At 40.8% G+C, this 72,089-nt stretch overlaps 1 protein-coding gene across 1 annotated transcript; it reads right to left on the bottom strand.

Annotated features, from left to right (window-relative positions):
• Nucleotides 1-15,476: 15,476 nt before the first annotated feature.
• On the bottom strand, nucleotides 15,477-64,133 carry LOC134567985 (calcium-activated chloride channel regulator 1-like). Its single transcript, XM_063426186.1, has 14 exons — nucleotides 63,854-64,133; nucleotides 61,867-62,004; nucleotides 61,057-61,207; nucleotides 59,799-59,907; nucleotides 58,653-58,836; nucleotides 52,439-52,663; nucleotides 48,379-48,603; nucleotides 48,096-48,276; nucleotides 46,289-46,395; nucleotides 42,931-43,152; nucleotides 42,499-42,769; nucleotides 27,985-28,149; nucleotides 24,209-24,445; nucleotides 15,477-16,188 (listed from the first exon to the last, which is right to left on the bottom strand). Exons 1-14 carry the CDS (start codon nucleotides 64,010-64,012, stop codon nucleotides 15,716-15,718), a joined length of 2,847 nt encoding a protein of 948 aa, XP_063282256.1. The 5' UTR covers nucleotides 64,013-64,133; the 3' UTR covers nucleotides 15,477-15,715.
• Between the last annotated feature and the right edge of the window lie 7,956 nt (nucleotides 64,134-72,089).

Below are 72,089 nucleotides of genomic sequence, written 5' to 3'. Positions count from 1 at the left end.
TGCATCAGACTATAATACTGAATATCAGTGTACCATTGGAATAGGATTAGTAGTCCTACAAAATTAATAAAAGGAATGGAACATATCAGCTATGAAGAAAGGTTAACAAATTTAAACCTATTTACTTTAGAAAAATGTCACCTGAGATATGATAACATTATACAAATATATTCGGGACCAATACAAACCATTGTGTGGAACTCTATTCACAAACCGGACTTTACATAGGACACGAGGCCATGCGTTTATACTGGAAGAAAGAAGATTTCGTCTAAGGCAAAGGAAAAGTTTTTTTTTACTGTAAGAATAATAAGGATGTGGAATTCTCTGCCTGAAGAAGTGGTTTTATCAGAGTCCATACAGATGTTCAAACAGCTACTAGATGCATACTTGCAAAAACAGAATATTCAAGGATATAATCTAACAATGTAGGGTAACAACTGCTTGATCCAAGGATAAATCTGACTGCCATTCTGGGGTCAAGAAGGAATTTTTTTTCCTAGCGTTTTGCAAAATTGTGCTTCAAACTGGGTTTTTTTGCCTTCTTTTGGATCAACAGCAAAAAACAAATGTGAGGAAGGCTGAACTTGATGGACGCAAGTCAGCTATGTAACTATGTAAATGATACATTTATCTTTTGATTCCTTCCACCCTGCTTACGAGTGTATATTATAGTTACCTTGTTTTTTAGTGTGTTATTCAATTGATTTAGTTAATTCTATCTGGATAGTATTGTGTTGATTCCCTTTATTTAACCCCTTAACACCGCAGCCAAATGTACAAGTTGTGAACGAAACAAAATGTAAACAAAACCTGGCATTTGCGCTATATGTCTGTCAAACCGTAATTCACCTCTTTCATATTAAATGCACCCCCCCTTATTATATATCATTTTATTCAGGGGAAACAGGGCTTTCATTTAATATCAAATATTTAGCTATGAAACATAATTTAATATGAAAAACATGGGAGAAAATAAGATTTTTTTTATTTTTTTAGTTCTACACGACATTTTAACTGTCAATGTCATAATACGGTTTGCTTTTACTGCAATAAAATACACATATTTGTATTCAGCAAAGTCTCACGTGTAAAACAGTACCCCCTATGTACAGGTTTTATGGTGTTTTGGGAAGTTACAGGGTCAAATATAGCGTGTTACATTTGAAATTGAAATTTGTCAGATTGGTTACGTTGCCTTTGAGACTGTATAGTAGCCCAGGAAATAAATTTACACCCATAATGGCATACCATTTGCAATAGTAGACGACCCAAGGTATTGCAAATGGGGTATGTCCAGTCTTTTTTAGTAGCCATTTGGTCACAAACACTGGTCAAAGTTAGCGTTAGTATTTGTTTGTGTGTGAAAAATGCAAAAAACGCCAATTTTGGCCAGTGTTTGTGACTAAGTGGCTACTAAAAAAGACTGGACATACCCCATTTGCAATACCTTGGGTTGTCTACTATTGCAAATAGTATGTCATCATAGGGGTAATCTTCATTATTGGGCTACCATAGGGTCATAAAGGCAACGTAAGCAATCTGGCGAATTTTAATGTGAAAAAAATGAAACACAAGCCTTATATTTGACGCTGTAATTTTTGAAAACACCATAAAACCTGTACATGAGGGGTACTGTTGTACTCGGGAGACTTCGCTGAACACAAATATTTGTGTTTCAAAACAGTAAAAAGTATTGCAGCAGTAATATCGTCCGTGTAAGTGCTGTTTGTGCGTGAAAAATGCAAAAAACTTCACTTTTACTGGCGATATCATCGTTGTAATACATTTTACTGTTTTGAAACACTAATATTTGTGTTCAGCGAAGTCTCCCGAGTAAAACAGTACCCCCCATGTACAGGTTTTATGGTGTCTTGGAAAGTTATAGGGTTAAATATAGTGCTAGCAAATTAAATTCCTTATACTTTCGGCATGGGTTGTCAGGCAGGTCCCGCTAATTGTAATTAATTAGGATACCTAATTATGTAAAATTATTACATAAATATATGTGTAGAATTAATATATGTATATATATACATATGTGTAAATATACGTATATATATATATATTTTTTTTAAATATTTTTATTTATATATAGGTATATATATAGTGATATATACGTATATATTTATGTATATAGATATATATATTATTTCGTTCTACGTGTATTTTGATATAAATATATATATATTAATATCACAATACAGTTAGAACGAAATAAAACACATCTATATATTTTTTAATATTTTATTTTTAATTATTTTTTTTATTTAATTTTTTTATGTATTTACATATTTATTTTTTTATATTATTTATAAATATATATAACAATAATTATATATATATATTTAATCAGTATCAGTCTACGTGTAATTTGATATTAATATATATATATATATAATTATATATATATTAATATTAAAATACACCTAGACGGTGTATGTGTATGTGTGTATATGTGTATATATATACTTAGATCATATATATATAATATATATATATATGATCTAAGTATATATATATATTTTTTTTTTACACTTTTAACTTAATTTTATTTTATTTTCAGCCAGCAGGGGGACCAACTGTCATTACAGTTGGTCCCCCTGCTGGCAATGCCTGAGCCAGCTATACCGGCCATGTGATTGTGAGGTCCTCGCAAGGACCTCACTCTCACATGACCGGGAGGGACCGGAGGAGGCAGATCTGCCTCGGGGGGCTCCCTGGGAGTCCCCCCAACCGCGATCGCCGGCGTGGGACCACCGGCGACCGGGTAAGTTAAAAAAAAACGGCGGGCGTATATTTACGTCCTGCGGCGTTTAGAGCCGCTTTTAAAAGGACGTAAATATACGTCCGCCGGACTTAAGGGGTTAAATACATAAAGGGAGTCAACGCAGCAAAGGAGGAGACTATATTTGAAAGAAGAAAAACTACCACAACAAGAGGATATAGTCCAAAGCAAAGCTTTAAAAATAATTTCAGGAAGTATTACTTTACAGAGAGTGTAGTGGATGCATGGAAAAGCCTTCCAGCTTAAGTGGTAGAGGTTAACAAAGTAAAGGAGTTTAACCCCTTAGGGACACATTACGTGTGACATGTCATGATTCCATTTTATTCCAGAAGTTTGGTCCTTAAGGGGTTAAGGGGTTAAGCATGTGTGGAATAGGCATAATTCTATCCTAGCTATAAGATAAGGCCAAGGACTAATGAAAGTATTTAGAAAATTGTGCAGACTAGATGGGCCGAATGGTTCTTATCTGCGGTCACATTCTATGTTTCTACCAGAAGAGCTGTTTCCAAAACCTAGTTTAATTGATTTTATTTTATCTCTGAGACAATTTTAGCTATTTTTTGGCCTCAAGGGTTACTAATAATAAGGCCCTGGTAAATTGCTCCTCTTTTGAAATAGCTTTTTTCTTCATTGTCCCTGCATTAAATTTGCTTGTAGGAGTATCACTATGCAATACACTTGTCTTTTTTTTTCTTCCCACAACAAGCATTTAGCCTTTTGACCTTTTAATGTGTATTTTTGTATATTTCGCTCTTTTATATTTTTGTGTATATAGCGATACAGTTCCTTTCCTGTTATTATTTTTGTTGAGGGACTTTTTTTTTTGTCTAATATGCCTTATGGTATATTGGGCTCATATAGCCTTTGCAATTTAATCCTAATATTAGTATTGTGAATGATGTTGAAACACAGGAATAAAATTGGCAGATATTTCCTGTCAATTGCAACAAGTGCAGGAACAAATATATGGTATGTTTGTTAAATAAACATTCTCAAGTCGAACAACAGAAAGCCAGACAACATAATGCTAAATAGAATTAAATAAATTATTGGCGATTTTACATTTGTGCATCACTTAATTAAGTATAAATCTAAAAAGGAATCTAGATCATTAACAGTTATCAAAAAGGTATTCCCACCCAAATTGCAACAGAAATGTGTAATCACTATAGTCCAATTATCTAATTATCCAGTAACAGTGTGTGTATAGTGGATGAAGAGTGTGTGTGTGTGAAAAGGATATGCACAATGTGTGTAGAGTGGATGCAGAGTCTGTGAGTAAAGTGTATGTAGTGTGTGTAAAGTGTATGTAGTGTGTAAAGTGGATGCGGTGTGTGTGTGTGTAAAGTGGATGCAGTGTGTGTGTGTATGTGTGTGTAAAGTGGATGCAGTGCGTGTGTAGTGGAATTGGAGTGTGTGTGTCTGTGTGTGTGTGTCTGTAAATGTTGGATTAAGGCAATGGGTGTAAGACATTTTTCTTTTTATTTATAATTAAAGGATCACTATAGTGTCTGGAAAACAAACTCATTTTCCTGACACTATATAACCCTAAGGGTCCCCCCACCCTCAGGGCCCCCCTCCCACTTCGGCCACTTACCTTAATCCAGCGCCAGTTTCCATCAATGCTTTACTATGGATGGATTTTCGCATTGAGTGTCAAAGAAGTGCCTTTAGCGCCTGTCAGATAGACAGCCACTAGAGCAGGGGTAGGCAACCTACGGCACTAGTGCCATGCACGGCACTCGAGGTGTCTTTCCACGGCACTCAAGGCTGCTAGAGCCAAACAGGGTCTGGCCTATCAGGAGTCTCAGTGAAACTTCAGATATCTGCTAATACAAAGAGGTAGTGAAGGACAATCCTCAATTTATGCATTGCAGCACATAGAGGAAGTGATCTCAGATCACTTCCTCCCAGCACTTGTGAATGGGAATCCACACTGTAGTAGAGCAGCCCACAGCTGATGTTGCAGCTCCTGTCCTTGACCTGTACCTGCCCAGGCTGGTCCCCACTGGAACCCAGGGAAGCCACCCACACTGCTAGATATACACAGACCTGCAGAATAAGCCTCCCCTCATACAAATAATACGAACAGCCCACACACAAACATACACACAATCCCCACAAACGCAACACCACTAACAATCTACATACATGCACACAATCCCACATGCAGCCTCTCACGTGCAAAACCCCAAACAGCCCCCATTCACTACCTAACACACAATGTGACATATCCATCTACACACAATTCCACAAGCAGCCCTCATACACAGCCCACATTCATATGTATCATACACGATACCATAAACTACTAATGAACATATACAATATAATAGCTCATATACGCACAAATACAACGATACAAAGCAATTACAGTATAAATAACTCAAGCAGAATACGGCAGCACACACACCTCAATTTAAAAAAATAGGATCGGCAGGGCCGTTTGAAGGAATTTGGGGGCCCCAAGCAAAATGGACATGGTGCCCACCCCCCCACCCCACCCCCGCACGCAAAGCCTACAAGAACCACAGCATAGTCATACAGTTTAAGTTCACCCACACTTTATATATATAAAAAAGGTTTACAGTGCAAATACTGCTGTTGCATATAATGTGCATAAAACTTGAACATTTTCAACAATTGAAAATTCCCTGTGTTCTCCTCATCTTCCCTTCTCCTCACCCCCCTCCCTGTGTTCTCCTCACCCCCCCTCCGTGTTCTCCTCATCTCCCCTTCTCCTCACCCCCCTCCCTGTGTTCTCCTCATCTCCCCTTCTCCTCACCCCCTCCCTGTGTTCTCCTCATTTCCCCTTCTCCTCACCTCCCTCCCTGTGTTCAACTCATCTCCCCTTCTCCTCACCCCCTCCCTGTGTTCTCCTCATCTCCCCTTCTCCTCACCCCCTCCCTGTATTCTCCTCATCTCCCCTTTTCCTCACCCCCCTCCCTGTGTTCTCCTCATCTCCCCTTCTCCTTACCCCCTCCCTGTGTTCTCTTAATCTCCCCTTCTCCTCACCATCCCCCTCCCTGTGTTCTCCTAATCTCCCCTTCTCCTCACCTCCCCCCTCCCTGTGTTCTCCTAATCTCCCCTTCTCCTCACCTCCCCCCACCCTGTGTTCTCCTCATCTCCTCAACCCCCTGTGTTCTTCTTACTCTTCCCCCTCCGTGTTCTTCTTACTCTTTCCCCCCTCCCTATGTTCTTCTTTCTGCCCCATGTTCTTCTTACTCCTCCCCCTCCCTATGTTCTTCTTACTACTCCCCCCTATGTTCTTCTTACTACTCTCCCCCCTCCCCATGTTCTTCTTACTCCCCTCCCTATGTCCTTCTTACTCCCCTCCCACCCTCCCCGTGTCTTTCTTATTCCCCTCCCCCTGTGTCCTTCTTATTCCCCTCCCCCTGTGTCCTTCTTACTCCCCTCCCCCGTGTCCTTTTTACTCCCCCCCAGGTGTCCTTCTTACTCCCCCGCCTATGTTCTTTTTACTCCCCCCCCTCCCTCCCTCCCTATGTTCTTCTCACCTCCCCTTCCCTGTAGCGTGGCCGAGCTCAGGGTGCACTTCCTGTCAGTCCGGCCGGGAACAGGAAACTAAATCTCCTGTACCGCGTGGTACCCAGCCGGACTGACAGGAGGAAGAGGAGCTCGGCCACGCTACAGGGAAGGGGAGACGACGAGAGAGGCAGTGCTGCAGCCGCCTGAGGCTCTCTATGCAGCCTTATAGAAATGGCCAGCCCTGCTTGGGGGCCCAGGCCAGCTCGGGGCCCCAAGCAATTGCTTGGTTAGCTTGCCTGGTAGCAACGGCCTGAGGATCGGCACGCTACGGGACATCACAATCCTATATCGGCACAGTGCTGCTAAAAGGTTGCCTACCCCTGCACTAGAGGCTGGATTAACCCTGCCTCCCCCAGTTTCTCTGAAACTGCTATGTTTACAGCTGCAGGGTTAAAACCTGGGGGACCTGGCACCCAGACCACTTCATTGAGCTGAAGTGGTCTGCGTGTCTATAGTGGTCCTTTAAGAGTATTCTCCCCTTCCTGCCTCTTATTTGTGGCCAGGACACTACATTCTCTGGTGGTCTGGTGGCATTGTGCAAGCTCCAGAAGTCTGCTTGCTGGCATAGTCCCTCTCTCATGAGCCCCTTCATTGTACCACCATACCGGAGTTGGGAGCTGGAGTTTTCTGAACCCCCTCTTTACTATACCATACTTTATAGACTTTTCCCTGCAGTACCATCCCTTTGTCTGTATATATTTCCTTGTTTTTTTATGCTATTTTTAAGGAATGAAGCAATGATTTTTATTGCCACAATTGAGTGAATTTCTGTCCTGGAATTTTGGACCCAGCGTTTGTTGCAGTATATGTGCAAGTTTCCCTGTAGCCTTATCTTCCTCTGGTGACTTTCCCGCCACTCACTGCAGGGAGAGGAAAACTCAGCAGGCTGGCATGAGGGGTAGACTCAGAACTCTCCTTCCATGCTGGTTAATCATAATAATCATAATGAGATTGTGTTAAATCAATCACTTAATGATTTTATTTTATTTTTTTATTTTACACCCATGTATGGGTTATTATACTATCTTTATTAATCACATTCACAATTTACAACAAGTATCATTTAAGCAGGATCCGTCAAATTCAGAGGATCCATCAAATTCAGAATAAAAAAAATCTACATGCTTTAAATTAACTTACTTACTCATACTTTGTAATGACAAAGGATTATTATTGTTCATATGAAAGGTATAGTATTTTGATTGAGAATCTGGGGTAAGCTATGTAACATGTAGCACATCCCTATGTTGATTTTATACCATTCTGGCTATTCAATTATTTTCATAAAGCAGGGCCGAGCAAATCACCAGTAGTACCAGTTATTCATTTATTATCATGTATCCTTTTATAAACTGTGACCGACTCGGTACCTCCGTCAATAGCTGCTTCCTAGTAATCTGTGAGTACCATAAGCACTGCACCGGACACCATAACCACCGTAACCCCCAAAACCGCAGCTTGGTTGGGGTCTCGCTGCCCTCCACCCACCCTGGACCCAAGACCAGGATCCAGCTTCCAGTGGGTAGACCTCTCCTAGTCCAGAGAACAAAGCAGGCTGGTCTTACAAGAGTAAGTGTTGTAATCCAAGGGAGTATAGTGATTGTAGCAAACCCAAGAGTGAATGTAGCTCTCCAATCCCCCAAACATAAGCCTAGACTTCATGAAGTCTAGTGGTGTTCGGGAGTTTCCTTGTCCGAACCACATAATTCCAATTGCACAAACAGAGCCTTTTAAAGGTATATTAGCTAGGGTCTATTGCAGGGGCCATAATCCTGAGGCAAGAGGCTGGCCAACAGGCCCCTCCAAGAACCTGTGAAAAGGTTCAGATAATCACATAAACCATCAAAAATATTTTGTTTATATAGTCCTTACTAATAAGGTTCACTTGCCTTAAGTCCTTGTTTCCTTAATTATGTTTTTCTTTTCCACAAAAATGTATTCTAACATGCAAAATACTTTAGTTTCATAAATTTTTGTTTAGATCTTCTGGGAAACTCCATACAGTAGGTATATACAGATTTTTAGGATTATATTGTATTTCCTGTTTGTATTAAGCTTTTGTTACATTGGAATTCCTAATCATTATTTAACCACGCAAAAAACAGCCTATTTGGTGGTTATTTTGGCACATGTAATAAGAGGTCATACTCGTTCAACCTTACTGAAGTATCCTTTTTCGTTTGCTCTAAACAATGTTCTACTCTCATACAATGAAATGCTTTTAGTTTTAATTCACAGATGACAAACAAACTGTTATTATTCTTGGAACAGAATATACATTTTAGTTACTTGCAAAAATTCTTGTTTCATTTATGGATTTTATTTTAGGTCTCTCATAGATTGATCCTCTGAAAAAGGTATCTTTTGCAATCCGTATCATGGATTTCGGTGACTATTTGCAATTTAAATATAAGCACTGATCTTAAAGTATCAGAATTCTGAATATTCAAACAATAATAAGGGAGAATCAAGTTGCAATTTAATTCCCCAACTCCACTTTGCCGTATATTTGGAATTACCCGGTGAACCTGTTTCTGGTTTAGTAAATACACTTACCTCCAGATCTAATTAAATTAGTTAAATTTCAGCGTTATCAATTTTACCTATGTATTTCACATACAGAAAAAAAGACATACAAACACAGACACAATATATGTATTCTATACAAATCTGGAAGACACTTTATTAGGTACGTCTATCTGGTACTGTGTAAGAAATGTGTTTTACTCTTGAAAAGTCTAAATGTTTTATTATTTTTTTCACCAAATGTAGTAAGTCTCCCATTAAACTTAACCCAATTGGTATTCTTTTGACTTAAAATCTGGGAGCTGTGCACATCTTTTGATTAAACAGTTACTGACATTTCCTTGAAAAAATGTGTGTAGTGATGAATGTTTTATGACATACCAGATGCTGATAAATATGATCATTTCAATATGCACATAAAACTATGCAATTGATCAGCATCATTCCTTAGTGTGGTATATCTATAATGCTTATACAGTACGCTGGGTTCTACAGACTGCCTATATGACACTTCCTCAACCTGTAAACTATCACCAGCCTGAAACATTGACACAACACATAATTAATTTAGATATTCATGTGTTTTATATCAAATTCTTATGCTTCCAACTACCCATCACATCAGTGTTTGAGTTTCCAGACCAGGCAAAGTTTTTTCCCTGTTCATTTCAAGTTTTGATCATTGTGTACTTACTGTATTTTATTGTTTTGAGACCCTTGAATCACAGCTTCTGATACCAGAACTAATACCACACTGAAGAACAATGTAACAATTTATAGTACTGTTTAACTGAACAAGAAAAGTATTTCTTAACCATGCTTGCGATATTTATACATATAGTTTAATGGCAGTCATGAGTTATGGTAACTAAATGGCCAATATGTGAAACTGCTCATTTTAGATATACTCACATTAACTTTCAGATTTTTATTTGCCTATATCCTGTTTGCTATAGTTGATATATTTATTATGACCACAGGAGGGAGACATAGAATAAGTTTGCTGTAGAAATCTAAATACAAGCAACATATCACCTATTACTAAGATAAAATGAATAAAGGCTAGATAAGATAGGTTTGGTGCATTTACATTAAAGGGACTCTATAGTCACCATATAAAAGCAAGAAAGACAGGTCCCCCAGCCTTCCTTCTTGCTTTTATATGAACTTTAATTAATTAAAAAAAAAAATTCGGTGTTTTTATATTAAAAACTTACCTCCGTTCCAGCGCCGAGCTCCCCGCTAGGCCGCGCCCCCTTTTTCGTCAAAATGACGAAATCGCGGGGCCCAATGGGACGGCTTCGCGCTGGACCAATCGCGTTCTTCATAGAGCGGCATTGAATGCCGCCCTATGAAGAACCTGAGCGCTTTACCGCGCATGTGCGCGGAATGCGCGTTCGCGAGCTGAGCTGTCTGACTGACAGCTCAGCTCGCTTTCTAAAATTATCAATAAGGGGGGGACCTACTGTCCCCCCCCGGCCCCCACCCCTGTGCGGCGGGTGGGGGCCCTAAAATTATCAATGAGGGGGGGGACCTACTGCCCCCCCGGCCCCCACCCCTGAGCGGCGGGTGGGGGCCCTAAAATTATCAATAAGGGGGGGGGACCTACTGTCCCCCCCCCCGGCCCGCACCCCTGTGCGGCGGGTGGGGCCCCTAAAATTATCAATGAGGGGGGGACCTACTGTCCCCCCCCGGCCCCCACCCCTGAGCGGCGGGTGGGGGCCCTACAATTATCAATAAGGGGGGGGACCTACCTACTGTCCCCCCCCCGGCCCCCACCCCTGTGCGGCGGGTGGGGCCCCTAAAATTATCAATGAGGGGGGGACCTACTGTCCCCCCCCGGCCCCCACCCCTGTGTGGCGGGTGGGGCCCCTAAAATTATCAACGAGGGGGGGACCTACTGTCCCCCCCGGCCCCCACCCCTGAGCGGCGGGTGGGGGCCCTACAATTATCAATGAGGGGGGGACCTACTGTCCCCCCCGGCCCCCACCCCTGTGCGGCGGGTGGGGGCCCTAAAATTATCAATGAGGGGGGGACCTACTGTCCCCCCCCCGGCCCCCACCCCTGAGCGGCGGGTGGGGGCCCTACAATTATCAATAAGGGGGGGACCTACTGTCCCCCCCCGGCCCCCACCCCTGTGCGGCGGGTGGGGGCCCTAAAATTATCAATGAGGGGGGGGACCTACTGTCCCCCCCCGGCCCCCACCCCTGAGCGGCGGGTGGGGGCCCTACAATTATCAATAAGGGGGGGACCTACTGTCCCCCCCGGCCCCCACCCCTGAGCGGTGGGTGGGGGCCCTAAATACAAAGGGGGGGGGACCCTAGTTAACCCTCCCCCCCCCCCGCAAAAAATATCTCCCTACCTAAACCCCTCACCCTAAAAATAATTAGGGGGGACCATTAACTAAAAACCTGTAAAAAAGAAGAAAAAATGAGATAAAATCAACTTACCATTCGATGTTTTCTTTCTTCTAAAATCTTCTTTCTTCAGCCCCAAAAAAGGCCAAATAAAAATCCATAATAACCGACGCAATTAAAAAAAAAAAAAAAAAAAAACGAGCGCAAAAAAAAATAATCCATCTTCACCCATGAAGGGCTCCGCGCAGACTGAGCTCCGCAGGGTGGGGAAGGCTTATAAAGCCTTGCCCCACCCTGCAATTAGGCTAAGAACACTCTGATTGGTGGGTTTGAGCCAATCAGAGTGCTCTTTGTCATTTTACAAGCGTGGGAAAGTTATTTGGAATTTTCCCACGCTTGTAAAATGACACAGAGCACTGTGATTGGATGGATTTCAAGCCATCCAATCACAGTGCTCTTTGTCATTTTACAAGCGTGGGAAAGTTCTTTGGAATTTCCCCACGCTTGTAAAATGACACAGAGCACTGTGATTGGATGGGTTTCAAGCCATCCAATCACAGTGCTCTGTGTCATTTTACAAGCGTGGGAAAATTCCAAAGAACTTTCCCACGCTTGTAAAATGACAAAGAGCACTCTGATTGGTTTAAACCCACCAATCAGAGTGTTCTTAGCCTAATTGCAGGGCGGGGCAAGGCTTTATAAGCCTTGCCCACCCTGCGGAGCTCAGTCTGCGCGGAGCCCTCCATGGGTGAAGATGGATTATTTTTTTTGCGCTTGTTTTTTTTTTTTTTTTTTTTAATTGCGTCGGTTATTATGGATTTTTATTTGGCCTTTTTTGGGCTGAAGAAAGAAGATTTTAGAAGAAAGAAAACATCGAATGGTAAGTTTTTTTTTATCTCTTTTTATTTTTTTATTTTTTTACAGGTTTTTAGTTAATGTTCCCCCCCTCATTATTTTTAGGGTGAGGGGGGTAGGTAGGGAGATAATTTTTTTTTTTGGGGGGGGGAGGGTTAACTAGGGTCCCCCCCCTTTGTATTTAGGGCCCCCACCCACCGCTCAGGGGTGGGGGCCGGGGGGGACAGTAGGTCCCCCCCTTATTGATTGTTTTAGGGCCCCCACCCACCGCTCAGGGGTGGGGGCCGGGGGAGGACAATAGGTCCCCCCCTTATTGATAATTTTAGGGCCCCCACCCGCCGCACAGGGGTGGGGGCCGGGGGGGGACAATAGGTCCCCCCCTTATTGATAATTTTAGGGCCCCCACCCGCCGCACAGGGGTGGGGGCCGGGGGGGGACAGTAGGTCCCCCCCTTATTGATAATTTTAGGGCCCCCACCCGCCGCACAGGGGTGGGGGCCGGGGGGGGGACAGTAGGTCCCCCCCTTATTGATAATTTTAGGGCCCCCACCCGCCGCACAGGGGTGGGGGCCGGGGGGGGACAGTAGGCCCCCCCCTTATCGATAATTTTAGGGCCCCCACCCGCCGCTCAGGGGTGGGGGCCGGGGGGGGACAATAGGTCCCCCCCTTATTGATAATTTTAGGGCCCCCACCCGCCGCACAGGGGTGGGGGCCGGGGGGGACAGTAGGTCCCCCCCCTTATCGATAATTTTAGGGCCCCCACCCACCGCTCAGGGGTGGGGGCCGGGGGGGGACAATAGGTCCCCCCCTTATTGATAATTTTAGGGCCCCCACCCGCCGCACAGGAGTGGGGGCCGGGGGGGGGACAGTAGGTCCCCCCCCTTATTGATAATTTTAGGGCCCCCACCCGCCGCACAGCGGTGGGGGCCGGGGGGGGAAGGAGAGTAGGTCTCCCCCCCCCCCCCCCTTCAACCACTATTGTGGACAGTAAGCGTCCCTGTGGGTTCGGGCTTCAGCTGTCAGCTGAAGCCACGCCCACATCAGTGCTGACAGGCTATCAGCACACAAAGCGCGTTCACAGTGCTTTGTGTGCTGATAGCCCGTCTGATGCATTCACCCAGAATGCATCGGACGAGAGGCCTTTTTAGGGCCTCTGAACTCGGAAGTCCCTCTGGTGGCCGTCTGATTGACTACAACAAGAGGTGTTCCAAGCTTCCAATGTAAACACTGCATTTTCTCAGAAAATACAGTGCTTACAAGAAAAAGGCTCCGGGTAGCTGTAGCAGTCACCTGAACAACCTCATTAAGCTGAAGTTGTTCAGGTGACTATAGTGTCCCTTTAATAATTCTACTTCTTTTTTTTATTCTTTTTTTTTGTAGTGCATGTCAGCATTATTATATATGGAGAGAAGAAAAGAACATTCAATAGTAACAATATATCCATATATTCCTGCACTAATTGTATTATTAATTCTACAAGTACAGCACCCTTGGCAGCTCAAAGATGGGGGTGACAGGAGAGCACAAAATTGTGTGCTGGTAACGCTCCTTGGGCCTAGGATTGAGAATATCCCGACTAGTGAACTGAAGGGGAAGCATGTGGTTATCGTGCTTTAGTTGAAAATCTGACAGGCATGAATTAAATGGTAAGACGTGTGCACATCTAGCTATGGTGGTGTAATACAGGTTAATATGTGCTTCAGAAGAATGGGTAGTTGTAACATAAGATGTTAATAAAACAGTCAAGGAGGCTGTACATAGCCAGCTGTGCTGCAAAAATATATTTACCCCTGATCTGAGTTCTGGGAGAGGGGGGGGGGGGGGGGGGAGTGTGTCGTCATCAGAAAAATTATGGGTCTGCGACTTGAAGATAAGGTATCACTTATTAGATTTTATAATTAGCTAGGTGCATGTTTGCTTGCTCCCTCTATATGATATGCTTAAAGAAAAAGAAACTGTTAACCTGAGAAACTGAATACAAAACAATAATAAAAAACATTTTGTTGTCTGTGAACCAAGATACAGGTTCTGGGTCATCTTGCCCGTTGGACCTACAGAAGCTGTAGGCAATTCCTGGGTAGTCAAGTTCCCGACAAGGTGGAACCTCCATCTCTTGAGATAAAATGCACGTTATTGGCTGGATGCAAAGCCACAGTTGGAGCCTGTGATTCCGGGGTAGTGTCAGGCTTCGATAGTCCCAATGTTTCATAGAAAGCTTGAGATTCCAGAAGTGACTGGAGTGTGTAGGTGACTCCATTACATGTCACCATCAGAGAGCAAGGTGGTCCCCACCGTTATGGTACTCCTGCTTAGTGGAGGTGGGTATTGACAGGTCCCATGGTTTTTTCACCACTGCAATGTGGGTCTGGAGAGATCCTTAGAAAACAATGTAAGAGGGAGTCCTCAAAATTCAGAAGTGTTTTGCCCCTTAAGGCTGCCAAGATGTGGTTCTTGTCTGCGGTTGTAGTGCATCGCAACATAACATCATGTGTCGCAGAGGTAGATGGTTTGGCGGCATTTGTGATCTGAAATATCCCCTCCAAAATTATTTTCTTGGCCACCGTGGGTGGTAGAATTGAGGCTAGCATCTGCCTGATATAATGATGTAGCTCTGCGGCGCAGACTGCGGAGGGGATTCCGCAAATCTTAACATTATTGCGGTGTTAATAATCTTCGAAGGACGTCATTTGCATAGTAAGGTTGTGCTGGTGAGTATGAAGTTGTTGAATTGAGCCACTGAAGTTAGACACCTGTGTCTGGACATCCATGATATTGAGTCAATGCTTTCCTGTGTGGAATGCCAAATGCACTTGGTGCGCTCTCCGAGCATGCACATTAGATTCCCATCATCGGCTTACATTGGAGGAACCTGACCCAGCACCCAGGATCCTGGGCGCTGGAATCATGTAAGTGTTTAAAGAGTTATTTAACCTTTTTATGGCGGAGAGGCTGGGAGGGAGGAGGGGGAGGGGAGGTAGATCGAGCAGAAACATGCTTAACAGAGAGGAATTTGGTCATTTGTGTGGCACCAGGAGAGTGAACCTTCCATGGCATGTACCTTCTTCTTCCCCTAGATTAAAAACAAGTTAATATCTAAGTTTTATATAAATTAAACCCAAAATAAAAATAGTTTGTTTGTCTGTTTTTATGAAGCCGTTTTTTTTTACTTTTTGTTCCTGTCTATGATCTGTACTGTGGTGTCATGAAATAGGGCTATACAGATTTTCCTTTTTTTCATTAAGTCTGGTTTATCTAAAGTGCAGCTAAAAAAAGGAAAACAAAAACAATGTTACAGAGAATGACTTCTAATTTACTGGTTTAATTGGTCACATTCCACTGTAATTTATTTTGAACATTTATTTGTTTAATTAATTTGTTTAACATTAATTTTTTAAATTAATTTCATTTAAATCATCGGTGAGTAGGATAATACAAGTATTACCTTATTATTCGGTAGAAGTACAACTGTAAAATCTTTTAGATTATTTGTATGAATCGCAAACATATGTACATGTTATTAACTGTCATTTTTCTAATGGGTTACTGAGTTTTATGTAATATATATTAAAAATAGACACATTTATTTTCTTTTTTTATATTAAATCAATTATTTTCTTCTCTGTTTGCTTTATAATATTTATATATTATATTTTCTTCCCTTTTCTCATCAGGCAGCTTGTGATGCAAATGACAATACACACAATGAGACAAGTTACAATAATTATTGCACACACTATCACTGTCCAAGCAGTTACACTCAGTCCAGATGGACAACCGTCGGAAGGTGGAAATATTATTGATGTACTAGTGTATTTGGAAGTTTTGGCAGTGCTAGTTGTAGATTTTGGTGTAGTAGTTGGTTGCACTTGAGAAATAAAAATTGCAGCCTGTGCTATATTAGATATGTTTGATTTCTGGGATACTTTATCAATTGCAATCAATGCAAAATGAAGTATACTTCCATTTGCAACAACCATATTTCCAGGAACAAATGTAAATGTTTCATGGGATCCAGCTGGCTGTGGTTTTACACCAGCCATGTTGACCAAGTAGCAGGACTCAAAGTTGTTTCTCAGGTCATTTGGGTTGACGCATGTTCTTAAATCATATTTGTTTGCTAGAAAATATATATTTTTTACATGTTAGTTTGATATATTGAACAAAACAGTGTAACATTTGTCTTAAATATTTAAAGAATAGGCTAGCACATAGATGTAGCACAAAACAACTGCACAATTACACTGAACACAATTATACATGCAACACTTTTGTTTTTGCCCCCATTTTTCATGAGTTGAACTCAAAGATATAAGACTTTTTTATGTACACAAAAAGCCTATTTCTCTCAAATATTGTTCACAAATCTGTCTAAATCTGTGTTAGTGAGCACTTTTCCATTGCTGATATAATCCATCCACCTCACAGGTGTGGCATATCAAAATGCTTATTAGAGAGCATAATTTTATCACATGACAGGAGGCTTCGTATTTTGCATAATCTTTCTTTACTAACTCCATAGCAGCAAAGAAAAGAGTGACATAACTTTTAACCAATCATAATATAGAATAGGGTATAAGAGGTGTGACCTATGACATCATTTCCTTTTTCTTTGCTGCTCCATCACAAGCTAAGTACTATATTTTGTGTCTCTATACTTGACATATTTTATTCATGCATTTGTAACTATTACTGTACCTTTTAATATTTACACTGTTACTGGCTCCCTAGGTGTCTTTCACGGCTTCACCGCCGTCTATATTTCCCTCCATGTCTCTATTTCTGCCAACGGCTTTTCTGTGCGCTCGCGCACATCATTTTCGGTAGTTTTCTACCGAACGCGTTGTTCGGTAGTTTTTGCGCATTCGCCTGTTTTATGCGAATGCCGCGGTTCTTCTATGCGATCGCTCATTGACTTTCGTTTCTTTCTACCGAACGCTTCGTTCGGTAGTTTGAAGCGTTCGCCTATTTAAGGCATTCACATCATTTTTACAGTTCGCACGTTCGGCAGTTTAACTATACGAACGGTAAACTTTCAGTTTTGCCGCCCAAACTAGGGGAGGTACTATCCTCCCCACACTAAGGCTGTCAGTCCGGCGGCCATCTTAAAGGGATAAACTGTGCCTGATTTTCTGCTCCAGCAATCCTGCAAGCAATTGAATTTCTTTTTCATTCAGTGGGACCAGGTTAGTGCCTTACTTTAGGGGTTGGTTTAGCCAGTTGGTCTACACCTTATTCTGGCCGGGGTGAGCCCCCATTTTATGCTGCTAAACGGACCTGTTTAGGCAGGTTTCCTATTACCTGGGTGAGCCCCAGTAAACAGCCCTCTCTTCTTTACGACCTACCGGTCTCTAAACTCAGGTTATTTAGTCCTGATACTATACCACCCCGGTCCCCAGGCCTCTCCACCTATTGTGCCTACGTGCCCTCACGCAATTTATCGGGTGAGCCCCGAATTCTCATTCCTTATAATGGAGGAATCACAAACCTCAGACCTCCAGGCCATGATAACAGCAGCCGTGGCTGCAGCTATGGAACAAGCTGCTTCCAAGTCACTCCAGACAGACTCTGAAGTCCCCAAGCCCATCTCTAAACGGGTTCATTATAAAGCGGACTCCGAGGACTCCGACTCCTCCAGGGAGCGTTCACAACGGTGAAAGCGCCATTGGAAGGGCAATGTAACCCCACGCAAGGCTAAAGGGAAAGCCCCTGCTGATCGCAGGAAAGCCACGGTTCGTGCAACCCACGAGCTCACACAACTTTCCTCAGGTGAGGAAGATGTAGAACCCACTCAGGCACTAGCTGTGCTGGATGAATGGCAGGCGGCAGCCTCCGACCAAGGGGACTCAGACAGGGATTCCACGGCCAACTCTGACCCTTACTGTATAAGGGAACAAGGTCTGGGTGAGCCCCAGGACTCCATGGCAACACCCATAGATAACCCACAGGAGGGCATGGAGATTTTCCTCGATAATTCGGGACTCCAAATGTTTGACCCACGAAACATCCGGCACCCCCGTTCGGAAGAATGGTCACCACCTGAGCATCTGGCAAGGTTTATGCACTTCTGGCTCAGAAAATCGTTGGACAAGGAAGTTAGAAACCGGATGAGATCCGAATGCCCTCGGCCTAGTCTCCCAGACAAAGTAACGCACACCCCTGAATTTGACCCGCTCATGACTACGTTCATGTCCCGAGGGGGTCGGGATCCGCGCAAGGGCATAGAGCGCGGTTTCAAAGGAGCGCAAGACAAACTGCTAGATGCCATTGGGCCACTAGCCATAATAATGGATATGGCGGATGAAGCCTACGAGAGGGCTGATACTTTTACCCCAGATACGGTGCGTGAATGGGCACGAGATACCCGGGAATGGGCACAAAGGTGTTTCTGTTTCCTAGGGAACACCAACGTAGCGCTCTCTTCGGAGAGGCGCTGAGCAGCACTTTACCGTATCAACGAAAAACTGGTCGAACTGGGGGACAAGGAATTAGGACCCTTAGCACAGGGTAAATTATTTGGAGAGGCCTTCCTTAAGGAATTAAATAAAAGGGTCAACATATTCACGTCCCTTAACAAGGCACAATCTTCGATGCGGAAAGTCTTCCGCGGCTCTCATACCCGTGGGGTTTTTGGAAGGGCTGGACGGCAGAGGGGCCGTGCCGCCAGCCGTTTTTGGCCATCTGGCCCCCGTACAACAAGGACTCAGCAAAGGTACTACCCGGATTCATCTACCCGACATAGATTCCACCAATTCAGGGAATTTGATCGTGGCCGAGGCAGCCGAGGACGCTCACGGGCAAGATTCTCCAACGGTAAGTCGGAATCTTACTCTGTCTCTAACCTCCTGTCATATCGCAGGTCGTGTTTCTCTTTTTTTCCAGAACTTGAAAGAACTATCTTCAGACGCGTGGATACTCCAGATGGTGCAGGGCTATCGAATAGAGTTCGACTCGACCCCGCTCCAGCGGGCCCCTCCACGTCCGATTCAGACTACACGGGCAGATGCCCGCCTCATAGACGCGGAACTCCGAGAACTCCGCTCCAAGGGTGCCATCCAACCGGCTCCGGATGCCACCGGTTTCTACAGCAATATCTTCCTGGTCAGGAAGAAAACCGGCGAATTTCGCCCTGTTATCAATCTCAGGGAGCTCAATTCTCACGTGGTATACCGTCATTTCAAAATGGAAGGTATACATCTTCTCCGGGACTTGCTTCGACGCGACGACTGGTTCACTCGTCTGGACCTCAAAGACCTTACCTTACCATTCCGGTACACAGAAGCAGCCGTCCCTACCTCCGCTTCTTCTGGCACGGGATTCCCTGGCAGTTCACCTGTCTCCCGTTTGGCCTCAGTTCGGCCCCGTGGTGCTTTACCAAGATTATGAAGCCAGTAGTGGCGAAGCTCAGATCCCAAGGTATAAGATGCATCATCTATCTCGACGACATCCTGATCTTCGACGAGGATGCAGAGACTCTTCGGAGACACACGGAAAACACACTACACCTTTTGGACTCTCTGGGCTTTGTCGTCAACCGTCCCAAGTCCGCATTGACCCCGGCTCAATCAGTCCAATTCCTCGGATTCGTAATAGACTCCACATCATGCACTCTCCATCTCCCGACTACCAAAATTACAGCAATCCGCAGGGAGATCCGAAAAGTTCTTCGTCGGACTACCATACCTCTACGATTACTGGCACGGATTGTGGGCCTTCTCTCCGCATCCATCCAGGCCATTTTTCCCGGACCCCTGCACTACAGGGCCATGCAGCGCCTCAAGGCAAGTTTCCTTCACAGGCAACCAACATACGACCAACCGGTTCCAATGTCGGCCGAGGTTCAGGAAGAACTACACTGGTGGCTGAACTGCATGCAGGCTTGGAATGGCAGGGCCATATTCGGGAACCCGACAGACTTCGTGCTGGAATCAGATGCCAGTCGTTCAGGCTGGGGAGCAACAGACGGAACCACCTCCACAGGAGGAGTCTGGACTCCAGAAGAGCTCTCGATGCACATAAATTGCCTGGAACTCTTGGCCGGGTCCTTCGCCATTTGCAGCCTGGCAAAGAATCGATCCAACTGCTGCATCCTACTCCGCATGGACAACGTCTCAGTGGTCAGATACATCAACCGCCTTGGAGGCACTCGAGCACTGGCGGATCTCACGAAAGAGATCTTCGATTACTGCCTTCCACGCAACATCACCTTGCTGGCAGATCACTTACCAGGAGACTCCAATACGAAGGCGGATTGGTACTCACGCCACTGGCGGGACGCCAGCGATTGGCAGCTAGACCCTCATATTTTCACGCTACTGGATGCACAGAGGGGCCCTCTCTCCATAGACCTATTTGCGTCCCGCAACAATCGACAAACAGAGGTTTTCTTCAGCTGGCTCCCAGACCCAGAGAGCCTCGCAACGGACGCGTTTCTCCAACAGTGGCCAAGGGACGGTGCCTACGCATTCCCTCCTTTCGCAATGATAACGAGGGTCCTTCACCGGATCCGTCTACAGGGAGTGAGAATAATTCTCATCACGCCGCTCTGGCAGAGCCAGCCATGGTACCCGGACCTTCTGGAACTTTCAATCGAAGATCCCCTCCTCCTTCCAGATGCCCCAACCATCCTCAGGAGCCCATTGGGCCTACCTCACCCACTAGTCCTGCAGGAACGCTTGCCCCTTGTGGCCTGGACTCTTTCCGGGGCTCCTGGAGAACCGAGGAATTATCGCAGGAAACTAAGGACCTGCGATGGGATTCATGGGCACCAGGAACAAGGAGGTGCTACTTATCAGCATGGCATTCCTGGACAAGTTGGTGTGTGGGACGGGACCTCAATCCCTTTACTGCACCTACTCACTCCATCATGATTTTCCTGACCTCACTCTTCACTGCCGGAAAATCATACCGTTCCATCAATGTGGTACGGTCGGCCATCTCAGCGGCTCATACTCCGACTCAGGGGACTCCTGTTGGTAAGGACCCGCTCATCTGCAGACTGCTCCGTGGCATGCGCCTACGGCGCCCCCCGGAACCCAAATACTCTAGACTTTGGGACGTTGGTGTGGTCCTCCAATTCTTACGAAATTGGCCTCCTAACGAAGAACTGTCACTCCGCCAGCTTACCGCAAAATTCACCCTCCTGCTCTGTCTGGTTTCTTTCCGACGGGTATCGGACGTACGCGCATTTGACGCCAACGCGTTTACCTTCTGTCCGGCGGGTGTCACCTTTCGGATCTCACGTTGCAAGTCCAACTCTCACTCGGTTTTCTACCCTTTCTTCCCTTCTGACCCTCAACTCTGCGTGGTCTCAACCGTCCGTCAATACATGGAAGCCACCGCGACGTTGCGGCAGCCTTCCACTCATCAGCTTCTCATCTCTTACGTCCGCCCTTATGGTCCGGTTTCGGTCACTACACTGGCCAGATGGGTTAGATGGCTATTATCCCTTGCCGGTATTGACCAAGCTTTCGGAGCATACTCCGTGCGTGGGGCAGCGGCCTCTTCCGCTTATGCGGCAGGCGCGTCCCTTTCAGACATCTTGCGAGCAGCGGACTGGACCAGAGAATCTACCTTTAGGACATTCTACTTTCGTCCTCTGGATAACCCAGCTTTTTCTTTTCTTTCACAGCGTTGAAATTGCAAAATACGAAGCCTCCTGTCATGTGATAAAATTGAAGATTATGCTAGCTTTAGTGTACAGATAATCTTAATTTTAATAATGACAGGAGGCGAGTATTTTCCCTCCCTGTTCTCTTTCGTTCTTCCCTCCCTTTCATCTTCACCTCTACTTATGACACTTGACTCTCTCATATGGGGTTATAATGCCTGACTCGGTAACACTTGTTTCAATGTCTTATTTTCATTCACTTATGGTTCTATATATATACTGTTTGGGGTGGGATACTTATTTAACACCATTAGGGGAGGTCGTTTAGTTTAGTTTATTCACATTGTATTAGTCAATATTGAGTTGAATTAAGGGACAGACACTCATTGTTTTTAGACAATCATTTCTGGACTCTAACTTACCTTACACTCTCGTTTCAGCTTAAACAGAGGTTACACGGAATCATCAAAGTCTCCATACAAGATGTCTTCATCATCGCATCAGGAGATTTATCATCAGGTCTAGGGAGACCATCGTTTGAAAATGGGATGCCTTCATCTGCATTCTACCTGTTCCGGTTCAATTTATTCTGATTGAGTTTCCAGTTTCTTATTTTATGGACTTTTCTAATGTTCTGTTATTTCTACATTATTACTTTGTGATGTCGCAAGTTTAAAGAGGAAATAATGTCATAGGTCACACCTCTTATACCCTATTCTATATTATGATTGGTTAAAAGTTATGTCACTCTTTTCTTTGCTGCTATGGAGTTAGTAAAGAAAGATTGTGCAAAATACTCGCCTCCTGTCATTATTAAAATTAAGATTATCTGTACACTAAAGCTAGCATAATCTTCAATTATTGAACAGGTGTGCCTTAGGCTGGCCGCAATAAAAGGCCACTCTATAATGTGCAGTTTTATGTCGCAAGTTTTGAGGGAGAGTGCAATTGGCATGCTGACTGCAGGAATGTCCACCAGAGCTGTTACCCCTGAATAGAATGTTATTGTGCAATAATCAGCATCTTGATATGCCACACCTGTGAGGTAGATGGATTATCTCGGCAAAGGAGAAGTGCTCACTAACACAGATTTAGACAGATTTGGGAACAATATTTGAGAAAAATAGGCCTTTTTTGTACATAGAAAAAGTCTTAGATCTTTGAGTTCAGCTCATGAAAAATGGGGAAAAAAACAAAAGTGTTGCGTTTGAAATGTTCATTTTTTGTCATTCATCCTGTATATAAATTTTGGCAAGAAAAATCATTTTTAGAGATCACTTTTCTTGCAATATTTTAGAGAAGACATAAATATAAAAAAGAACTACAATTCTGCACATAATGCACATAAGTAAAACTGTAAAATATCACGATTCTCAGCAGTGGCAGAACTAATGTAGAGAAGACCCTGGCGCAGGAAAATGTTTGCTCCCCCTGTAGCACAATGGTGGCCAAAAGGTAGATTGCCATTTGTTGCAGGGTTGTATTTGTGAGCAGTGCATGTTAATGTAAGTATGTTTTTTATAGAATGTGTGTGTGTGTGTGTGTGTGTGCATGCAGATGTGTATTTCTATTACTGTTGCCATTGCAATGCAATGGTGTACGCGTATGTACTATTTACATTTGAGTGCAGGGGTGAGTTTTCTTGAAGTGTGGGCTTTTATATGCAGGTGTGCGTTTGTGTTTAGTGTTGGTGTTTGAATGAAGGGGTGTTTGTATATCATTTTAATACAGGGCCGTGTTTGTATGTAATGGATGTAATGTTTGCATTTGATTGCAGGGGTATGTGTATATGTAGTGTTGGCTTTTAAATGTGAGTACCCTTGAGGCACAAAACATGTAAGCCTCATTTATAAAGATGATACTACACTCGAAAAATGTATGCAAAAAAAGTTTCATATTCAAATTTGCACATTTAGTATAAGTGCTTTAGTAGCAAGTGCTTAGTAACCTATTTTACTCTAAGCCTCATTGTTATTGTGTGCCCCCACCCTGCTATACAGCCCGAGCCATGATATTAAGTGAAGATAATATTTAAAGGTATTTGATTTCCTAAGAAGAAGGCGTTTTTGCTTACAGCGGGATCTAAAGATATATATTTTTTAAAGGCCTGGGTGTTTTTTTTGCAACACGGGATTATTGAAGGTAATAATGAATACATATGTGAACAGGTTGTTGAGCCAAGAAGAAATCTGATTGTCATTATGGAGTTATGGAGTTTGTGGCATAATTTTAAATGTCTACAGTTGTTTTTTTCCCCTTCTTTTAGATCAGCAACATAATATAGTTGGTTTCAAGGTTAAGCTTGATGGTCTCTAGCTTTTTTTTCAATGTAGATTACTATGTAACTATGTAAAAGTGTAGGCAGCTATTAGCTCCAAAATACAAAGGTTGATAGTTATTTTTTGTTGGATGTTTGCTCACCTTAAAAATGAAATTCATACTTTTAACTAATGCATTATACACCCTGAATAGTAATAGATCAAGTGTTGATGTTTGTCCACAGTTAAAAGCCCAAATTAAGACCTCTTACCAGTTCCTTGGTCCAGATCGTCACCAGTTGCCGTCCAAGAAAGCACAATCGTGTATCCAGAAGTCTTTGCTGCCAAGTCTGTTATTTTGTACGGTTTAATGGTGTCAGTTTGGGGCCCAAGTGGAACATTAGATACAATGAAGGAACCACCTGAAGACGTCCTGACAAATACTCCTACATTAAGCTGTAGATCACTTTCATTGACTAAGGGCTTAGGTGCGTTCATCGTAATCGTCCCTATAAGTACAAATTATTTTTTTTAAATTATGTTTGCTTATGCTATAAAATTAGAACTTATTTAGCTGAATATTATGTATATGTGCATATCTTGTCTGCCAATTCTAACCATATTTTAGACTTGTATTACATTGTAAATATTTTACAAACTTAGTATGCAGTACTGCTATGCTTACTATACGTTTATAGCCTGTATGTTTAGCTATATAGTAAAATGTTTATGAAAATGTCTTTTCCAAAGACTAATCATGTACAAATCTTGTGAAATAAAGCCAGAGCACATTGTTTTATGTACTATACTAAACTATAAAATGTTATTTTACAATGCAGTTGTTTATAATTAATTACAAAAAATAATAGAAACTAGACAATTGCATTCTTTCCATTTATCTTTTAACAAATCAATCTGCTTGACAACAAATTAAAATAGTCCTAAACAAAACATTCATTTTGTTTTAATGGATGAAATTTATTTATTTTGGGATTTCATTGAGCCTTTTCTCAAAGGTCAAAAGATTTCCTGAACTAATCAATTTGTTTAAAAGCATTGTGAGGAGGTTTCAGGTCAAATCCATTCATTATTAAACTAACGAATATACATGTCCAGTTGAAACCCAACCACTACTACTAGACTTGTACTTTCAAATTCAGACGAATTGTGATTTGCATGAATTTGGACTGATCAGCTGTTTGGCTATTCTCTAAAGTGTCATACAGACATATAACCAAGCGAATTACTAGCATGATGGCTGTGGATGTTTGTTTGATCAGAAATTCAGAGTTCCACCCATGGCGCCAAATTTTTTTTTTTTTTAAATTGATGATTTATGGTAAAAAAATATAGTGTTAGCTAGGGGACAGTCACTAAAAGTTGATATTATTTACAGATCAAGTGAGAAGTGACCGATGGAAAAAAGGAGCAATAAAAAGAAGTTGTATTTATAGAATATACAATTAAATGGACACTATAGTCACCAGAACAACTACAGCTTATTGTATTTGTTCTGGTGAGTAGAATCATTCCCTTCAGGCTTTTTGCTGTAAACACGGTCTTTTCAGAGAAAATGCAGTGTTTACATTACATCCTAGTGATAACTTCACTGGCCACTCCTTATATGGCTGCTAAAACCACTTCCTTGGGCAGTGCTGAAGAGTAAGCACCACTGCAATCCAGTCTCTCCACTCTCTGCATGCAGACACTGCACTTTCTTCATAGAGATGCATTGATTCAATTAATCTCGATGAGGAGATGCTGATTGGCCAGGGCTGTGTTTGCTGTGTTTGACTTGTGCTGGCTCTGTCCCTGATCTGCATCCATGACAGTCTAAGCCAATCCTATGTGAAAGTAATGAGATTGGCTCAGACCACCACTTCTGATGAAGTTAGCAAACAAAGGCAGTTCACAATCAGAGTCAGCAGCTTCAGACTTAAATGCAATTAATATTTTACTATATTTAGGGAGGCAAAAGGGAGCCAGGGGGGGGGGGGGGGGGGGGGGGGGCTAGATTGTGGTTTCAACACTATAGGATCAGGAATACATGTTTGTGTTCCTAACCCTATTGTGCTTCTTTAATAAACATAAATATAGATGTGTTACTGCTCCTCCTATTTTTCCATCTATTGGTTACTTTTTCGCCAATTTCAATTTGCTATAAGGTAGATAATCCCTACTTTTTTAAATCATATGGTATATATGGGTAGTTCTAAGGAAAAAAGAAATACAACATAGTGCAGTATTGTACACAACAGCCACTCAGTGTGCAAGTTTCAATTGGCCACTCACTATTATCCAGTTATAATTAATCCTTGATAAAATCTTTGTCAGGAAGCTAATCTCCCATGTCCTGACTTTACTTCAGGACAGAAAGGAATAAAGTGCAAAGTGTAAAACGTACATATGTGATGTTGTGCGTGTCACATTGTGCATTCTGATAAGAGACTTATACCGGGGTTAACTCTAGGTTCTTTATTAGAAAGCTTTGACATGGTTAGTCTTGAAATAAGAGTAGTAGAACTTAAAGGGAAGTGGAAATAATAAAGACAAAGGGAGAAAGTAGAACCTATAAACAAAATTACAGGTAAGTATATTGAGGGGTATAAAATAAAGACTTTAGACAATAAGCCCCAGACAGATTATAAAGTAGCAGGAAAACCTATAAGTGAGATTATAGACAGAAAATGGAATGAAAACCTATAAATGAAATTATTGGCAATAGTAAGAAGGAGAACCTATAAGTGAAATTATAGGTAAGTATAAGGAGAGACATAATAGAAAACAAGAGTTAGGCAATATGCCCCAGACAGGTTTAAGGTAGCAGGGAAATATATAAGTGAGATTATAGGTGAATAAAGCTAAGGAAAACCTATAAGTGAAACTATAGGTTCCAGGTAGACAAAATACAACTAGGCAGAACTAAATAGAAATATAAAGGGTTAAGTAATACAGGTTAGTTTAGACACGAAGGTGATCAGCCTCTTTGGTTTGGATGCATAACTGCAGTTTCAGATAGTTATAACAGGGTCTTTCAGGATAGTTGCAAATAATAGGAATGTTTGTAATATCCAGGTAGGTTGTGTAGTTTCCAGTAGGTGTACAGTAGGTTAGAACCAAAGCAATAAGAAATCAAAGTCCAGTATCAAATAAAGCAGGTTGGTATTAAATATCAACCCCCTCCCCCCCCAACTGTACTGATAGCAAGCAGGTTGTAAATAAAGCAGGTAGGTAGTATAAATCAGGTTGGTTCAATGTAATTCAGAGTAGTGCAGGTTTTCTCAGTATGAGTCAGGATCAGAACATAAACTTCAATCAATGTAAAGGCCATATGGTTAGCAGTGTGTGGCCTCTTATAGCAATCTAAATGATCATGCTATGCAGGTGAGAGTAACTGAGGTTAGACTAGTGGCTAGGGAGGCCACTAGTGGTGGAAAACTAGAATTGTAGAAAATGAAATGTAATTTTGGTTGTCAGGATAGGATCCTGACACATGTGTGCATTCCATTGTGGATTCTGATGGTGGGACTTCTTCCTTGTCCCCATCGTGTTCTTGATGGTGGGGCTTCTTCCTTGTTCCTATCTTGTTCTTATGGTGGAGCTTCTTCCTTGTGCATCTTTCTCCCTTTTTTTGGATTGTATATTGGACTATATATGTTCTTCCTTATGCGTCTTTCTCCTTTTTTGTGATTGTATATTGGACTATTATTGTATATAATAGTGAGTGGCCAATTGAAACTTGTCGCTATTCTCAAGTAAGGTAGCAAACCGTTAATACTGCCATTCATTCATTGTCTGAGAGCATCAGCTGAGTGTTTTTAACAAATGAATCAGTGCCTGCACATACAATATGCACATAATTAACATTAGCAGGCCATCCAGCTAATGAAAGTTGCCAGAGGTGCAGTTGTACCTCTGCAGCTATCTAACATCTGAGCATATGCAGCATTTATTCCGAAATGCTACACGTACTTATAACATGCCCATTTCAAAACCCTTTGCTCACACTATAACTTTATTGGAAAAATTCAAAACCCGCTCTTCTTACCTCTTTCAGCATAGCCAGGAATATAGAAAGCCTGATTCTTTGGAAGTGCCAATCTGCTTTTAGTGTCTTCACCCCTCACCTGTACCTTCAAACTATACCTTCCATTTGTACTGAACGCAATAAAATTCCTTGTGTAAATGCCGTCATTCTTTGCAACATCAGCACCTGAAGATAACCAGTAAAAAAAAAAAAAATTAACAATGTCAGGAGAATATGAATATAAAAGATGAATATACTGATGATTGGAGGATAGATGCGGAAAGGGTGTGCTTACAGGGGAAAAGAAAATCTTAAATAAAAAAGTATAAAGAAAAATAGAAAGAACAAGCTTAATTCAATGCAACCTAACTTTAAATAACTTATAATAACCATTACCACTATCCTTGCATGAGTGACAGGAAAACAAATTGTAAAGAGGAAAGAGCAACCATTACTTTATTAAATGTAGACGTACATAGAAACTGAAAGCATCTTTAACCCCTTCAGGACGGGTGACGGACAAGGTCCGTCATCCTGGGGATACCCTTAACGACGGGTGATGGACCTCGTCCGTCACGCGGTAAAATTAACCCCAGATCGCGGCGATCACGGCGATCGCGGCGATCGCGGGGTTAATGGTGCTCCGGTCTGCCTCTGCATTAGAGGCAGACCAGGAGCACCGGATCGGGCTGTCCCAGCACATGTGCCGCTCTGACAACATGTCAGAGCGAGCACATGTGCTGTGTATACTCACCTTCCGCCTCCCTACACTTCCGGGTTCACTGTGAAGTGCAAGGAGACGGATCAGTGCTGATCCTGCACCCTGTGTAAAAAAAATAAAGTTTTAATAAAATCCCACCCCCTTTACCCATTTTAATAAACAATTAACCCCTTCCCTGCCAATTGATCACTGACTACAGTTTACTGTCATCTGATTTTATTTTTTAACCCCTGAGGGTTAATTATTTTTTTTTTAACCCTCAGGGGTTGAATTTATTTTATTAATTAATTTAAATATTTTAAAATGATATATTTAGCTAACTGGGGTGGGTGGAAGTTAGTGGGGAATTTGGGGAGTTTGAGTTAGGCTAACTAGGGGTTAACGTTTTTTTTTTTTTTAAAGTTTTAAAATAAGCTTTAAAAAGTTAAAAATTACTTTAAAAAAAAAAGTTTCAATAACGTTTAAGTAAAAAATAAAAAAGACACCCGCCTTTACCCAGTCCAAATAAAAATTAACCCCTTCCCTGCCAGTCGATCACTGCCTACAGTGATCAAAATACAGATCACAATATTATACTGTGATCTAATTTGTTTTAACCCCTGAGGATTAACTTGTATTTATTAATTAATTTAAATATTTTATAATTATATATTTTGCTAGCTGCGGTGGGTGGGAGTTATGGGCAAATGGGGAATTTACGGTTAGTGCTGCTTACTGCTAGGTAGGGGTTAACGGTAAAAAAAAGGTTAATGAAATGTTAAATCTGTAAAAAAAAAAGTTTTAAGAAAGTTAAGAAAGTTTAAAAAAAATAATAAGCAAAACAAAAGTTTACAAACTAGTTTTAAAAAGTTAAAAAAGTTTAAAAAAGTAAAAAAAAATACATTAAAAAATACTCATTACCACTACACCTGGAACAAACTAGAGAAAAAATTATCCCACGATAAGGTTCAAAATATGCCTTTTGAATTACCCCAGGGTGTATTCTTTAATAAATAGTATGTGTTTGGGGGGAAGTTTCAATAACCAACCATCTAAACTACTCCTAAATGGAACATGGACACAGCGTAAAACTTCAAAGTTAGAAAAAAAACTGAATGGCTGTGTCTCAAATGTGCCCCTTCAACATTCACATATACCTGGCAAAGGTACATACGGGGATATTGCCGTACTCAGACGACATAGCTGAGCAACATATGAAATATTATACAGTCATAGCACACCTAAGGTTTGCAAAATATACTGCGCAAACTCACTTTGTGTGTCAAAAAGGCAGAAAAAATGCTTATTACCACTACACTTTGTACAAGCTAGCAGAAAAATTATCCCATGCTAAGGTTCAAAATTGCCTTTTGAAATACCCTGGGATGTCATCTTTAAGAAATGGTATAGTTTTATGGGGTATTTGGTTTATATAGCCTGGTAAAATACTCTAAAATGGGATATGGGCAGAGCGCAAAAATGTAAAGTTTGAAAAAAACTGGAATGGCTATGTCCCAAATGTGCCCCTCCAATGTCCACATATACCTGGCAAATGTACATACGGGGGTATTGCTGTACTCAGCCAACATAGCTGAGCAACAAACAAAGTATTTTACAGTCGTAGCACACATAAGGTTTGCAAAATATACTGTGCAAACTCACTTTGTGTGTCAAAAAGGCAGAAAAAACGCTTATTACCACTACACTTGGTACAAGCTAGCAGAAAAATGATCCCACGCTAAGGTTCAAAATATGCCTTTTGAAATACCCTGAGATGTGTTCTTTAAGAAATGGTATGCCTTTATGGTGTAGTTTTAATATGTAGCCTGCTCAAGTGCTCCAAAGTGGAACACGGACACATCAAAACCCTCCATGAAAATTCACATTTAAAAACGTAAACTTGTCATGTCTCTTTTACAGCACTGTAACTTCACAAAATATTGCCAAAGACATACAATGGGGGTGTCATTTTACTCAGAAGACTTAGCTGAGCATAATTTGGGAGGTATGAACTTAGTGGCACATATGAAATATACAAAAGGCCCAGTAAAACTGTAATCCGCATGTAAAAAATGCCCAAAATAATTTTTTACCACATACTTTGGCATATATTGGTGAAAACATGGGGGCATGTTAAGGCACAATATGCACCATATTAGATACCCTGGAGTGTCTACTTTTACAAATGGTAGGCCTTTGTGTTTTTTTTTTTTAAACAGTCAAACTGATATAATACCTCAAATGGAAGCATTGGCTCATTAAATCCGTCTCTCAAAATTCTACTGTGAATACTGAAAAGGACAGGTCTCATATATGGCACTGTAGCTTCAAGAAATAGTGCCAAAGACATACAAAGGGGGTGTCATTTTACTCAGCAGGTGTAACTGAACACAAAATAAAACTTTGTAAAGGAATAGCACACACCAACTTTACAAAATACACATGAGAAGTTCTTTGTTATAAGTTTGTGTGCCAAAAAACAAAAAAAACACAATTTTTCTCCAATATTTAGCAGAGGTTGGCGGTGAAATGACTATGTAGAAAGTGTCAAAACAACCTTAGGTAAATAGCTTGTGATGGAGAATCCTGAAAGTCATTATTTTACTGATAAAAAGGATTGAATGGACAAGATGTCTCCCCCTCATAAAGGAGTTCTCATAGGGGAGTATTGTCCAGCTCAGAGTTAACTCTACTTTTAAAGTATATTGCATTGTTTGTGTCAAAGTAAGATTCATCTAGTATGCCTCATTGATTATGGGGTAATAATAACATGGTATTTTTAATAGAGATAAGACAATTTCTGAAATTTATAAGTGAGGTAATTTTAATCTCCTAAACTACTGTATTATATTTGTATGGGTAAATTGAAAGCATTTTGCAGATTCAGAAGAGGATTAATAAATAATATAATAATCTCACTAGGTGCCAAATTATGCAAAGAGGCTATCCAAAGTATGCACTAACGGGTTAACACTTGTTTTCTTGATAAGCGTATAACATTTAGTTTTGTGGTTAGACTTTTGATACTTGTGACAAAATGGCTTTTGTCACTGGGTCTGCATGTGACAAACTGCCCTGCCCCCCTATCTCTTGGAGGAGCCGGATTGCTAGCCTCTTACCCTGGGATGCTGGCCCGTTAAGTCATGGGGTCTTAAGGCACTTGGGACAGAGCCCTCTGTCTCTGGATCACATCATTCGCCTTACTTGCTTGGATTGTACATTTCCCCTGTTACACTCGTATGTGGGTTCGTGCAGTTTAACTTCCATTACAGCTGGTGAACTTAAACTTTACTCTACGTTATTGAGAACTGTGTTCGTGGGATCTGAGCGCTATTCGCCTATAATATACGCTCAGATCCAAGCTATCTGGGGGTGTGTGGAACATGGGGACTTCGTTCAGCGAAACATGAGTTATTGATTTTAATACAGTTTTGTTAAAAGGTAAAAAGCACATGTTTCTTTCTGCCCGGAGATAATTACGTTCTCTGCAACCACTTAAGCTAATTATCTCCAGGATAGAGAGGAGGGGTAAGCTAATTATCTCCAGGATACAGAGGAGGGGTTACACTCTTCCTGTGGGTGTGTATAAGAATTGTACTGTATACTGATTGGTTCTGCATATTTTGTTACAGCCTTCCACAAAGTCCCATGTGGGAGTTCCCTTGCTGGGAGACCATCATAAAAGGGCTGATTTTGGCCATCAATAAACACATTCGTTTTACCCCTTCATGAAGTCTCGACTCATGTTTGGGGAATTGGGAGCTATAATCACTACTTCACTCTTTTCAGCTTGGATTTCGGGAGACGCTACAAGGATCAGCGCTGCACGGATAGCAGGATCCTTTACAATACTCAATTTGAAATATGTCCCGAACTACATACTTGCACGGCACCAGGTACAGGAAGCAATATGTGTTTTAAAAATTTGCAAGGTCTTAGGAGGCCTAGAAGATATAGGAGGGGGCGTGGCTAGCTGAGCTACGGAACGGTCGCACATTTACAGAGCTCCCGCTCTAGAGACAAATAGAGATAAAAATTCGACCATTTGAACCACGAAACCGCTTAAACCCAGACATTTACAGCTCTTGGAATACCCCCCAAAGAGTCATGGGGAAGAAACACAGAAAGCTGGCCCATGCGGAGGGACAGAGTCACCCAGACATCCGACTCTCCTTCAACAGGCCATCGCAGCAGGCCCGGCCAAATATGGCGCCTACGGAGCCACGCGGCTCTAGCGACTCCGAGCTGTCGCTGGAAGACGAGACAGCACAAGCGCCTCGAACACACAGCGGTGTATACCAGCGGGCTGATTCGGACTCCGACAGGTCCCCATCAACCAAAGGGGACATAAAAAACCTCCTGCGGGACTTGCGAGAGGTCTGGAAGGTGGACCTGACTGGGGTACAAGAGGAGATAGGAGGCCTGAACCGCCGCATGGGAGTGATTGAAGCCGGAGAAGAGGACAGGGGAAAGAGGCTGGACGACACCGACTCCCGAGTCAAAGCCCTCACCCAACAGGTGCAACACCTATCGAGACCAGTGACCTCTCTAGAAGCAAGGCACCGAAGAAAGAACTTCAGGATCTGCGGTGCCCCAGAGTCAGTAGGCCAGGAAGCCCTGCTCAACTTTGCCCATGAAGTCCTGCAAGCACTTGGAGTCCAGGTAGGCGGCGAGCGGCCACCACTGGTATCAGCCTTCAGGGTCCGGAAAGCGCCTACAGCACCCGCAGATGCACCTCGGGACATTATCGTTGTCACAAGAGACACCTCAATAAAAACGGCTGTTATGGCACGATCCAGACAACTATCAAATATAGTAATTGCAAACGCCAAGTTATTGATTTTTGACGACTTACCCTTCGCAGTGCTCCTTGAACGGCGCAAGTTTGCTCACATCACCAGGATTTTACGAGACCAAGGTATCAAGTACCGGTGGGGGTTGTCGGGGACATTAGTGGTGCCGAGAGGAGAAGCGATACACACACTGTCGCCCTCCGAGGACCACACAGGGTTTCTAGAGAAACTTAATATACTGGGGCCGACCCCCTCAGAGCAGCAAACGGCAGAGGCCCGGACGGCCATGAACCCTACCACGAGAGGGAAACGCGGAACCAAGCCAACCGGAGACACACAGCTCATGGGGCGGCTGGATCCCCCATAGGAACCCCTGCTTTAACTGTGCCCCGGCTAAGCCACCACCCAAGATGGGTACACCGGGACTACCGTATGAACTCACCACCAGAACTATGTGCCCAAAAGGCATTACTCTACTCACAATCTTTGCTCAATAGTATATATGCCATATTGTCTTGTAAATATTTTATTTTATTTATTTTATTTTTTTTTTCTCTTCTATGTCTAACCTTTAGTTAATCGCATCCTAAGAATCAGCTGCAGACTGCAGGTCACCGGGGTCGTGGAGACACCCAGTATTATTCTCACATACCGCCACGCGGGTAAGGCAGATTGGAAAGCTGCAACAGGGGGGTCACATGGCGGCCGACACTTACGAAACCATAGGCTTCAGCAGCACCACCGCAGGCACAAACAGACCCCATTTTAAGAGCCAACTTACACCACTTGCGACGTCTACACGTGTGGTAGTATCCCAAACACAATCAGCACCCCACAACGCATCAGACGAAAACCCACACAGGGAGCTCACGAGCTAATGGGTAGGTCCTACAAGACTGCCTGAGAGAGCGCAAGGGGGCCCCGTGGTGACCGTTTTATAATATTGGTTTTACTCTATGTTAGGTTACCTAAAGTTATTTTCTGTTTAATTTGATATATTACCCACGAGACACAATAGGCTTACTGAACACTTACCTCAGACTTGCTATTTTGGAGGTGGCGACTGGGTTAACCAAGCACCCAGATAATACGCCCTATAGAGCTGCATTGCAGTAAACCAGCTCAGGATCTTGCTGGTAATGTGTTAGGTAAGGTTCAGGCCTTTAACCCTGGTGGACAACAATCAGGGGAGCGTAGCTGGCCTACATGTCCCTCCTCCATTACTTCTGCAGGTTCATATTCACTAGACCTGACGATCATTATGCAGGAATCTCTTGGATCATTCTGATTGAAAATGTGCATTGGACCCTAGGTGGAGCCAGCAAATCCTCATGTTTAGCTTAAGGCCCCCGATTAAGTTATTATTTTAATGGCAAATTATATAATCTGTGTTTTACTCATCATAGCAAATGTTTAATGATTACTGATATAACTCTTTTACTCGTATCGTACTTCCATACTTTTATAACCTGTCTCATAACAAAATGTGCAATTGTATACCGTCATAACCTTGTTTGATTACACCATCCCACCTGTGCCTGCTGTCGTAGCACCACGGGACTGTTTGTTAACTCTATTGCACCAAAATAAAGAATAAAAAAAAAAAAAAAATTGCAAGGTCTTAGTGTTTTCAATATATTATAACAATCGAAAAGTACCTAACTGCATGTCTGCATTACAGACTGTCAGTATTGCAAGCCCTATATGAAGGCTATGCTTTCATTGTCGATATATTTACCCCTAGACAACCTTGCTTTATATACACAATTTAACTATCCATTCAACCTTTAAAAGCTTATTAATATTATATCTGTGTGGTACACAAAGAGGGGGTGTGAGTTAGGTAATCCCATCCTGCATATGGAATAAAGGCAGAGGTAGAGGATTTGGTCAAAGGGTCTAACTTTTGTAGAGGTAACAACTTCAGCATTGGTGAAACACACTGTTCTAATTGTGGATAGCAGGGTCACTGGAAAAATGAGTGCCCAAACCCACCCCCACAAATTCCTCAATACCAACCATAGCTTCCAACCTATACCCACACCCAACAATCCCAGCCTAATACACAGATGGTTCATGTTTTTAATATTTTATATAGTTTTAGGTGTTAATCCAAGAGTATTGAATTATTCGGGATTATTAAAGTAATTAATTTTGAGTATCAAATCAAGGTTCAAGTTTAGGAACAGAGTTTTATTGGGAATTATCCCCATATGTATATGTTAGTGTTTTAATATTCATCCTAACAAGCATTTCTATTGAGTGAGTGCTTCTCTCGTCCGTACAAAGGCATTCCAAAGGGGTATTATGTGGAACTTCATAGAAGACAGATTGCATAAAATATAAGCAAATATAAGAGAAGTACATGTTACACAAATTAAGGGTTTAACCTTAATCTCTAATTTAAGTTTTAGCCTAGGTAATTAATTAATTAATGTTGTATTGATCCTTGTGTTTGTATGATGGTAGAGACCATCCTGGAGTGTTTGTGCCGCCTGATTTCTGGGACTACACACCAATCTCTCTGGCTGACCATGCAATAAGTATTTTGCAATTACATCTGTTTGGTCATTATCCATGCAGGCCGAAGAAACTGAGATACTTATTTATGAGGACATAAACTTTGCACGCAAGAACCTGGAAAGTCCTGAAGGTGCAGTGCTGTTTAATACCGCTGGTTCTGTAATAACCCTTTCAACCATTGGGGTGTTGCACAGAACATTGTGGTGAAAATCCAGCAAACAAAAGAAGAACTATGTGGAAGCTGACATTGTCTTGTTGTCAGCCATATTGCTACCCGTAGCCATTTTTATGGAACAAAATGTCTGGTGTCTAAACTGATTTCTTTATACTCTGTGAAAGACTTATTCTATTTTTCTGAACTATGCTGAACTATTGAACTATTTTTATTTTTATTTTTGTAGAGTTAGCCAAAGAGAGAGGAAGTGTTAGCTGACCCAGGGATGAATGTACTATGTGTGTTTTTGAAATATGATATATGTTGAGTGTGCCAAGGATGGATTCCCATGTTTTGAGGAACTGCGTGAGGATATGACTGGTTTTGACTGGACCTTTGGAATAGGGAAATGGTTAAAAGATATAGGACGCAAGGTCCTGGTTGTGCAATAATATATTTGCTATAAGCCCAAGTTCCATTCTGTCTTAAACATCCATTTTCTATATATCTGTCTGCAAAAGTATTAAGTGTCTTTTTTTTTTTTTCTGCTGAGTTTCTGTTTCTTGTAGACCACATGATTGCTTGGGAATGTTAACCGATAATATGAGCAATATATTGCTCAAAGAGGGGTAACAATTGTGATTATTGGGGCTCAGTTGGATGTAACACCGGGACAGATTGGCGTTATAAGCCACAGAATGCATTAGATAAAAAGGATAAGAATGGGAAGTCCCTCTTGACTAGAATGACCCTAACAAAGCCAGGTACATGTACCCCTACAGGGCAAACTGGGCACTCCATGAAATTTACCTTAAATATTGAAAACCCCAGTCCCGGAGATTAAGGTATTTATATTCTCAGTACCTTTTTAAGAGGAGACATTGGAGGTAATCAAGGAAAATTCCAGTTAAAAGATATGTGGAACTCCTCAGAATGGGAGAGCCTCACCTCTAGACAAACCCTTGTTAATCCTCTAAAGCCCCACATTCAAACCCTTGGTGATATGATGGCCATAGCAGATCCCACGTTTGAAGATACCATAGCGCTAGAAACAGGGTATACAGATACAAACCTATGGCTAGAATGGATGAGATATAATGCCCATTCCAATAACAGGTCAAACTGTTATGTATGTGGTAGTGCCAGACCTCATCTAGGAACCGTACCATTACATGTCCCTGATGAGTATTGGGAATGTTTCCTAAGCTTGTTTACAGGTACTACTGTTAATACTACAGGATGTGCAGAATGGAAGAGGGATCACCCTATTGGTGAACCCAAGTTTAAATTAAATGATGCTGTCTCATTATACCCTGGTAATTATACTTGTTTTCAGGGAAATAATGATGGTAAGGTGGGTAAACCATTTGATAACGTCTCTTCAGGATTCTGCTCTGCCTACAGTAATATTACCTTAGTGAATCAAACACAATCTGTGGGAGATGTTTATTGGATATGTGGAGATATGAAAATACGTTCTAGAATCCCCACACCTTGGAGAGGAGAATGTGCCCAGGCTAAAATAATCATGCCCCTCCATATATTTGGCGACTATCTCCCTGAAATTAAGGTTGTAACTGATTCCACAAGAAGGAAAATGGAATCCCCACAAGGTAGTTTCGACCCACATATATATCTAGATGCCATTGGTATTCCAAGAGGGGTCCCTAATGAATTTAAAGCTAGAGACGAGGTGGCAGCAGGATTTGAATTAATTTTTCCCATTATAACAGCTAACAAGAATGTTAACTGGATTAATTATAAATATTATAATCAGCAAAGATTTGTAAATTACACACGAGATGCATTACAAGGTCTTGCTGAACAATTACAGGCTACCTCACAAATTACTTTCCAGAATAGAATGGCCCTTGATATGATTTTAGCAGAAAAGGGAGGAGTCTGTAAATTACTTGACTCCGGTGTTTGTTGTACCTATATTCCAGAGAACACCGGCCCTAATGGTACAGTAACCCTAGCTATAAAGAAATTGGAAGACCTGTCCATAGAAATGAAAAGGAATTCAGGTATTGATCTCCCATGGGCAGATATGTTTAAGTTTGACAGTATCCTAGACTGGCTAAAGAATATTGCAATAATTATTGTTATGGTTCTGGTCTTTGCTCTACTTGTTTATGCTATTTTTAAGATTATTGTATTCTGCAGTTACAAACATACATGCGACACTGGTCCGGCAAAATCCCCAGCTTGATATGATGAATATCTCCAAATGTATACACATAACCAAAGCAATGGTAAACATGCTGATACATATCTATAAGTTTATGGTACTGGTCAGATGCCTAGCCCTATGCTATGGGAATAGGGGCCGAAGACATAATGAAAGACCTGCAGGATTGGCTAGCAATCCTGAATATACCATGGCAGATGGCTAGTTGTCTGACCAGGACTCCTTAAATAGGGTATGAGCAAAATATTGCTCAAAGAGGGGGAAATGAAGGAATATTACACATTAATCTGTCAGTATTGTATAAATTGAATTATTTAGTAAATGTAGTAGCAAGCTCTTTTGCAGAACCGCTTACAAAACATAACTGAAAGGAAGTCACAAGCTATAACAGTTTCTATGTAAAAGGATGCGCTTAACCACAATGTACATGTGATATTTTGTAAGAATAGATTACTGAATATTGAACATAACAGCAGAAACTACTTCCTCTTTTATGTATCTCGTGTAACCTTTTTGTAACCTTTTGTAACCAATATTCGTGACAAGTATTGTATAAATATAGAACATCTTGAATACATGATTAGAAGATTTGTGTAAAGCAAAGAGTGTGTGTCTGGTTATTACGCTTCCATAATTCTTCCCTGAATATTCAGCTGAAAATCGAGGACCGTGGACAGAGAGGGATCGAGTCACTAGACTAGCAGATTTACCTTTCAGGGACTTCTTTGTCTAAGTATTTTTTTATACGCTTGACACTTCTATACACTGGGTGGCGCTACCACCGTCAAGAAGTATACACCCCCATCACCAGAGATGGCTGCAGGCAATTGGCTCCATTTATGTAGGATCACAAGATCTCATGGTATTTTCCATAAACTTCTATGTTGTACTCTCACGCATGCATGAGAGTACAGCTGTGACCTAGCTCCAGGTGCTTCAGAGGAGGACCTGCCAGAATGTGATGGCAAGGACAGGTTAAGGTAAGTTAAACTGACCTTTCCATGCCCCATCAGACCATCAGTAGTGATGTCACCACTGGTGTTTTTGTAAATTATGCAAAGTCCTCGACGGGACTGGGGACAGTACCGCTTTAAAGGAACACACCAAGCACCCTAACTTATTGTAGTGGTTATGAAGACAGGAGTGCACTGGTATTCCATTAAATATATGCTGCTCCCTGCCCCTTCTGGTCTGTGAGCTGGAAGCTCTCTATTGAGTCTAACTAGTCCTGCATTGCAGGTCTTAGCTCAAGACAGCCAATTTAAGCTCCTAGCAGGAGTGTTCAGCTATCAGACTGGAAGGATAGAGGTGAAAGTAAGAATAATATAAAAATAAAAATGGATGAACCACAGGCAAGAAGTCAAAACATTTTGAAAAAGTTGACTACAATGAGTGTGGCAGGGCACTGCAGCATACTGTTATTCAGCTTGGACGGTTCCTTTATCAACTTGTCAGATGTTGAAAAAACAAAGAATCTAGCTTTTCAAGATTACAAGAGTTCTGGACAGACTAAGTAATCACCCTAATATCTTCCATCTATCATTCTGGTATATATGGACTCAGCCACTGGATGTAACATGTCTTGTATCAACCTGAATTAACCCTCTTCCTTTTTTGGATGTAGCCACAACATTGACATTTTCAAATTAGGAATTCCTGGTTTACTCCAACCATCATGACCACTTCTGCTTTTTTAAGTGGTCATGGTGGTAGGAGTCTGGATGTACAGCTTTCAGCTTGAAACACACTTTATTTTATGTGCCAGGGGAATTGCAAGTTGCACCCCTAGCACACATGGCTACCTGTTCAGGTAAGCATTATGTTAATTCTGTGTATAAAAAAAATAATTTTGTCAGTGCGCACTGCACATTGCCGACAGACATAACTGCACCTCCCTTGCAGAGAAACTCTTTTCGCCCTTTCCTTCCACACACCCTCCTCCTCCAGTCACTCTCTCCCTCTCTTCTGTCCTCCCTTTGCAAGCTCAGAGTGTGCACACCATAAGAGAAGCCTTTGATTGGTACTCAGCATGACTCCTGTGATGTCAGAAAGGGGGTTCCGAGCTGCACCGGGCAGTTTTCCTCTGTGCTGGATTAAGGTAAGTAAAACTCACCTTTAAAAGCTCTTCGAGTACTGACTATTCACACTAGCAGTGCCAGCTCTATACGACAAAATAGCGACATTTTCACACTAACCTAATCTAGGTTATTAACCTGTTATTGTTTCAAGTTGTCATGTTAGACCTAAACCTGTATCATACCTTCTCAAATAAGCTGAACTGACAAACTACTTGATAAGCGACAATTATATATATAAAAATGTGCAGAACCCTATAATGCCTGACTATTGTAACATGATGTTTAAATACATGTTTTCCTTGCTGTTGTGGCATGATAAGCATGACGTGTTCAACCCTTGCACAAATAAAATAAAGAATTTAAAAAAAAAAAAAAAAAAGCTCTTCGAGTATTTATTTGTGAGGAACCGAAAGACTAGTGTCTATAGGGCATTACTCTATTTTACACTAAAAAGTGTTGGAGTAACCATCAGAAGCCATAAAAGGAATACATAATCCTTCTGAACAACCCTCCCATAACCTCTTGGCATCCCTATGAAGGTGATACAGAGCAAGCAACCTTGTCCTTCTTACTGACATCTTAAAGGATCACTATAGGGTCAGGAACACAAACATGTATTTCTGACCCTATAGTGTTAAAACCACCAACTAGCTCCCCTGGGCCCCTCATGCCTCCATAAATATAGCAAGATCTTACTGTATTCAAGCCTGAAGCTGTAACTCTGCATGCTGTTTGCCTAAAAAAAATCAACAAAAAACAAGCAGTCTGCTGACATCAGAAGTGATAGTTTGATCCAATCACAGTGCTTCCCCATAGGATTGGCTGAGACTGACAAAGAGGCAGATCAGGGGCAGAGCCAGCATTATTCAAACAAAGACCTGGACAATTGGCATCTCTTCATAGAGATGAATTGAATAAATGAATTCAGTGTCTACAAGCAGAGGGAGGAGATGCTGAATGTTTGGATGCATTGTAGGCAGCCATGACCCAGGAAGGATCTCTAACAGCTATCTGAGGAGTGGCCAGTGAAGTTATCACTAGGCTGTAATGTAAACACTGCATTTTCTCTGAAAAGACTGTGTTTACAGCAAAAAGCCTGAAGGTAATAATTCTACTCACTAGAACAAATTCAATAAGCTGTAGTTGTTCTGGTGACTATAGTGTCCCTTTAACCTTCATGTGTATTCCCTACCACCTGTTCTGGGTAGATCCCTAGACTGCCTGAAACAGTGCTCTGCTGGGAGTAACCCTGTACTGTGTACGCACTCATACTCGACAATGCTTGACAGCTGTTTCTTAGCAATCAACTTGGTAACGAGCCCGTGTTGGGAGGAAAAGAGTTAACGAGGCACTGCAAGTATGCATATGTTAAGTGCAATATGAAGAGATTTAGTTATGCTGCATTTTTATCAATATTAATTTGTACAGTACTTAGTAATAATAATACATTTTGCTCCACAATCTGTTTTTTTCTGTCCCTTTCTCCAAGCAAAATATTTGTTTACATCTTTGCACCAAACATATGTATGTATGTACATCATGACTTGAGAGTTATAGTACAGCTGTTTCTACAGTAGCAAGATGGCAACTGAGCTGCTACTGCTACAATCCCTTGAAGCTCCTATTTAGTAATTAGCTGTGCTAGGCTCAGGAGTACTTTAGCAAGTTGAGTATAACGGTTGAGTAAGGCACATTCTGGTTTAGTAGGACCAGACACCACACAAGCTAAGGAATTGCTCCAAATTCAAATGTGAGAATTTACATTTTTATTATTTTTAATATATAGGTATGTGCATACTTCATTGCGTTATTTATATAAGGTATTTTATAAAAATATCAACTCAAGCCCTAAGGGTCCATTTAATAAATAAAAATAAAATAAATGACCATCTAAAAATTATGAAATCATATATATGATATGTAATATGTTTGTCTATATTTCTCATAATTTCCTAGTTTTTCTATGGCTCTTGTAATATATTATACATTACAGAATAATGTGCAATATATATACAGAATAATGCTTACCACTTAACAAAGCAAGTATCATGATTGTTGCTGTTGGTTAGACATTGTGCACTGCCACTTTTAATTACCTGCTCCATTGTCCAGAAGCTCCATAATCTCCACATTTCCATTATCTGATTCAATAATTGCTGTTACGTTAACTCCTGTCACTGGCATTAGCCCCTGCTTTACTAATGCATAAACAACCATTGGATTAGGATAAGAATTCGTCTCCTTGTTCATGTGGGCATTGGCAATAATTGGAGGGATAGAGAAATCAGCCGCCTTGGAATTTACTATGATACCTAGAACTTGGTTTAATGTATTATTATTGCAAATCCTGTAAAGCCAAGGTCCCCTCTAGAAAAGAAAAAAAAAAAAGATTATAACATTTCAAAACATATCTCCATATTGTAACACATACTGAGGCTCAACTCTTCTTAACTCATTTGCATCCATTTGTTTTACAATTTACTTACATTTCAAACAGAAAATGCACATGCCATTATACTTTAGCCTACCTCTGCTGTTCCTGGGATTTCAAGTCTAGACAATTTGGATGTTACATCACTGGAAAACTGCTCAGTAGTATATATTTTTCTCTTGGGATCTTGTAAACGGATAGATGGCACTGAATCTTGCCAAGTAACTAGGAAAAATGTTTCATTTCCTACAGTGAGATCGATGTAAACTGTTCCACTCAAACACTCATTAGGTTGAATTTTTATAGCACTGCTTTCTAGCTGTAGAAAAAAAAACAAGACATGTTTTAATGAAATTTTACATTTCAAATGTATCATTTTAAATGTATTCTTGATTGTATAAATAACTTTATTTTATTAAATAAATTATGTAGGCTCATTACTTTGTATAAACTTTAAAAATATTTTTTTAATTTTTATTTGTTTAGCCAAAAGTATTATATAATTTGAAATACTTACTTATTCAAAAATGTTAAAGGCCTAAAACATAATGTATGTTCTATACTAGGAATAACATGTTAACATTTTTATGTCTTATGTAATATGTGCATTTGTTTTTACTGGTCCTCTTTCTATCTATCTATCTATCTATCTATCTTATTATTATTATTATTATTATTATTATTATTATTATTATTATTATTATTATTTAATTCCACATCAGAACAACTGTTTATATTTTATTTACACTAAATAATCATTAACCACATAACTTCTAGAAATTTTGCACTTATTAATTCAAGAGAAAACACATGCACAATTCAGGTTATTATTAGAATGGTATATATTAATTTAACCCCTTAAAGGGAAACTCCAGTGTCAGGAAAACAATCCGTTTTCCTGGCACTGGAGGGTCCCTCTCCCTCCCACCCCCAATCCCCAGTTGCTGAAGGGGTGAAAACCCCTTCAGTGACTTACCAGAGGCAGCGACAGGTCCCACGTCGCTGCTTCCTCCTCCCCCGCCACTCCTCCTTCTGCTTACGTCGGCCGGTGGGCGAGACTGATCTCGCCCGCCGGCCGAGGAGACCTAATGCGCATGCGCGGCAATGCCGCGCATGTGCATTAGCGCACCCCATAGGAAAGCATTGAAAATTAATTTCAATACTTCCCTATGAGGAATAGAGCGACGCTGGAGGTCCTCACACAGCGTGAGGACGTCCAGCGACGCTCTAGCACAGAAAACCTGTGCTATAGAGCAGGAAGTGTCCTCTAGTGGCTGTCTAATAGACAGCCACTAGGGGAGGACTTAACCCTGCAAGGTAATTATTGCAGTTTAAAAAAAAAACTGCAATAATTACACTTGCAGGGTTAAGGGTAGTGGGAGTTGGCACCCAGACCACTCCAATGAGCAGAAGTGGTCTGGGTGCCTGGAGTGTCCCTTTAAGGACCAAACTTCTGGAATAAAAGGGAATCATGACATGTCACACATGTCATGTGTCCTTAAGGGGTTAAAGGATTTGGCCATAAAGTTATGCACTGTATGACCTGGAACATATTTTTGTAGTGTACTCAAAGCAATACATAGTGCTGTCCAAGGATAATAAACTATTCAATTTAAAGGGACACTCCAGGCACCCAGACCACTTCTGCTCATTGGAGTGGTCTGGGTGCCAACTCCCACTACCCCTAACCCTGCAAGTGTAATTATTGCAGTTTTTTTTTTAAACTGCAATAATTACCTTGCAGGGTTAAGTCCTCCCCTAGTGGCTGTCTATTAGACAGCCACTAGAGGACACTTCCTGCTCTATAGCACAGGTTTTCTGTGCTAGAGCGTCGCTGGACGTCCTCACGCTGTGTGAGGACCTCCAGCGTCGCTCTATTCCCCATAGGGAAGCATTGAAATTCATTTTCAATGCTTTCCTACGGGGTGCGCTAATGCGCATGCGTGGCATTGCCGCGCATGCGCATTAGGTCTCCTCGGCCGGCGGGCGAGATCAGTCTCGTCCCACCGGCCGACGTAAGCAGAAGGAGGAGCGGCGGGGGAGGAGGAAGCAGCGACGTGGGACCTGTCGCTGCCTCTGGTAAGTCACTGAAGGGGTTTTCACCCCTTCAGCGATTGGGGGGTGGGAGGGAGAGGGACCCTCCAGTGCCAGGAAAACGGATTGTTTTCCTGGCACTGGAGTTTCCCTTTAACAGAATTTTCACAATTACATTTTTGTGTTCGTTTCATTTGTAGATACACTGAACCCCTTCATTTCTTTGTAATTTTCTGTGAGTTCCCAAAATATTAAAATTCTGAAAACTTGGGAATTGTATTTTTTTTTTTAACTCGTTCACTAGTAAGTGACTTTTATGAACTAAAAATGCAAAACTAGTAGGAATGCATATGCACATAAACCTAGGAGAAAACAATATTTTGTTGTAGAATGCTGTTCAATGATAGTGAAATCATATATTTATGAAATTTACATAATTACATTTTTGTGTTTATTAGTTCTATTAATAAAGATTAGAAATATTTTGTAACACATGTATCTCTCTGCTATGTTAATTCTGAACAGAAATGTGTAAGGTATGGGGTAGGTTAGTGTAAATTTAGTACTGCATTGGAAAATCCCTTTAACTATAAGCCCTCAATACAAATTCTCACTTTTTGGCTGACTTGTGCAAGCAAGACAGACCCAAATCATGGGCATACACATGTGCACCATGAAGTAGCCCTGAAAAACTCTATACAAACTGTTCACTAAGCTGTACATTGTGTACAACCTGATAGCATCCTTCGTGTTTCTGCTATTACTTTATAGTTTAGTTCCAATAATTTTATATGATGAGTGTAATTGCTTCTGCACAGAAGTTTATGGGATGAGATCAAACATCATAATCCAGAATAATTAGCTGCTGTTTGTTGGATCTTCTACCTGGTAAGTGATGGGTGTCCATGAAGCTGAATTTAGCTTTTTTATACAGGTATTGTTTGGTATGTTTTTTTATTTGAATATTTTTCATTTTATTCAATTCAGCTTTTGCATATATATATATATATATATATATATATATATATATATATATATATATATTAAGAATATGTCATAACATATCAAAATATTAATATTAATTTATCATTTATGATTTATATTTTTCATAATATTAAATAATTTTAAAAATGTATCCAAAAATATTAAATTATTTAAAAAGCTTATTGAACTATATTAAGTTAAGTAAAAAAAAAAAATAGGTGTGTAAACGTACAGTCAAAGTCCGAATTTTTGGTGGCTGTGCAATAAGGAAGGACCTTGTTCAGCAGACCAAATTCCAATATCAAAAAGACAGATGACTCAGCACATGGCAATGTGGTATAATGGTGGTTCTATTCAGGCATCAAACAGTATCTGTCTTTTTTAATTTATAAATAAATAAATATTAAATAGAGGCCATAATAGTAAAAATATGTCACCTGTATAGACTTCTTAAAAACGTCGCCATCTGCTGCTGAAATCCCACTGAAAGCATCAATCAGTCCGTTAGCATCCACCATGTCTGATGCTAGAAATTGCAATCCTCCTAAAAGACAATAGTTCTGGATAATTTGTTGTAAAAATTACATATTAAAATAACTTATTGATACTATGGAATTTAGCATGTTAATTCTATTTATTATGACTGACAGCAACACATTGCTTTTTTACATTTTTAGGATGTGTAAGTAAAACTGCCACGAAGCTGCATCCCTGTGGTCTTGTTGAAGACTGACTTTGTTCAATTTAAAAAAAAAAAACTGTTGGAAGCACAATGCTCCACAAAATTATGTGGTACCACGACACAATAGGAGACTGTCACTTCTTAAATGACTGAGCAATCTGAATCTACCTGTTGAGCTGTCCAAAAAACACATTTTAGATTGAAGATGGTCAGGATTTATCAGAGCACTCTAAGATATTTTTAATTTTAGGTTGTGGAGACTGTACTAAGATTATAGGTTTCATTGAAGAACCCTGACAAAATGATCCAGGCTCAAATTTCTCACTGATTAGTTTCTATTGACTAATGTGTCTAAAGCAGGAAAGCACTAATGAAACACATATATGAATATCATGTGCATATTATTATTACTGCCATTTATTAAGTGCCAACATATTCTGCAGTGCTCTACAATTGGGTATAAAGACAGTACAACATAAACAGACCAATACAAAAGGTAAAGAGGACCCTGTCTGTGAACTGGGATCTAGCCACTTAAGCTCTATTATACAGAGTACTGTGCTAGATAATCTGCGAGTTTACAATCTAAAGATTGAAATGGGGAAAAGAGGTAGCAGGGATGATTTGGATATGATGGTCAGGGAGAATTAAAAGGATAATTGCAGCCACTGGTTACATGTAAAGAGTTTAGTAGGTTAATGAGCGTGAGCTTAAAAAGCATTATCTAAACCTAGAAGAAACCATTGATTGATTCCTATGGGATTTTTTTTTAATTTAACCACATAAAGCCTACAAATAAAAAATAACATACAATATATTATCACAGTTAAATGTTAACTATTTCAAATTCTAATAGAATAAAGACAGGCAAAATTATTAAAAATACGAAACATTAAAATGTGAATAGAGCAGATTCATTTCATCTACCTTGCAGGCCTCCCAACTGTTCCCATTTGCAATGTAAAGTCCCTATTTTAATGTCCTGATTTTCCAGGTATTCTTGGGCAGCACAGTGTGAACGCATTATTAGATGCACTTGCACAATCATACGGGCAGTGGGACTATGCAGAGAGCGCTTCAGCAGTGCTCTCTGCATGGTCTTCTACTTAGGGGGCTGGCTGGACAGGCTAGACTGAAGTTGACACTATGAGAAGGTCTATTTTATTTTCTGGTGATGTTTGGACCATTGTGGACGTCACCAGTGATGCAAGCTGTGTCACTAGCAATCCCCATACCATACCTCTCAATGTTGGGAGGTATGATCTTGGCTCCCTGTCAGTCTACTAGGAACTCTACCCTTTTCTGTTAGTAAACATAGTAAATGGAGAAACAGGACCTTTTCTCCTCATGCAATGCAATGTTTGCATGTGCTGCCAGGATCGAACTTGTTTGTGATGTCAGCTGCTAAATCTTAATATACATTAAAAAAAAAACATCACATAATCAGATTTATACAAGTTAGATGTGATTTCCATTGTTTTATTCAATAGCTTAATTTCCAAAGAAATGGAAAGTTCCCCTTTAAATTAAGTAAAGTAATTACTATTAACAGAAACACACACCTGTCATTGCTGATATTTCTTCAAGTTCTTTTTCCGCATTTGGCCCAACTGCTATGACATGAATAATTACTCCACTATTTTTTATGTCTGAGAAGCAAAGCCTGGTGTCATTATTATCTTCTCCGTCTGTTAATAGCACAAGTTCAGTACCATATGATGTTCCGTCCTGTCCTTTATTTACCTGGATATGAGATGAGATGGTGAAAAGGAACTGGGATGAATAATTAGTGATACATTAATGACCCTTGACTCATAAAATGTTTTGGGGAGAACAATGGCATACCTCAATACCCAAACGAATTCCTGCACAAATGTCAGTTCTTTCATTCATTGTTGAAGATGGAATCATAGCTTTAAACATTTCTTTCTGATTCTTGGTGAGATTCTTTAGTGGTGAAATGACTGATGCAATGTTACAGAATTGCACAATCCCAACATATGTGTTGGTTTCAATAATTTGAATCAGAAAGACATCTGCTGCTTGACGCACTCTCCCAATCCTATCATTCTGTAATAGACAGAATGGAGAAATGTAATACAATGATTATTTTAATAAAATTCTATAATAATTTGCAAAGCTATCAATAATCCCTAATGCTCAAAGTATACCTCCTAACATTAAAAGGTATGTCATCAGAACAGGTAGATGAGAACTGAGAGGGGGATCGCCAGGGAATGTGAGGGCCTACCCTGACTGCCTCTCTGGCTGACCCCCAACAGAGAAGACCACGCAAAGAGCATGTTAAAATGCTCTCTGCATTGCCTTAGTGCCCTAGACAGAGCACTAGAGAGAAAGTTCCCTGGAAGCAGGACACTAAGGCACAAAATCGGACAGCAAGACAGGATCCTAAAACAGGTAATGTCCTACTGAAATTGGGGCTGTTGGGAGGCCTGTCAAAGTGATGTTACTGAATGTTTCAACACATATCAGTTATCTAGACTCTAGCTTTGATGGCGGATGTTGTGCAATATTGATTTACCATTTCAAAGTTTTCTATGTTTTAACGTATAGCAGCAGTTATTGGTAGATGCTACAATATATTAAATAATAAAAGTTTCTAATTTTAACTTGCAAGATTTTTTTCTGAATATGCACTCTGTATAATTATTTATATTTTTCATGTGGAAACTTTCACACAAAACTTCAATAAGAGAATTACCAAGCACCTGGCCATTTCAGGGGTGGAAAACAGAGGTGGAATGGCCATCGGGGGTACTATGAGGTTTCTCATTGTTGGAGCTGGTCTGACATTTTTTATTAATATTTTAATGGCAAACACTAATTTGCAGCCAGCCTGTGACATTATCAACAGTCATAGACATGACTGGGGAGGGCAAAACATACCGTATTTATCGGCGTATAAAACACGCACTTTTTCTCCCTGAAAATAGGGGAAAAATCATGGGCGCGTGTTATACGCCGATATCCCATATTTACTTACCTGTCTTGAAGCGTGGGCCGGCTTCACAGTGCGCACCGCGGTACTGGAACTTAAATTTCAGGTTCCGGTTTCCGGCGGGACTGAAAGGAAGTGTGCACACTATTGTCATGTCTATGACTGTTGATAATGTCACAGGCTGGCTGCAAAACTATTGTGTGCACACTTCCTTTCAGTCACGCCGGAAACCGGAACCTGAAATTTAAGTTCCAGTACCGCGGTGCGCGCTGTGAAGCCAGCCCACGCTTCAAGACAGGTAAGTAAATATGGGACAAGAGGGAAAGTGCACTAGGGGACACTATGGGAGAGGGGGGACACACTATGGGGGGTGGAGAATACTATGGGGGGATAATACTATGGGAGGGGGTGGAGAATACTATGGGAGGGGGGTGGAGAATACTATGGGAGGGGGGGAAGAATACTATGGGAGGGGGGGAAGAATACTATGGAAGGGGGGGAACACTATGGGATGAGGGGGGGAACACTATGGGAGGGGGGAGAATACTATGGGAGGGGGTGGAGAATACTATGGGAGGGGGGGAAGAATACTATGGAAAGGGGGGACACTATGGGATGAGGGGGGGGGAATACTATGGGAGGGGTGGAAATTTCCTGGAATTTCCTTCTGAAAATGAGGTGCGTGTTATACGCCGGGGCGTGTTATATGCCGATAAATACGGTATTTCCACATTTGCAATTGGTGTAAAATGCAAAGGAGCGAAGATAAAAGTCTTCCAATCATACTACTTATTTTCCTGGGTCTATGATTCTTGAAGAGGAATACTGAACAAAAGTGGGAAGATAACTGCTCTATCCACCTAAAAACTAGTATCAATGTGTACTTTAATTCTCTCAGAAGTACTACAGTCACCCATGTGACAGACTAAGCAACCATATGTTTTATATGACAGACTAAGCAACCATTTGTTTGATATGTGCACTACTAAACACACAGGAGAGTAGGATGCTGTATAATTAAAGGGCTGCACTGTCGAGCTTGTAAGTAGAGATGTCCCGAACAGTTCGCCGGGAACTGTTCGTCGGCGAACATAGCTTGTTCGTGGTCACCACAGTGGGCGAACATATGGGATGTTCGGTCCGCCCCCTATTCGTCATCATTGAGTAAACTTTGACCCTGTACCTCACAGTCTGCAGACACATTCCAGCCAATCAGTAGCAGACCCTCCCTCCCACACCCTTCCACCTCCATGACGAATAGGGGGCGGACCGAACATCGCATATGTTCACCTGCCGCAGCGACCGCGAACAAGCTATGTTCGCCGGCGAGCAGTTCCCTGTGAACTGTTCGGGACATCTCTACTTGTACGGTTTTCACTGAATCAAGAAGTTTTTCAACAGTCTTTCAAGGCAGGCTTTATAAATGGAATATAAGGCTGCATCAGCTACCGTAGCTTAGAGGGACACTACAGGCATCAAAACAACTTTAGCTCAATGAAGCAGTTTTGGTGTATAGATCATGCCTCTGCAGTTTCACTGCTCAATTCTCTGTCATTTATGAATGAAATATAATGTTTCTATTTATGCAGCCATAGGCACACCTACCTTGGTTGTGACTCACACACCATACATGAAAAATATGGTTTCATTTTTAATCAAATGTTAGCTTGCTTTAGAAATTTTTGTATCCTGCTCTGTAAATTGAACTTTAAGCACACACAAGTTCTAGAAGGCTATTAACGGTGCCATAGATAAGAAATGATAAATTAATCAGAATGTGCAGTAAAGGAAGTTTAAACAGTTTAAACATTAGAGCTCTTGTATTAGGTGGGGGACTGATTAACAGCCAAACTGTATGCAAATGAAGTGTTATTGTGTTCTAATACAGGGATTCAAGCCCTATTCTACCCTTAGGCAATAATTGAGTTCTCTGTGAAGCACGTGACCTTACACCAGGCAAAACCAATTGGGTTGTTTGTTGTTATCCCTTCCAGTGCAATCCCTCTTCCCCCAGGAGGTACTCTGGTTCTGTTAGATTCTAAGGGATTGACTGAGAGAGGTGTGTCCAGCAGAAGCATGGGCTAACCTGTTAAAAGCCCCGTGATCAGCTGATGATCAATGGAGTGGTAACTGTATCACGTGTCTAATCATGTTTCACTATGTTAATATAGTTTACTTTCTATTCAATCAATGACTAGTTTTTTTTAGCAACATATACTAGCCTATTTCAAATGTATATGTATAGTTTATTTGTTTGATTTGCCTCTTGATAAATATTATTGAATTGCCAAAAGCAAGGAGTGTGGAATCTGACTTTACACTCAATTTTTAAGTTATAATTTTTAGTTATTAATTGCATTAATTCCACGAGTTACCTTCAGTTCTCTTTACATGAAGTGTTCAGGAAGGCTGTGCAAGTCACGTGCAGAGAGGTGTGACTAGGGCTGCATAAGCAAAGTGATTTAGGTTCTAAATAGCAGATAATTGAGCAATGAGATTGCAGAGGCATGATTTATGCACCAAAACTGCTTCATTAAGCTAAAATTGTTATAGTGCTTATAGTGTCCCCTTTAAGCTCTACTTTTGTGTTTCCCTAATTGGATGTGCATTGATTGCACTACTGTTTATCATAATCCTGATCACTTTCTATATTTAGAAGGTTAAAATTGTAGCATCACTATCCCTGACTTTGTTAGTTTAAAAAAAAAATATTTTCTAAGGTGCTCAACCAGTTTAGACAAATTGAAAATGCAGCTTACAGACATCTTTATTGTTAAGGTTAACTGTCATATAGTTCTATAAAAACTAATGTGTAGACTTTCATTTTTATCATTGTTGCCAACTTCTATAGGTACTGAGAGTCATTAGAGTATTCCAGGGTTTTGTATCACAAACAATAGGGTTTAACCTTCAAACTTGCATTTGTACTGTCTGTTCAATACACACCAAGCTCATACTCCCAGAAACATCAATCACTAAAGTGACCACTCTATTCCTGTTCTGCAGCAGTGTAAAGGAAGGGATCGGAATGTTGTTAGTTGTTGATGGAGTAGTAGAGGCGATGTCATTGGAATCCATGATCACACTCCATGTGCTACGTGAATCACACATTCGGTTATGTAGATTTGGAGCCTCAATGTTGTGATTGCTGTCATCACAAAATGCAGAGACCTGAAAGTGAATATACAACTGAGGTATGGGCTGTGCCGAATGCATGGAACAATTCAATGGAATACATAGTTCATGTTTAGGCTTCATACCAGTATTAATTAAAAATGTGTTTTTGAAAAATGAACAGATTTAAAATATGTACCACTTACAATGATTTAGATTTAAAAAAAAATAAAAATATGGGCAATATTTAGCTGGTGAGATAATTAATTTGGTTCATAAAACAATTGCAGTTCCAGTTCAAACTTTCAGCCACATTTTCAACTCCAGTCAAGGCTGAGTCATTCCTTTATGCTTCAGAAGTTTATGTACACCTATAGACATATTATAGAAGTTAGGGAATCCTAACCAGATGTAATACTAGTATGACTAGTTACTTTATAAAGAGTCAACATACCTCTGTTGGGATTGTTTGGGGATTACTTTTTTCTAAAAAAAATAATTGTTACTTTTAAAGTTGAAAAGTGGTTTTATATATTTTTTTCAATTGCTGCACTCTTTTAAAGTTACAGAGTTTATTTTCTATCCAGACCCTCCTGTGGTGGTTCTGAACAACCTATCAGTGCAGAAGATTATAGGACATCTAAAAGGAACACTGTCAGAAATACAAATGTGCATTGCTGACAGTATAATTTTGTTAGCGTAGTTCATGTAGCTGCACCCCCCCCCCCTCTCCTTACTTTAAAAAAGCAGTTTTCTTACCTTTTTTCAAGACCACACCGAGTGCAACACTGAGAAAGTAAGCACCTATAGCGGGTGTCAGAGTGACTGCCACTAGAGGTGTTCCTAGGCAGTAATGAAAACACAGCCTTTTTTATGAAAAGGTAGTGTTTACATTAAAAAGCCTGCATGGACAGCGGAGCCTGACTGCAGGAGAGAACGGTCGCATGCACTGATCGCTTTAAGCACCAAACGGAGAAAACACAACTGCAATACCCCCTCATCCCCTCACAAACTACTGAATCATACCCCAACACCACATGGGGCGAAAGGGGGAAAAAAACATACCAAATAAGCCTACCTCGGGGCTCACGATCGGGGAGTTATGGAGTCAAGCACGAGGTGCAAGCGGCTCCAGCATCGCGGCACAACATGGCGGCTGTTTTCTCAGAAGAACTGTCGGAAGACATGGGTGAGGAGGACCACCCATCTCCCACCCCAACAAGGCAGGTGAAACAAAAAGGTGCAGAAGCGAACTCAGAGCCGGTAACCACGGCAGTGCTGAAGGCACTGCTGGCAGTCCTGCAGCAACATATCCACAATGATGTCACAGTGCTACGCGCGGACCTGAAAGGCTTGACAGGCCGCATTACAAAACTGGAGGGATCTACTCAATCCCACGCACTGAACATAGCCATGCTGCAACAGACGGTGCAGAACCTACAAATGCAAAACCAGCAATATGAGCGTCGCCTTGCGACCCAGGAGGACTCCAGGCGACGGTATAACATAAAGATTAGAGGGGTCCCTGAAGAAGTATCAGCAACCGAGCTGCCAAAAGTCACGGGACACATCTTCTCCGCACTAATGCTGCACAGACAAGGCAAAATTACCCCGGAGGAGGTCTTCAGGGTCCCCAAGCCAACGAGGGCCCCTGCCACCGCCACGAGAGATGTAATAGCGTCCTTCCGAACCGGCAGGGACAAGGCGGCGATCCTCTCTGCCCTAAGGGGTAAAACCCCTTTCCACTATGAGACCATGAAACTTACCTTCTTTGCAGACCTGTCCAGCGGCACCCTGGCATGGCGAAGGTCACTACGCCCTCTCACCTCTATACTCCAACAACGCAAAATTGAATACCGATGGCGGTCCTCCAGAACCCTGTTAGTACAACAGGGGGCGAACACGCACATGATACAAGACATACAGGAGGCTTCGGCCCTACTGCGGACCCTCGGCCTGCCGCACGACTCGCTCTCCCAGGGGGACCACTCAATAATGCCACAGCGACCCACACGTGGAATCCGGCCAAGGTGGCCCCATTCATACCACAAGGATCCACGCCGGACTCATACGCAGTGGTCACCACTTAAGGCCAACACCCGACATCACAAAGGGTCCCCGGCTGCCAGGGGAATGCAACAAGCGTCTAACGCGACCACCAACAGTGTACCCTTGTTAGCCGCGGCACTCCGGGACCACAGAGTGTGGGAACGGGATCACCACTACCACACACCATCGAGCTCCCATAAGACTTTGAATAGTGACATTGATACCCAGGCAGCTACCCGGACCCAGAGACTGCATCCTCTGCCGGTAGCACAACCCCGAAGAGACTTTGCTCACACGGCCTTCTGGACTATGGGTAAAGGTGCCATTGACACTGCCAAATCCCGTTACCGGTAGTCCAATGGACAGGCCAGTCTAGTAGGGCAGATATTATCCAGGCTTAGACTAAGTTATGAGGCTACCTAATTTGACAAAACTAATGATAGTTAACATCACACATGCTATCTTATATACTTGTTTGGCCATTTAGTTGCCATCTCGCTCACTTTTATGTGCCCTTCGCCAGATCGCTGCACAATACACTAATGTTCCAAGTGCAATATGGGTATATACCCTACACATTGGCCCACCGAACACCCTCACACACACACACACACACACACACACACTGCACTCATACACACACTGCACTCATACACACACACTGCATTCATACACACACTGCACTCATACACAGACTGCACTCATACAAACACTGCACTCATACACACACTGCATTCATACACACACTGCACTCATACACACACTGCACTCATACACACACTGCACTCATACACACACTTCACTCATACACACACTGCACTCATACACACACACTGCATTCATACACATACTGCACTCATACACACACTGCACTCATACACACACACACTGCACTCATACACACACACTGCACTCATGCACACACACTGCACTCATACACACACACACTGCACTCATACACACACACACTGCACTCATACACACACTCACACTGCACTCATACACACACACACACACTGCACACACACACACACTGCACTCATACACACACTGCACTCATACACACACTGCACTCATACACACACACTGCATTCATGCACACACACTGCACTCATGCACACACACACTGCATTCATACATGCACTGCACTCATACACACACTGTACTCATATACACACACTGCACTCATACACACACACACTGCGCTCATACACACACACACTGCATTCATACACACACACACACTGCATTCATACACACACACACTGCATTCATACACACACACACACACACACACACACACTGCACTCATATACATACACACTGAACTCATACACACACACTGCATTCATACACACACTGCATTCATACACACACTGCATTAATTATATACACACACTGTAAATAAATATTCAATTAATATAATTTTTTTAGGATCTAATTTTATTTAGAAATTTACCAGTAGCTGCTGCATTTCCCACCCTAGTCTTATACTCGAGTCAATAAGTTTTCCCAGTTTTTTGGGGTAAAATTAGGGGCCTCGGCTTATATTCGGGTCGGCTTATACTCGAGTATATACGGTATATCTAAGGCCTGGTTACCTCACCATGACGTGACCTATCTAACGCTAACTCTAAGGCACTAATCGTACACTCCCACATAACCCAAGCCATTACTATATTCTAACTTTGTCCTTCATTATCAAAATGTGCGGATAACCTACTGCTCTATCACACTAGTATAGCACTGTTCCTCATGGCACATACTTGTTAAAATCCTACTCGATTCTACGCATTTGTCTACCTATTTTTTTTTTATGTTATTATTTTGTTAAACTTGTTAGTAATAATATGTAAAGCCAAATTACAAAAATGTGCATGTTATCTATATACCACATATATGTTTATCACTCTATGAAAATTGCGCTTGTGAGAGCTAATGTGGCTATACAAGCACTGTTGCAATGCACAACAAAAATAAAGAATTTATAAAAAAAAAAAAAAGCCTGCATGGACAGGCTGTAGACACCAGATCAACTACATTTAAGGGATACTGTAGTGCCAGGAATACCAAGCTGTATTCATGGCAATACCGATCCCTCTGCCTCCCCACTCCCTCGTGCGCCCCTTCCACAGTAAATAAAGGGTTAAAAACCCTTTATTTACTTACCTTATCCCAGCGCCGATGGGATCAAAACTCCGCTGCCTCCTCCGTCCTATGGGGAAAATCTGACTCCGGAGGTCCTCATGCGGAGCATCAGGATGTCCAGCATCAGATAACGGACCAAAAGTACGTTTGGATTCCGGAAGCCCTCTAGTGGCTGTCTGGTAGACAGCCACTGAGGGCAGACTTAGTGCTGCAATGTAAACATTGCAGTTCTCTGGAACTGCATGCCTACAGGGTCCGTTTAAGCTGCAGCTGTTCTGGTGAATTTAAGTGTAAACATCACAACTAAATTTAGAGTTTTTCACTAACCACCAAGTTGTAGTAAACAGAAAACTGAACTGCACAATTTTGGCTAAAATAATCAGAAGGAGAAATAAAACATCAGATAGCCTGTTATTGGTGATGGAAGAGTCAGCTGCAGTCAGCTTTTCTAAGTTGTTGTAAGGACACATACACTTACGTCATGCAACTCACCTGGTGCCCCTACCTCCCCAAGTAGGCACCATGTCAGTTTCATTCCTTCAGACTTTGCCAGTATTTCTGGCATGCCACGCCCACCTTATAAAATAATCGTTGCACAATTGCATCATACCTGATGTCCACTCACAGGTATCATCTTGTCAGGCTAAGTTACACCATTACACCACTGGGCACTAAAATAGCAGATGAAATTTAACGTAGAGAAATGCAAAGTTATGCACTTCAGGGTCAAGAATGCACAAGCAACTTACACCTCAAATGGTAGTGAATTAGGGATAACCACACACAAGAAGGATTTGGGAATTGTTATAGACAACAAATGAGGCAGCAATATGCAATTTCAATCTGCAGTTGCTAAGGCCAGTAAGGTTTTGTTATGTATAAATAGGGGCATACATTGTCTTTACCCATTCCACATCTACCTTAGACCCATTTGTCAATGGATTTTATTGTAGATCTACCCCATGTTAATAGATAGCTTTAGTAGATAAAATGTCCAATTTCGTTCATTTGCCTAAGCTGCCTTCCTCAACTGAGTTAGCCAAGATATCTGCTAACTTTGTTCCAGGAGCATGGAAATTATCCAGGAAATTGTATCTGACAGAGGGTCTCATCTACTTCTCATCCACAGTCTAATGGAGTTGTCAAGTGTGCGAATCGATCCTTGGAATAATACTTAAATTGTATCACACTCTCAAGATATCTGGGCTGTCCTGTTTCCTTGGGCACAATGCACCAGTAATAACTCCACACATCATTCCTCTGGGCATAGTCATTTCCTCATAGTATATGGTCAGCATCCTACTGTCCTTCCAGTGACCTTCTTTAAAAAGAAGGTTATCACCCTCTGTGAGAGAGTCAGAGCACAGGCACTGAGTTTATCAGCCTGCACTATGATGTCCTCAAAAAGCTTTGGACCAGAAGACCTGTGGCTGCATTAGGAGCCCACCAGAGACCCTACCGGACCACCAGGGATCCCACTTTACTAACATGGAACACAACAAACCAACAGTGAATACACTAGGGAGCTTACTGGATCACCAGGTACCCCACTTGACCACCAGGGAATCCAACTGATATCTCAGTGGAACACAAGGGCCTACACTGGACCATGAGAGACCCTGTTGTACCACCAGGGAATCCACCAGGGACCCCACTACACCACCAGAAAATCCACCAGGGACCCCAGAACCTTCTTCGTATAGACATTATTTGAGTCAAATTTACAAGAATTTGTAATAACAAGAAGATCACCAGGGAATCCACCTGGGACCCCACAGGACCATGCTGTTACATTCTGGCAAAAGTTACATCTGTTAAGGCCTGTGCATACATTACAGATACAACTTACTTCAGTTAGAGCCTGTGCATACATTATAGATTCTTGCCCAAACTGGTATTTGTCAGGCACAAAAACACAACCCTCTTCATATACACCTGTCTTCGAGTCAAAATTACAAGCTTTTGTTGGACAGGAATTTCCTTGGCATTGGTTTGGCTGGAGTATGTTGATTCCAAATATATCCAGTGAGCACCTGACACAAAACAAACAATGTTACTAATGCGTCATTTCAAATATAAACTTTGGCTGTTACCAAAAGGGTTGCGCAAGTGAAATGTTAATTCAATATGTAAAAAGAAATCAATCTATTTTTACATTCTTATATTTATAATGGGTTGGTTGTAAAAAGTACCTATATAATAGTCACTCTAAAATAGCATTGTTTGAGGATAATGCTTGAACTGCTTTATTTGCTTGCAAATCTAGCGATTGATTGCAACTAAGAGCGGGTGGATAAATAAACTGATATAAAGGAACTAACCATGCAGAGTCACATCACAAACAAATGCAACACTCAAAATAGCCAATTATATATAGGTCATATTCTATGACATGTATTACGGTAATCATGTTTTTTCTTTTTTTTTCTGTACCCTCCTTTTTTTCCCTTCTGTATCCTCTATTTATGGTTTATCTTTTTTGTTTACTAAACGTTATGAAATACAATAAAAAGTTAATTACTAAATAGCCAATTATATAACTTATTGCACTGTGTGAACATATGTAAAATATATTGGAGAGGGGAGCATTATACAGGATGCCATACAGGATACCTGATGCTGTGTCCTACAGTGTTGTTCACTTAAGTCAGAATAGCCCCATACTGAATGGGCAGTGTAGGATGGGACCACTTGGACTGCAAAATACTGTCAATGTTTAAACTATGTAATAGTGTCAAGATTTTGATTGGAATTAGCTTTCTTAATTATGAGAGTTGCCTTTCCAGTCAGAATTCACAATTTTTTACCAGATTTTGTCTTTCTGGAGAAAATCAAGTATTTAATGAATACCCCTAACAGAGTATCTGTGAGAAGGAGTTAACATGCATCCCCTTCCGTTTTTTTTTTAATTTCAGGTTGTTGTTCCATTTTTGTATTTGTAGAGTTTTAAGAATGAGGTAATCACCACTCTTTGTTAATATAACATAAAATCTACCTTGTTGCCTCTACTTTAAAACTTCCATGGATATAATAGGGGTTATCATAACTGTATTCATCAAATACTCCCCATCGAAGGTGAGCCCATTCATGTACAAGCACTCTTCCTGCAAAGGAAAGTAAAAAAAAATTGGGTTGTTCCTCTTGCATTTTTTACTTGGATAATATAAGTATAACTGTCTGTCCTCTGAAATAAAAAATCCCAAGAGAAAAATGTTTTTTGAGTTAGAACTGCAAATAGCATTTATAAAACGATGCTGATGCCAACATCTTTGAAAAATAGTTTCCAACTATGACCTTGAATTAATATTTTTGGATAAACTTTTAAAATGAGTTAATATTATGAAAATACTTTCATTTGGTAATATTTTGATAGGTATTATATATATATATATATATATATATATATATATATATATATATATATATATATATTTTTTTTTTATATATGTTGAAAATATAATTTTAAACATTTACCCAAAGATATTAAATAATCTGAAAAGCTTATCCAACAATACAAATTGAGGCCTATGGCCATTGAGGTCTAAGAATGTCATCATCACCCCCAAAATAGCTGGATCGCAGCTGATAGCTCTGCACATTAAATACATGTCTCTGAATGAGCCCAATAAACTTTTGTTCTATTAATACCATTTAGAACATTACAATGCATGAGAATAATAACTTTTAAGTATGACACTTTATAGAGCACTATCACAAAAATGTGTGTTCAGCTTTTAAATGTTCTACAAACAGTATAGCTAGATTTATTGTTTTAATTTATTTTTTTATTAGTTTTCATTATATTCTTCTTACTTACTAGCCTTACTTACTTACATAATAATCATATAAACAGAGTCTGCTTTTCTTTGCTAAAAACATACTAACAAAAAAAAATACAGCTTGTTTTAATTTTAAAGGAATTATCCTGTAGAGCTTTTTTATAAACCTCAATAATAGAAATCAGACTACATGCCAACGTAATATCTTCTTTAAGGGTCTTCAGATTCTCTCACAACTCATCTCTTGAAAGATTCTTACAAATTATTCTACTAATAGTAACACACATTATAATAACATTCTAACCAACAAATTACTTTTGCATTATATTGCCAAACAACCTACAAACTGCTGTCAAAACTTGCAATCTAAATATTTTTTTTAAGTCTTACTATTTATGGTACTATACTCTTTTCTTGTATTTTGCACAATGGTTATTAGTGTTCCTTTAATCAACAGAAAACGATGTATGTTACCTCGTGGCCCATAAACTGAGATTAAATTGTCGTCCAACAAGAAACTCGGAGTCAAATGAATGTATCTTCCTTGTTCACCACACAGCCCATATTGTAATGTGTATGGGTCATTGCCATATTTCAAATAAGGATCTGCAACAATAACATCAGCCTAACAAAAGTAAAAGATAGGTATGTTAGTAATAGCATATGAATCCAAATACATGTTCTGAAAGACTTTTGAACGATCTACATATATATTATTATCTCCATCTAACAATCTCAACATTTGATTTATGCCTCTGTTCACCCACTATCTTGTTATTTCCTAATACCCTGCCATTAATTTACCCCCTTACCATTGCTTGATCCCCCTAAGCAATTATTCTCACTCTGCTCATATTACCTGAAAGCATTACAACTATTATTATTGTCTATTATGTATTAAGCTATAGAGCAACATATTATTTATATGATGGAGTGAAGACATAAAACTGTGCCAACATGTTACCACTGGTGGCTTAATATATCTGCTGTGAACTATGGTTGACATAATGCTCAGAAATCAGTTTTGTTGGGTAAGAATCGTGCGGATCAATGGTTTACGGCAGCTGAACTACCATTGCTTATTCATCACCATTATGTTCTATTTAATTTGTCTGTTTGATCTTAATTTGGATCACCATGCACTACAGGGTGAAGCTACAGAAGCTACAATTCGTCAAGTACAAACAATAGTAACATTACATATTGTTTCTGTCCCATTGCGAAGAGCATGCACTGTAAATCTATTATAGATCATGCAACACTAACTGAAACGTTACTACTTACCTTATCATATGTTTCAGTTGTTGGTTTAGTGTAATTGTTTGATGACCATGTAGATGGGATTAAAATTTTCACATTCCTTATGAAGAGCCTCTTTTTGGTAGCTTGAAATAAATATTGTGTTGCCTCTTTAACCGTATTCTTTCAAATTAGAAGACAAATCCGAAGAAAAAAAATGTAGAAAAAGAATTGAAAGCGATACATTTACTGATTTATTGAACAAAAAAGACTTCAGTAAGCAGAATGAACACCAATCTCTTACATTCCCTGTTAAACACAATTTATGACCACATAATCCGCTGTGTTCAGAGACCATCATACAATTGCTTATTGTCTAAATAAACAAATCCAGGGATTTGTAAAACATATTAAACCTATAGCAGGAAATCACAGAGATTCAAGTATAATTTAATCTGTGTAAAATATGTATGATGAAATTATCTCTGAACTAGGCGAGATTCTGTTTGTTTATCCTCAGACTCTGACAATGGATTAAATACCCCAAGTGATACAAAAATATGTTTGGAAGAAGTCATCACATATTTTACATTTGTCACAATGCACATGTCTGACGCCTTCTGTTTCTTTCTGTTAGCTCCTCACCCTTTGCAAATTAAGTTTGTATAAAACAGGAAAACTTGGAAGGGATATACATCTGCCATCTGATTTCATAGTTTGGATAAAGAAGTCTATAAATGGGGATAGGAATCCATTAATTAATGTAAATGATACAAATAAGCAAGCAAACCACATCCCCAGCTCCCCCCGTGTCTGGAAACTTACTTTATGAACACTAAATGGGGGTAAACTGTGTGACAAAGGGATAGGAACTACATGGTCCACTCAACTTTATACTCTTATCTTACTGCACAAAAGATGGATTCGGAAAAAGGGAAAGTGTTAACCCCGTCACCATAAATAATTGCTTAAGGGTCAGCTTGTGTCCCCTCTAGTTAATGGAATTCCAAATTAACTTTAATCATAGGGTGGGTAAGCACCATAAGCTCTAGGTGGTGGTGATTCCATAACTCATGCTAAAGAACTCCTCTGCGTTAACTTCTGATCATTCACAGTCATTGTGGGACCCTAAAAAAATTCACAATCTCACTGAGTATAGGAGCAAAAGCAGGCATAAGAACCCTGCTCTGTACATAGGGTTATCCACTAAAGTGAGTATGGACAGGAGTTCAAAATACATTTTACATTTAAGGCCAAAATAGCCAAACTAGAAAATTTTCTCCAAGCTAGCTATGCTTCCAGTTCAGCTATTTTTCCTTTGATTTGACAGTTCTGATTTCCCAACAACTGTCACTTTAGTAAATAACCCTGACAGTTTGCTCAGTGATTTTCCGACCTGTAATAGAAAATCATCTACATTTCGAACATTACATGAGTATTATTTAGATGGACAATATGGATAAGTTGCAATATTCATTGAATTGCTGACTAAGACTTTTCCCTCAAACTGCTATTCCACTCTTAATTTTTTTGTAAAATCAGTGCAACCCAAACTTTTATTTCTACTCAATATTTTTCACAAACCTCTATAAGTCTTCTTTATAGCTCCTAATTAAAAAGAAAATAGCTTTTAACAATTGTATCCCTTTTTAAAATTGCTATTTTAATACAGTTCCTTGAAAGATATGAAATGCTCTTGCGTCAAATCTCTGCTTCTGCTAATTCTTTAAATACATTTCAAATCATGTTGTAGCATATAAGACAAAAAAATAAATTTAATAGTTAAGTTTCATTTTCTATATTATATGTTTTCTAAATTGTGAGCACTTATATTTCAACCAAACATATAGACAAACATATAGATATTCACACAAATATCTATGAATTTATATTTTCCATGTATGCTAGCCATTTGGCATTAAGCAATGATAAAGTTAATAGTGGCAAGAGAACATGTTCTCTTATATTTACAAAGTTCTACTGGATTTCCAAAATTATTATATTTTTCCAAATCATATTTCACAAGTCTTACCTGAATGCTTTCAATTATTCTGCTATCTTCCTTTAAGGCAGGATTAATTGCAATAACAATATCTTCATATCCACCATTATTAACCTTGACCATTGAACATTTAGTTGTATGCAGAACAAGAAAAGTTAAAATTAAATAAAATACATTCCAGTAAGCCATTCTGTATCTTGAGCCGGCTAAAAGCTTGTTAAGCTATATGTCCTCAACATTAATAACTGCTTATCACAACTACGAATGGACTTTGCCACATTGTTACCTATTGTTTTATGTGTGAATGATAACACCGGTATGATTAGTTAGCACAGGCTGTAATAAGGAAATACTATTTATATACTCTTGATAAGCAGCTTTTACAATTGTCCATATCATTCTTTGGGATGATGTTCTGAAATGAAACACTGGGTGGGGATATTGAATAAAAGTCGGGTTTGCAGTGACTTCTTCAAACTTGTACTATGCCAAGAGTGTAAGACTTAAAGGGACACTATAGTCACCTGAACAACTGTAGCTTAATGAAGCAGTTTTGGTGTATAGAACATGCCCCTGCAGCCTCACTGCTCAATCCTCTGCCATTTAGGAGTTAAATCCCTTTGTTTATGAACTAGTCACACCTCCCTGCATGTGACTTGCACAGCCTTCCATAAACACTTCCTGTAAAGAGAGCCCTATTTAGGCTTTCTTTATTGTAAGTTATGTTTAATTAAGATTTGGATCGCCATATACCTACCAGAAGAAACTGGAAGAATTACTAATAACTAATATATACATTTTTCTTTAATTGTACAAAAAATGTTCTTTAACTGTACGTCTTTTTTATGTACATTTTTTCATATTCTTTCTACTTCATTGGTTCAGATGTTGGGAAGTGGAATTTCCATATTTCAAACTAAAAATTTATGTATCCTGAAACATTCAAAAGACATAGAGGTCCTATAATTTTTGACATGAAAGTGATTAGCACCCAACACATAGCAATATTGCCACTAATTATTTAGGTCCCTAAAAAATTACAACTACGGATAAATTAGCTATACAGGCAAAACATTCAACCTTCCATGTATACTTATAGACCTAAACAAGTAGATCTCTACATATGTTTTTTTTGGTCTGCAGAAAGACCCTGCATTTTGTAAATAATTGTTTCATTTGCTTGCATTTTTTTATTTCTTTTACTTTTTAAGCCCTAAGGGCTCCCATCATTAATCTTTCCAACACAGGAAGCTACAGGTGGAACGCATGTTACCCTGTAGTGAAACGCATACCTCTGCTTTGATCATAAGAAAAAGATTGCCGAACCGGAAGTGACGTCACACACCTGCCGAAAACCGGAAGTGACGTCACATAACTGGCAAAACCCGGAAGTGCCGTTGCGCACCTGCCGAAAACCGGAAGTGACATCACACAATTAATGAAACCCGGGAAAATCAACTACAGACAGCTGCATCAAAGCACAGACGCCCAGTGAAGCACCAATGAAGAGGAACAACCTTCAGTATAAAAGAAAGGAATCAGGGGGGAGGGTTTTATTGTTCATTTGTATTTGTTTTATTGCTGTCACCTATCTATATACCAGGAGGTCCCTGAGGAAGTCCATTTGGACGAAACGCGTAGGACCTGGTACCATAACAGCTTATTTTGTATACTTATACTTTTAATCTTTTTAAATAAAGAAGAAATACTTTTTTACTCGATTTCCTGAGTCGTACTTCACCTTCCTTGGAGCAGGAGCAGTGTTCACGCCCCCCAATGATATCAGGGGAGGCACCCTTGGGCGCAAACCATTCACCAATCTTGTGAGTTCTATTCTACTTAGCGCACTCATATTTTATCATACAGTGTTGCACTATTGTTTTATTTTATTCTTTGTAGATCTACAGCTGTATCCTCATTTTGCATATATCTATTCTATATTGGAGGGATTAGTGCTGGGATATCCCTGGAGGAAACTGTCACCTCTGTCTACTAAGATAAGTGTTGTATCTTCATCTTTTTGTTTTAAGGTCAAAAAGTGATTGTTCTTTTGTATTATATACAGATTTTCTTATCCCTTGCTATGTTAGTAGCTCGCTAGACCCTGCAAGATCCTCCTGTATGTGATTAAAGTTCAATTTAGAGATTGAGATACAATTATTTAAGGTAAATTACATCTGTTTGAAAGTGAAACCAGTTTTTTATTTTCATGCAGGCTCTGTCAGTCATAGCCAGGGGAGATGTGGCTAGGGCCGCAGAAACAGAAACAAAGTGATTTAACTCCTAAATGGCAGTGAATTGAGCAGTGAAATTGCAGGGGAATTATCTATACACTAAAACTGCTTTATTTAGCTAAATTAATTTAGTTAAAATATAGATAAAAAATGTGCAATATACAATGAAGCTAGAAAAGTGCAGCCAATCCCTCCATTGGAATAAATCATCCAATTCCACCAAAGAAGTACAAATCAATAACACAGAAAAATACTAGAAGGAAGTATTCTTCTATTTGTGAAAAGGAGAATTTCCCCCCCAACAAGATAGGCTTACCGGGAGAAGGGAGGAAATGGGAAGCCTCCCTCTGAGAAATAGATATGAGCCACTGAGATCAGAAGGAGAAGTTTTTTTAGGAATACCCAATCAGGAAAACTTATGGCCAAAACCATCGTGACCACCCCTAAAATGGAGGCAAGAAACCCAAGAAGAGGAAATAGAGGAGGGAGGTAGATCAATAAGGCCAAGGTAAATTTAGAAGAATTTAAGAAACCTATAAAAATTTTGAATCTCTCTAAAAAAAATGTAAATCATAATCATGAAAGTGTTTTAAGGAAATGTTTTAAATTTGCCCCAGACTCTAGTCTTGATAAGTTCAAAACCTTAATAGATGCATGAGAAAATTGTGTCTTAAAAAATATTTTTAAAATAATGATACTCGCATACAAGAGAGCATTAACGATAATTTTAAATATACTAATTTAAAACCCAAGTCCACATTATTTCCATTGCATTTAAAATGTCATAGTATGAAGACTTTTGAGAAAGCAGTGGTTGGGAATATAAAGAAAATCAAACCCTTCACTAGATTTCAGCAAAATCTAACCAAGGAAGAGAAAAAATCCCTGCAAGATTTAAAATCCAATAATAATATCATAATTAAACCAGGAGATAAGGGAAGAGGGGTGGTTTTAATGGATGTCATTTTATATGGAAGACATTTCTAGCCAACTAGCAAATAATGAAGGATATAAAACTGGTATTTTAAATAAAAGTTAATACACATTTTTAAATTGAGAAACTTAAAAAAAATCTAGTGATGGGGGGCGGGGCCTGACAGGCAAGATGGCTGGTCGCATACTCATGGATCTCCCACAATGATGGTTAAAAGAGAGCTGCTACAGAGAGATCTAAAGCAACCAGCGGCAAACAGAGACCGGGTACGAGCAGAGCACGATAAAAGCAACCGATTGACACCAGCCCGGCACCTGAGCGCTGCAGGAAAACTTGCACCGGCCATGCGGCCTACAACAGAGCGAAGCCTGGAAACCGGGGGAGGCGGCCGATCTCCTGACCCGAGCCGAGCTCAGACACGAAAGCACGCTTCAGCCCTGCAACCCCCCCCTCTGGACCGGTGGGGGACATCCCGGTCCTCGCTGGGACCCATCACCCCAGCACTTCTGCCTACCCAAGCGAAGAAGCCCGCACTCACACAGAGAAGCCAGGGCCCAACAAAGATGGCGACGCTACACACGAAGAAGCACTCGCCTTCCACGCCACCCACGGACACAATAGAATTCTTCCGCAAGCTCTACACCTACCTGTGGGTAAAACTTAAAGCCAGAACGCAACCCTTCACACTGGCGGTGAAAGAGGCTGCAGCCTGGATCCGCCCGAAGACTCGCCGTCGCCTGCGGTGGAACATACCACGTGGCCCTAGCGGGACCACCCGACAGGAAAAGAGAAGAGGAGCAGGGTGGCGGAAAGCGACACAAGGCACTGTCCTCAAGCCCAAGCATGGAACCCGCCGGTGTACCCGACCCGCCCATCACCCAGCGGTCCCAGCAACATTCGCCTCGCATGCCACAACCCAGCGCGAGGGGACCGGCGGAGCTATCAGCGACCCCACTTGTGCCACATCGGGGCGAGGGTCCGACCGGCAGGGAACCTACCCACGGCCAGACGGGAGAACACCGAAGGGACGAGCGCCTCGACGTAACAGCACATCTACCACTCCGCCATGCGAGCGGGCTACCCCCGGGCGGGACCACCCAATGATGGACACATCGAAACACCCGGTGGGTATAGGCTGAACGGGGTAAGATCTCAGGCAACTGGCGCGGGACTCTGGCTCCTGCCTTTTACACCCCACGGGGCAAGGCCACCGCTGGAAATGCCACACAGCCCAAACATTCACATCATGGCATCTTGAATTGGGGACTTTGGGGCTCTCACTTATTCTCTGCCGAGATGGTGTGGGTTAAACTGAACTCGAACTACACAGCTTTGAAAACGACAGGATAACTCAGCTTGCATATCTGAGCGTTTTCTTGTTGTTTTGAGAGACCCCAGCAGTTTCTAATCTCATTTTACCTTACCTAGCTCTTGCTAAAGAAATCTGTTCCAGCCCAGTTATCATGTTAAGATACATGCCAGCAATTTTTATGTAATTTAATTTCGATATTAGCATTATGTAGACAAACAGAAATTTAAGAGGCTTATATGCCCTAAACATGTATGCATCTATCTAGGAATTAACTAGCCTTTACATATTTGGCGAATCCACACAGTTAGACACATACTCATTAGCTACAGTCAGGCCAGTGGATTCTGTTCCTAAACTGTTAATAAGCATGTTTTACACCTTACGTGTCAAGTGTACACCAGCTGAATTACAAGTTTACCTTACCTTTAATGTTACATTCACCTCATAATTTGCCTAGCCTGTACTAAAAGTTATGTTGAAGTTTGATTCTTGACTCAATTAAGCAACTCACAAAACGGAATCAACTACGCTAGTTTGCCGGTATAGTTACCATTACGCTGAACACAGCATCTTAATTTTATTCCATGAGCAGAAAGTTAAGCGACGTCATTTTAGTTTATTATATAGTTTATTTTATGTTTTGAATATGCTTAAGTAATGACAACGGAAACCGCATAACAACCTTATAAAAATGTGCAAGATCAATACTGTACCTGTATGTTTAAATGTTTTATAATGCGCTGGAGGATTGCCTTTGGGGTACCTCACAAGCGACTGTTCGAAGCTCCTGCACTACAAAAATAAAGAATTAAAAAAAAAAAATAAAAAAAAAATCTAGTGATTTATGTACTTCTCAAATTGTATAAAAATACCACCCAACCTCCCGACAGACCTATTGAGGCAGGGGTAGACACACGTTTGTCCCCCCTATCACACTATATTGATCTGCAACTTGTGCCTATTGTGGTGAAGAGCCCCTCTTATATAAAGGATGCAATGGATCTTTGTTGGATTTTAGATGAATTTAGATAGAATAGAGACTAAACACTAGTTACTTGTGATGTGAGTAGTCTCTATACCAGGGGTAGGCAACTTGCGGCACTTCAGATGTTGTGCACTACATCCCCATAATGCTTTTACACCCATAAAGCTGGCAAAGCATCATGGGAGGTATAGTCCAAAACATCTGGAGTGCCAAAGGTTAATGCCCATTAAAAATATGGCGATATAGTCTTCGGACGCCATATATTTAATGCGCATTAACTGCAAAATAAAAGAAGTGACATAGAAAACAAATGTTACCTTCAAGCTATTACATTTTACATATACGAATTCAATATCAAACAGATAAAATCAGTTGCCTAATTGACTCTGCCTAATTAAAGGAATTTAAACAGGAAGACAGAATGAATCTCTCCAGCCCGCCCACATAGGAAATAGAGATGACAGCGCACCATACATAAGAAGCGTAGCGCTATCTCCAGAAGGACGCATATTATGGACATCGTAGAAGCGAGTCACAGGAAGTGCCTGCTCTGCCATATGAATGTATAGACAGACTGTCATTGGGGGTTTGATATCCCAGATCATTATGGTCCGAACCGTATGGTTCTCCATATTGGAGGAGGCAACCATGAATGGAATAAGGGGAGTTTATTACCAGGGTGAATGGAGTTATACTTGATTCGAAGGGGTATTAAAATTGGGACTAACCTTCAGAATTATATAATGCACCTTAGGAAAACCCATGAAAGGTCAAAACGCATTGTGTTGATATTAAGAGCATCTGGCTAAAGGAGCCTTACTTTTATGTAAAATTTGACTTGTTTTTATAAACTATGTATTAATTTAATTTGGTGCTTTTCCATTTTTATGTGCTTTGAGAGGATTTAAGTACAAGATCTTCAACTGAGAATACCATCACCACTCCAAAAGCTGTTATACCTGAGGCTCTACCACACACACAGCACCCCTACCCCCCCAACACACACACAGCAACCCTACCCCCCCAAACACACAGCAACCCTACCCCCCCAAACACACAGCACCCCTACCCCCCCTACACACAGCACCCCTACCCCCCTACACACAACACCCCTACCCCCACACTCACACAGCACCCCTACCCTCTACTCACACAGCACCGTTACCCCCACACTTACACAGCACCCCTACCCCCACACACTCACACAGCATCCCTACTCCCCTACACACACAGATCACCCATACTCCCTTACACACACAGATCACCCCTATCCCCCACACACACAGATCACCCTTACCCCCCACACACACAGATCACCCCTACCCCCCACACACACAGATCACCCCTACCCCCTACACACACACAGATCACCCCTACCCCCTACACACACACAGATCACCCCTACCCCCTACACACACGCAGGTCACCCCTACCACCCCACACACACATGCAGATCACCCTACCCCCCCACACACACGCAGGTCACCTCTACCCTCCACACACATGCAGATCACCCCTACCCCCCCAACAGACAGATCACCCTTACCCCCCACACCCATATCACCCCTACCCCCCCACACACACAGATCACCCCTACCCCCCCAAACACACGCAGGTCACCCTTACCCCCCCCCACACACAGATCACCCCTACCCCCCACACAGAGCACGCCTACCCTCCCACACACACAGCTGTGTGTGTGTGTATGTATTGCATTTGTTTAAGATACTAATTAATATAAGCTTAATTTTATCTATTTATATCATTATTTAAAATATGTATAATTGAACTCTCTGTTGTTGTGTTCTTCTTTGAAAACAAAAGTTGTTAATTAGTTCGGACAACTGTACGAGTTGTTTTTACGAAACTTAAACCTCAGTATTCAGGTTTAATTGCTGTGTTGGCACTTTGAGGAAAAGAAAGTTGACATGTATTGCGGTTTGGGCACTCGGGCTCAAAAAGGTTCGCCATCAATGGTATAGGAGATCATGTGTGTGTGTGTAGAGGATTCAGAGTGTATATAGGGATCTAGTATGTGTATGTATGTGTGTGTCTAGATTAGATGATCCAGAGTTGGGTAAGGGATATTTTTTATTATTTTTATATGTTCTTAAGATAAGATAATTGATCACATGTGATTATTATTTTTGCATTGTGTATCCTATTTAAACAGGATAGGTTGTCATACTGTAACACTTTGAAAAAGCAGTTCAATGAGGTAAAACATGTCAGTTTGTTACCCTTTTCTGATTTTACATTTTATTTTCAATAAAACTAGTGTTTTTATCTACATTGGACCTTGCTAGTGATATTACATGTCAGACAGTATCAGAACTTCAAATACCCTTGTCGCAGTGAGGGACACAAGCACATTCTAACAGTTTGTGAAAACTGACAGCAGTACAGTATATTGTACTAACATATTTGGCAAGTTACATTGAATACTACACATTGCAGCATATATTAATATATTATGTATCATTGAACAAAGAGAAAGGAACGGAACACAAATAATAAAAAGTAAGTATAAAGTAAAAAGTGACGTATATTTGTGTCAGGGTCAATATCAGCAAGGAGCTTACTAGATAATATATTTACATGTCGGTATTATCAATGAAACTTTGCTAGCGGTGTGTTATACGCTCAGAACTCAACGCATTTCCTACCTCGATCAGATCTTTCTATGGCCAGGCATACTTTCACATAAAAGAGAGTACTCAGGTCTATAGTGCTAAGACTTAAAAATTACTTGGTGGGCCAAGACATAGTAAACACTGCCATTGCTAACCAATAGAATTCCA

The sequence above is a fragment of the Pelobates fuscus genome, chromosome 7 (genome assembly GCF_036172605.1).
Source record: "Pelobates fuscus isolate aPelFus1 chromosome 7, aPelFus1.pri, whole genome shotgun sequence".
Taxonomy (NCBI): Eukaryota; Metazoa; Chordata; class Amphibia; order Anura; family Pelobatidae; genus Pelobates; species Pelobates fuscus.
This window is presented reverse-complemented; position numbering and strand designations above follow the sequence as displayed.

What these genes read in the sequence shown, in the direction of transcription:
- LOC134567985 (XM_063426186.1), bottom strand. Translation starts at nt 64,012, where the DNA reads ATGGCTTACTGGAATGTATTTTATTTAATTTTAACTTTTCTTGTTCTG. An exon ending in CAACTGAAACATATGATAAG is followed by an intron (nt 61,208 to 61,866) that starts GTAAGTAGTAAC and finishes TACTTTTGTTAG; the next exon opens with GCTGATGTTATTGTTGCAGA. An exon ending in ATGCACAGGCTCTAACTGAA is followed by an intron (nt 52,664 to 58,652) that starts GTAAGTTGTATC and finishes ATTCACTTTCAG; the next exon opens with GTCTCTGCATTTTGTGATGA.